The following is a 71,351-nucleotide window of genomic DNA, read 5'->3' as shown; positions in this document are numbered from 1 at the left end:
GCTAGAACGTACTGATTTGGCACTTGCCTTTGCAGACAAACCTTCTGATTAAGGTGATATATTATACATGCAATACTTTGTCATACTTTGTGTGATTGTTATTCTTCTTGTAGGTTATGTACCCCACTCCCCAAGAGCAGGTAGCAACAGGCAGTCACCGGAACATCAGTCAACATCCGATGGATCAGGTATTAATGAGATGTTAGGAGTCGTAGCTGAGAATATTGGGAAAGATTGGAAGCAACTCGGCACTTCTTTGGGCATTAAAGCTGCACAGATTGACACATATCCAATTGACCACCCAAATGACGTCAAAGAGCAGATCTATCAAATGCTGCGTGATTGGGTCAGGAAGCAAACATGCCAAAAAGAGGCTGAAGACGGGTTGATAGAGACGCTTGTCAACCTTGGCCGTGCTGACATTGTCCAAATGTTACCAGGTAAGTAAAATCACACCTTGTTGCTGCTCCTGTTTGTCTCAAGGGAACATAGTGTCGTTGCCCCTTGGCTTAACTCTACTAGTGAAAATTGTCAGCGACATCGTTCCTTCAATTCGAATTAAGTAAGCGAAACTTTATCGACAAAAATGCAGACCAGGTATATTGTTTTATTGATAGGATTGAATTAAAACAAAATTTCTGGTTGTTTTTCTCCGTTAAGGTTATGCAAACACATCCCAAGGAGCAAGTAAGGTAGACGAAGTTCACTGCAAGCAACTAAAGGAACACCAGTCAATAACCGATGCATCAGGTATTGGTGAGAAGAAGTTAAGAGACATAGCTGAGCATATTGGACAAGATTGGAAGCGACTCGGCACTTCTTTGGGTATTACAGCTGCAAAGATTGACACATATCCAGTCGCTTATCCAAATGACCTCAATCAACAAGTCTTCCGGATGCTTCTGGATTGGTGCAGACATGACCCAGAGGCGGCTGAAGATGGATTGAAAGAGGCGCTTAAAGAAATCGGCCGTACTGACATTCTCAAAAAATTAGGTATGCCTTATTCTAAAAACTTTGACTGGTAAGTTTTCCTTTTGGTTTAATACTTAAAAGTTGGCATAAAAAGTCCTATCCCCTTAATGTGATCCCTTTGCTGGCGGTTCATAAGGTTGTATTGTAAAATCCCTGGCTTCGCGGCACAGGCTGTAGGCCTACACTTCAAAAACTCTCGAGTCAGAAATGACCCGGACTTGGGTCCCAGGGGGCCAGACCCATTTCTGGGTCTGTTTGACCCGGAATCCGTGGCAATATGACCCGGAATCCGTGTCATTGTGACCAGAAATTTGGTTAAAAGCGGGGAATTTGACTTGGATTCCGGGTCAAACTGACCCAGAAATGGGTAGGGCCCCCTGGGACCCAAATCCGGGTCAATTTTGACCCGGGAGTTTTTTTTAGTGTATGGCTTCTGACTGGCACCCTGAACTCAGATGTTTACAAAATATTGAGACCACCAGCGTGTAAGATCTAGATTGAGGTCTTGAGAGAGTGCCGGAGGTCGTATACAGGTTCATGTTCCACACCAATATTTTTTAACTCAGAGTTGCTTAATACTTTTCACAGGTGAGATGGAGCTGCCCTCCAAAGCGATGGTTGAAACTTTGGTGAGTCATTACAAGGAGACGCTGAAAGTGAACACACACCCTGCACATAAGGATATGGCTGTTGATATGGATCAACTCTATGTAAGTTTAGAACTTTTGCAAGAAACAAACCAACCTGATAAGCCACTTATATTGCAGTCGGGTTTAGTTAAAGGAAAGCATGAAACAGATCACACATTACACATTGACATTAAAGGCGAACACGAGACCGATAAAATCCAAACAGAGTATAAGAAAATTCCCCTCAAGTCATACGGAGACATGATAAGCTTGGATAAGAACAGAATCTTAATCACTGCTGAAAGTGGGTATGGTAAATCAACGCTTCTAAAAAAGATAGCTCACGACTGGGCTGTGTTACAGGGTGATACTCACTCGACTCACCCAAAACAAGAGTCGCCTATGTCAAAGTATAAGCTTGTATTGTTGTTGGAAATAAACAAAATGGAGGTCAGGTTCAACATTATGGATGAAATATCTTCTCAAATAATGCCACAAAACGAATTTGGAAAGAAGAGTTTTGAAAATTATATGACACAAAACCCACAGAAAGTTCTCATCCTTCTTGATGGAGCAGATGAAATCTCATTCGAGAGACTACAAAATGCAAACGAAGACTTCAGTGTTTGCAACATCCTCTCATTCAAGTCGCTCAAACGCTGTAAGGTAATTGTAACAAGTCGTCAGTCTACGGCGCTTAAGTTACTGAATTGTAATCCAGATTTCACAAGAATAAATATCGTTGGATTCGATGACAATAATAAGGAAAAGTATATCAGTAAATACTTCAGTAACTATGATTCACAACACCATGCTCATGTTCTTTCTGAAATAAACAAATCTGAAACACTGCGCAGTTTAGGAGAGATTCCTCTGTTTCTTTGGCTGATGTGTTCGTCATTAACACAGGCCGAAAGTCGACTACCTGACAGGGTTACAGAACTGCTTCATAACACAATCAAAATATTCTATCAGCAAAAGATGAGCAAAGATTGCTCATCCAATCCCTCCGGGAAAATAACTGAAGAGAAGTTTAATGAGCTGATTGCCAAACTTGGGCAGGTTGCACTTGAATGTTCGACGTCAAAAGGCCAAAAACAAAATTCCTTCGCAGTTTCAGAGTTTGATTCAGAGGAACTTGTCAATAAGGGTTGTGAAGTCGGCTTGCTGACCCGAATGCAGTTCATGCACGGTATAGAAAGGGTTAAACGAGTCAAGTTCTACCACACGGTAATCATGGAGTATTGTTGTTCCGTTTACCTGTCTGACATGGTAGAGTCAAATCCTGATAAATTCAATACGTACATGTCAAGAATGTTAGAAGGTGACGTAAACAGAATTGGATACTTACTCCGTTTCTGCAGCGGGAGAAATCGAAAAGCTGCAGAATATGTTATAGGACTGACCAGAAAGCACCTTTCAGTTTACAACAAAAACACTCATGTTGAATGTGAGAGGTACATCTGTTTACATAGGACAATGATGCTGGCTTTGTTTGAAGCCAAGCTTGGTTCGACTGTAAAAACCCTCGCGATGGATGAGTGGGTGAGATTCCCATATGAGTTGAAAGGAGAAGACCTCTTGGCTGCACATTATTTCATTCAAAACCTACCGGAACGATCTAGTCTTCATCATGTTTCAGATATAACGATAGCGTGTCAAGGAAAAACCGATTTAGATCTCCTAGAACAAATAATGGCTAGAACAAGGTGTGATTTATCATTAGAAGTATTTGGAGTCAACATGAACGACAAGATTCAACAACTCAAAAACATTTCTGCATTTGTAACATCACTCACGTTAAGAGATTGTCAGTTAAGCTGTGTCTCTGTCCCTCAACTTTTTAAGTTATTTCAATCAACTTCCAAGTTGAAGAAAGTGTGCTTGGTGGGAAACAACTTGCACGGTTTGAAATCACACGATATACCTCACATTTCTTCCTTAGAGGTTTTGATTCTAGAAGGATGTGCGCTGACGAAGGATGATATTGGGCCAGTTTTCTCCATCTTGGCTGCTGCTGGTAGTGTAACGACACTTGCTCTAAAGGATAACGATCTCCATGGTATTAAGGGGGACCAGATCACTCCTGTTTCTTCCTTGAAGGAATTGCATCTGTACTCGTGTGGTATACAGAGTGATGATATTGGGTCAGTTTTCTCCATCGTGGGTGTTGTAGGGAGTGTAAGGAGACTTGTTCTAAAGGATAACGATCTCCATGGTATTAAAGGGGACGAGATAGCTCATGTTTCTTCCTTGAAGGTATTGCATCTACACTCGTGTGGTATACAGAGTGATGATATTGGGTCAGTTTTCTCCATCGTGGCTACTGCAGGTAGTGTAACGAGACTTGTTCTAGAGAAAAACGATCTCCATGGTATTGAGGGGGACCAGATTACTGCTGTTTCTTCCTTGAAGGAATTGCGTCTCTACTCGTGTGGTATAAAGAGTGATGATATTGGGCCAGTTTTCTCCATCGTGGCTGCTGCAGGTAGTGTAACGGAACTTGTTTTTAAGGATAACGATCTCCATGGTATTAAGGAGGACCAGATAACTCCTGTTTCTTCTTTGAAGGAATTGCATCTATATGCGTGTGGTATACAGAGTGATGATATTGGGTCAGTTTTCTCCATCGTGGCTGCTGCAGGTAGTGTAACGAGACTTGTTTTTAAGGATAACGATCTCCATGGTATTAAGGGGGACCACATAACTCCAGTTCCTTCCTTGAATGAACTGCATCTGTACGCGTGTGGTTTAAAGAGTGATGATATTGGGTCAGTTTTCTCCATCGTTGGTGTTGTAGGGAGTGTAAGGAGACTTGTTCTAAAGGATAACGATCTCCATGGTATTAAAGGGGACGAGATAGCTCATGTTTCTTTCTTGAAGGAATTGCATCTACACTCGTGTGGTATACAGAGTGATGATATTGGGTCAGTTTTCTCCATCGTGGCTGCTGCAGGTAGTGTAACGAGACTTGTTCTAGAGAAAAACGATCTCCATGGTATTGAGGGGGACCAGATTACTGCTGTTTCTTCCTTGAAGGAATTGCGTCTCTACTCGTGTGGTATAAAGAGTGATGATATTGGGCCAGTTTTCTCCATCGTGGCTGCTGCAGGTAGTGTAACGGAACTTGTTTTTAAGGATAACGATCTCCATGGTATTAAGGAGGACCAGATAACTCCTGTTTCTTCTTTGAAGGAATTGCATCTATATGCGTGTGGTATACAGAGTGATGATATTGGGTCAGTTTTCTCCATCGTGGCTGCTGCAGGTAGTGTAACGAGACTTGTTTTTAAGGATAACGATCTCCATGGTATTAAGGAGGACCAGATAACTCCTGTTTCTTCCTTGAATGAATTGCATTTGAACGCGAGTGGTATACAGAGTGATGATATTGGGCCAGTTTTCTCCATCGTGGCTGCTGCAGGTAGTGTAACGACACTTGTTCTACATGATAACGATCTCCATGGTATTAAGGGGGACCAGATGAGTCCTGTTTCTTCCTTGAAGGAATTGCATCTATATGCGTGTGGTATACAGAGTGATGATATTGGGTCAGTTTTCTCCATCGTGGCTGCTGCAGGTAGTGTAACGAGACTTGTTTTTAAGGATAACGATCTCCATGGTATTGACGGGGACCAGATAACTCCAGTTTCTTCCTTGAAGGAATTGCATCTATACGCGTCCGGTATACGGAGTGATGATATTGGGTCAGTTTTCTCCATCATGGCTGCTGCAGGTAGTGTAACGACACTTGTTCTAAATGATAACGATCTCCATGGTATTAAGGGGGACCAGATAACTCCTGTTTCTTCCTTGAATGAATTGCATTTGAACGCGAGTGGTATACAGAGTGATGATATTGGGCCAGTTTTCTCCATCGTGGCTGCTGCAGGTAGTTTAACGACACTTGTTCTACATGATAACGATCTCCATGGTATTAAGGGGGACCAGATGAGTCCTGTTTCTTCCTTGAAGGAATTGCATCTATATGCGTGTGGTATACAGAGTGATGATATTGGGTCAGTTTTCTCCATCGTGGCTGCTGCAGGTAGTGTAACGACACTTGTTCTAAATGATAACGATCTCCATGGTATTAAGGGGGATCAGATTACTCCAGTTTCTTCCTTGAATAAATTGCATCTATACGCGTGTGGTATACAGAGTGATGATATTGGGTCAGTTTTCTCCATCGTGGCTGCTGCAGGTAGTGTAACGAGACTTGTTTTTAAGGATAACGATCTCCATGGTATTGACGGGGACCAGATAATTCCAGTTTCTTCCTTGAAGGAATTGCGTCTCTACTCGTGTGGTATAAAGAGTGATGATATTGGGCCAGTTTTCTCCATCGTGGCTGCTGCAGGTAGTGTAACGGAACTTGTTTTTAAGGATAACGATCTCCATGGTATTAAGGAGGACCAGATAACTCCTGTTTCTTCCTTGAAGGAATTGCAACTAGTGAAGTGTGATATACAGAGTGATGATATTGGGTCAGTTTTCTCCATCGTGGCTGCTGCAGGTAGTGTAACGGCACTTGTTCTAGAGGATAACGATCTCCATGGTATTAAGGGGGACCAGATTACTCCAGTTTCTTCCTTGAATAAATTGCATCTATACGCGTGTGGTATACAGAGTGATGATATTGGGTCAGTTTTCTCCATCGTGGCTGCTGCAGGTAGTGTAACGAGACTTGTTTTTAAGGATAACGATCTCCATGGTATTGACGGGGACCAGATAACTCCAGTTTCTTCCTTGAAGGAATTGCATCTATACACGTCCGGTATACGGAGTGATGATATTGGGTCAGTTTTCTCCATCATGGCTGCTGCAGGTAGTGTAACGACACTTGTTCTACATGATAACGATCTCCATGGTATTAAGGGGGACCAGATAAGTCCTGTTTCTTCCTTGAAGGAATTGCAACTAGTGAAGTGTGATATACAGAGTGATGATATTGGGTCAGTTTTCTCCATCGTGGCTGCTGCAGGTAGTGTAACGAGACTTGTTTTTAAGGATAACGATCTCCATGGTATTGACGGGGACCAGATAACTCCAGTTTCTTCCTTGAAGGAATTGCATCTATACGCGTCCGGTATACGGAGTGATGATATTGGGTCAGTTTTCTCCATCATGGCTGCTGCAGGTAGTGTAACGACACTTGTTCTAAAGGATAACGATCTCCATGGTCTTAAGGGGGACGAGATAGCTCCTGTTTCTTCCTTGAATGAATTGATACTTTACGCGTGTGGTATACATAGTGATGATTATGGGTCAGTTTTTTCCATCGTGCCTGGTGCGGGTAGTGTAACGAAACTTGTTTTACACAACAATGATCTTCACGGTATTAAGGGGGACCAGATAAATCCAGTTTCATCCTTGACGAACCTGCATCTGTTGAAGTGTTCTCTACAGAGCGATGATTTAAACCCACTTCTGTCCACTGTGGCTGCTGCAGGGAGCATAAAGCGGGTTTTTCTCAATGGAAATAATCTACGTGGTACGAAGGGAAACCAGATAAGTCCTGTTTCTTCCTTGGAGTTCTTAGTTTTGACTGATTGTGGTCTGCAGACTGATGAATTTAGGGCAGTTGCAATGTCCCTGGATATGCTAATTAGGGGTTCCGTTCTTTATACACCACCGCCAACTTTTGAAGAACTGCTTCAATTTTTTTAAAATGTTCCTGTTTAGATAAGCAAGCAAATTTCCTTAAGTGCAAGGCTCTCTCACAGAAGAAGCAAGAAAATTGAGCGCACAGCTTGCACATTGTGTATCGGATGTGACTCATTTAATGCTAACAGTAGGCCCCAGAATGTTATATGACTTTTGCCAAACTTGAGCAGCAGCGCTATTATTACCTGAAATCACACGGTAAGCACAATATGCATTCATTTGAACGAAAGAAGAAAACACATGAAAGCTGCCCCAAGGCATTGAGATGCTGTCCACACAGTTTGCTATTAACAAGCCAACACTATTTTGCTCAAGCAAAACTTATCAGCCAAAAGCACATGTCGTATTCGTGCTTTAATCAAGTATCATCGTTAATCTTATACCCTTTTTGCGGAGTTACAATAAGTTCTTGTTTTTCCTATTTCTCCTCCCTTGAATTGTCAAAGAATCGTTCTTCCAAGTAACCGCCCAGGTACCATCCACAAACACAAGGCAGTGAGTTGAATGCACTGATAGGTAAAACTCGCTGCCCTAATCAACTCCGCCCCATTGAACTCCCAGGGTGAATACCAATTCGGGGACCAATGAAAGCCCCTGTGTTATGTGACATTTTGGCGACGCACACATTCTAATTTATATATTGCCACTTGGGGGCTGACCCGAGATGCATGACGTCACCACGAGAGGGTGAGTGATCGTTGGATTAGCTCTTGTCAGAAGCTTCACCCCCCCATGCATTCAAAATTCCTTCAGACGGAACAATTCTGTCTTTAGAATTTTCATACGGAAACCCTTTGTTTTCCTAATTCTATTTTGTTCTTAGTCTCAATAAGGCATTAAATATAAAATTAGTGTATGAAGACGCGCTTTGCCACAACTTTAACCTACAGTGTGAAAGCTGAAATTAATGTCAAGCGTGGCAGACAGTCTGTGTGTGACAGACAGTTAGCGCGCGTTTGGATTTTAAACATCTCTAGGTTCGGATTCCACGGTAATATTAATTATATTTTCTATGATTCAATGAAACTATTAGAACGTCTCGATTACGATAGATGGGTGAGGACGCAAAATAATAATTCTTTATAGTTTTGGTATAATTTAGAATTAGTAATAAGTATTGTACACTTTGTTAAATTTCCCACTGTTTAAAGGGAAGCTATATTATTTGTCTATTAAGATAAATGGGCAAACTCAAATATTGCATACTATATTATTAAGTAGTAATAAGTATATTAAGTAATAATAAGTATTGGACACTCTGGATTATATTTTTCTCAGATGTAAGCGAAGTTATTGTTAGTTATAAGATAAATGGGCGAAACCCAATCTAGAATGCTAAATACTATATAACTATTATATATTTAATATAAGTGGTATTATTTAGGATAGAAGTAGTATTGAACACTCTGGATTATATTTTCCATGTAGATTCAAGGGAAGCCATATTGATAGTTGAGATAAATAGGCGAACTCAAAAATAGAATGCTATACTATATTGTTTGTATAATATCAATACCATGGCATCATTTAGATGTAGTAATAATAGACACTCGTGATCAAATTTTCTACACAGATTCAAGGGAAGCTATAACAGTTGTTGATTAAGACAAATGGGCGAACTTAAATAAAGAATGCTTAGCATGTATTTTTCATATTATCAAGGTGGTGTTTTTTATAGTAGTAACAGCCTAAGTATTGGATCCTCTTGGTTATGTTTTCTACAGATTCACGGGAAGCTGAATCGTTTGTTGAGCAAGCTAAGTGGGCGAACTCAAATAAAAAAATGCTAAATACTATATTGTTTTTTATATTATCAATATCAGTGGTCTGATACATAAGTAGTAATAAGTATTGGACACTTTTGTTTATATTTTCTACAGATTCAATTTTGTTGATTAAGATTAGTGGGTAAACTGTATTAAAGAATGCTAAATACTATACAGTCGCATATATCAATGGTATCATTTAGAGTAGTGGATACTATTGGTCATATTATCTACAAATCCAAGGGAAGCTTTAATAATTTGTTAATCGAGACAAAAGGGCGAGCCCAAACAAAGAATGTCAAAAATATGTTTAATATCAGTGATATTATTTAGAAGTAGTAAGTATTGAAAACTCAAGATTATATTTGCCACAGACTCAAGGAAAGCTTTTTTTTGTTAGTTGAGATAAATGGACGAATTCAAAATACAGAATGCTAAATATTATATCTTTTATACTATCAAGTAGTTATCATTATTAGATACTCTGGATTAAATTTGCTACATATTCCAGAGGTTCTAAGTATATTAAAGTTAAAGGCAGTGGACACTATTGGTAATTACTCAAAAAAATTGTCGCCGTAAAACCTCACTTGGTAACGAGTAATGGGAAGAGTTTGATAGTATAAAACATTGTGAGAAACGACTCCCTCTGAAGCGAAGTAGTTTTCGAGAAAGAAGTAATTTTCCACGAAATTGAAGGTCTCGAAATCAAGCATCTAAAAGCACACAACTTTGTGTGAAAAGGGTGTTTTTTCTTCCATTATTATCTTGCAACTTCGACGACCAATTGAGTTCAAATTTTTACAGGTTTGTTATGTTGTGCATATGCTGAGATACACCAAGTGAGAAGAATGGTCTTTGACAATTACCAATAGTGTCCACTGTCTTTAATGGAGGCAGGTGTTTGATGCTTTCGAAAGAAAAAACACCAACGTAATACCTCTGAATTAATTGCGATTCATTTCTTGGTTTGAATGAAATGCGTGGAATAATTAGCTTGTAAATTTGGCTAATGTAATGTTGAGGTTTCATAAATAAAGCAGATACATTCCTACGAAGTACCTGTACAAAGAACACAAGGATTTAAAATACTATAATAAGTTTACCCAGCAAAACAAATTTATCAAAGAAATGTGCGAACAATTGGCATCATTAGTGCGTACAGGAAATCTATCCGACCCGGATTTTATCACAGAGTTTAATCTCATTTTTGATTGGGCCTTATCCGCACTCAGGCGGCTGTGGCTGTGTCTGTTCCTAAGGGTGTTGCTAAGGCAAGCCTACTTCCAACGCGTAGTAATAATGGTGATCCGGCCACAGCCACAGCCGTAGGCCACCCGTTCGGAAACGGCATATATTATCTGCAAAATAATTACAAATCTGCAACATTTTTGCCTTGCAAAAATGGGTCACCAGCCAAAAACCGAGAGTAATTGTTCTTGACTGGTATCCCTTGAATTACCTTTTCAATATTTGTTTGTTAATATTTTTACCTGAAAGTAGTTTCATGAAACTGAGCCCAGTGTAGTTTCTGCTGAGTGTAATAAGAAAACCACTAGGGCCTATACGTCAATTAATATTAACTGTGTCCCATTATTTGCCTTTTCAAACTAATTGTTTAACTTAAATTGTATTATGAAAGCGGTTTCATGAAGCTGAGCTGAGTGTAAAAAGTGCTATAAGAAAACCACTAGGGCCTATGACGTCAATTAATATTAACTGTGTCCCATTATTTGCCTTTTCAAACTAATTGTTTAACTTAAATTGTATTATGAAAGCGGTTTCATGAAGCTGAGCTGAGTGTAAAAAGGGCTATAAGAAAACCACTAGGGCCTATGACGTCAATTAATATTAACTGTATCCCATTATTTGCCTTTTCAAACTAATTGTTTAACTTAAATTGTATTATGAAAGCGGTTTCATGAAGCTGAGCTGAGTGTAAAAAGGGCTATAAGAAAACCACTAGGGCCTATGACGTCAATTAATATTAACTGTATCCCATTATTTGCCTTTTCAAACTAATTGTTTAACTTAAATTGTATTATGAAAGCGGTTTCATGAAGCTGAGCTGAGTGTAAAAAGGGCTATAAGAAAACCACTAGGGCCTATGACGTCAATTAATATTAACTGTGTCCCATTATTTGCCTTTTCAAATTAATTGTTTAACTTTAAATTGGATTCTGAAAGCGGTTTCATGAAAATGAGCTCAGTCTGGATACATGCTGTTCAAGTTTATTGTTTGTTAGTTATTTTAAACCAGCTACGGACATAAATCTTTGTTGGCGGGTAAAAAAAGAAAAGAAATGTCATCAAAGCGTTTTCCCCTTCCAGACCCCAGTATGGATTGTGTAAAACGAAGATAGCATGGTGTACAAAAGATTACATGCAATTATTAAACATTGATGCGTTCTCTCTTTATTAAACCTGACATTGATGGAATAAATGAATCATGAAACAAAATGCCAATTGCATTCTATAATAATTATGACATCATTTCTAGAAAAAGTTTAGTGTGTAGAATAATAACGAGCATTTAGATGCGCGAAGTTTGGTGACGCAATAATCCCTTTGCGAGAATGAACTGGGCTTGAAAGGTGCTAATTAATTTTCTGCATGGGCCATGATTGCACTCAAAATGTGGACCAAAAAGGACAAATTCAAGGGTAAAATTTAAAACTGTGTAATTTGAGGCGTGCATTTATCTATAGAAAATCGGGTAAAGAAGTTTGCTACAACTAACTTCCTTTTCAGATTTTAATTAAAGACTCTTCTGAATTTTATGCCATGTCATTTATTTTGTAAATAATTATCTTCTGATAAAATACAATCATGTAAAACATATTTTAGTAAAGTATCTTCAAGCTCAATAATTAAAAAAAATAAATTGTTTTATTTATTGTAAATAATTATTTTCTCTCCTAAACTAATTTCAATGTTTCAATGTTTCAATTGTTTATTTTTTGTTTTCTTCTTCTTTTTAAACTGTCTTTGTACATTTTGCGACCCTTGGTCGCCACACGGGAAACTTCTTTTTTGAAGAATAAACCACTAATGAATTAATGAGTGAATGAACAAGTAACACTGCAAGCTCACTCTATGGCCTATTGTAGTCCTACCCCTTATAGCATTTGATAAAGACTGTATGGCGCCGAAAAGAGACGCATTTGACACCTTTTTTTACAATTGTATACCATATTAAAACCATTGAAACCTTTCGGTACAGAAACAAAAAGGCCACAGATTTACAAATAACTTACAGGGTTTACAGAAGGTATGTGGTGAAAGACTTCTCTTGAAATATTATTTCATGAAACGCTTTACTTTTTGAGAAAACAGTAAAACAATATCAATTCATGTCATGATGACACGGCGAACGTGCGGAAGCAAGGGTTGGTTTTCCCGTTATTTTCTCCCGACTCCGATGACCGATTGAGCCTAAATTTTCACAGATTTTTTATTTTTTAGAAGTTGTGATACAGGAAGTGTGGGCCTTTGGAAAATACTGTTTACCGAAAGTGTCCAATAGCTTTAAAAGTAGCCTTAATAATATAAAACAGCACTTCAGAAACATTCATGAACCGGACACTTTACAGAATCTGGAACACATTTTCTTTTGCGATCAGAAATGCCACACCGTCTTCCTTGAGTCCCAGTGTGGCAGCAGAAAGCATAGACCCAACGCCCATGCGCGTTTTCATCAATAAAACCTCCTTCTTTAAAGCCATTGGACACTTTCGGTAAACCGTATTGTCCAAGGCCTACACTTCGTGTATCACAACTTGTATATGAAATAACAAACCTGTGAATATTTAGGCTCAATCAGTCACCTCAGATTTAGAATTTGAGGTCTCGAAATCAACCATCTAAACGCACACAACTTCGTGTAACAAGGGTGTTTTTTTTCTTTCATTGTTATCTCGTAACTTCGACTACCGATTGAGCTCAAAAATTCACAGGTTTGTTATTTTATGCATAATGTTGAGATACACCAACTGTGAAGGCTAGTCATTGACAATTACCAATAGTGTCCAGTGTCTTTAACTTCTGTCACAACTCAGAGGACAAGCCTTTTTTTCACTTCAAAAAAGAAAGAAAACGACTAATGACTAAAAAAAAGGGCAAATGAATTGTAAAGCAAACTCTTTGATTCCAAGAGACATTCGAAGTTGGGCGGCGACTTTAGTTCTTGTTTGGAAGGTCAGTTTGGCTGTAGCTCGGTGGTGGTAGCTGAACTGTGTTGTCTCCACCTGCAGCGCCCCCAGCGGCGGGCATGACTCCAGGGTAAGGAGTAAACTCTGTAAAAAAATCAAAAAAAAAATCAATACTGGTGTGACAGAAATCAAAAGCAAATAAAAGTTTAAGTTAAATGGAGCAATTAGTTAACATGTTACCACCCTTCCACTGAGTTTTGTGTGTGTAAATAAACATTTGCAACAAAACTTGTTATTTCTGTGGCCTCTGGCGCAAGGGCGCTGTCTCGTCAACTTGTACTTTTTCTTAACAAAGGCATTTTGGTAGCAGAAAAGAGAAACTGCCTCCTCCAACTATTGCCCTAAAGTTTTCATTGTAGCAGATATTATGGTAAGTCTGCTGCCATCAAGCGTCCCAAAAGTCTCCCATAAAGGTCATCGTGGCTGTGTTTACGGCTTGGTGACGGCTACTGCATAACACTTACGATTTTGTGGGGGAGCTTCGAATTGTGGATGTGGGCTGACATTGTAAGCGCCCATTGGCGTAGCTGGTAGCTGTGGGCTGATGTTGTATGCCCCCATCGGCGTAGCTGTCGTTGTAGTAGTATAAACCTGCAGGTTACAAACCGTTACAAAATTAGCTTTTACCGTTAAAGGCACTGGACACAATTAGTAATCACTGTGAGCATAAAAACGATGTACTTGTTACAATCAATGGAGAGCTGTTGATAGTAAGCTATAACTCATTGCGAGAAACGGCTCCCTCTGAAGTAACGTAGATTTCGAGAAAGAAGTAATTTTTCACTAAAATATTTGAATTTGATTTCGAGATCTCGAACAAGCATCTGAAAGCAAAGTTTTTTTCTTCCTTTATTATCTCTCAACTTCGATGACCGATTGAGCTTAAACTTCTCTCACAGATTTGTTATTTTGTGCATAATGTTGAGATACACCAAGTGAGAAGGCCTGTCTTTGGCACCTATTACCAAAGGTATCCAGTGTCTTTAATGAAAGTTGTACTTATTTACTTAAGACTGTATCATACATATTGGTGAAATTTGTAGATCAAAAATGGTACTAGATGAATGTTCTAGGTATATTTGAACAAGAATTAATTTGATTTGGGGTTGAACAAAAAAATTGACTAGTGTGGGATACCATGGAGGAAGAAAATCTCATTTTCTTCCTCCATGGGGACACGAACCAACTACCTCCGGATTAACGTGCCGTTGATCTACCAATATTGAGCTATATCTAGCCCCATGTTGGCAGTCTCCCTATTTTTGTCAATATCTTTGTTCCGAGTCGAGATGCCCGTCAGAAGCCATACAACCATATAACATTTACATAGTCAGTTTCCCTTGTGGTATTAATTTGGTGTGTTAATTTAACATAACGAACTTTATATCATTTAATATTTGGTTATTTGAAAAATACATATGAATACATGAATAAATTAACCAACTAACCACTGTCATTGGTTTGGCCTGCGTTCCGGTGCCGATTACCAAGCAGCAGTAGGCAGATGTGACTATGGACACCACCAACTCAAGCAGGGCGACCAAGGCGGAGAGGCTGGAAACTGTACGGCGTGCAGCCTGGGTACAAAACATGCAAGTAAACGTGGTTTAGAGTGTTGCATAGACTGGTTCCATGTGACAGTGCTTTTCAAAACCAGTGATTTCATTGGATACAACGGTTTCATTGGATAATAGTGAAGTGACGTAAGCTTCTGAATCCGTGTTTTGATTGGTGCGCGGTGACGTTTGCCAGCTGCACTTTCTCCATGTAAAACTAATGTAGTGAAAGGTGATTATGGACGGGGATTGACCTAAAGGCTCGAGGCCACTCTCTGGCAATATTCACGAAGTGTGACGTCAGATGTTCAGGCTACGTCCACAACTCGTGATCTAACGGAGGTTAATCAACAAGAGGGCGCTGTTTCAGGCAATACTGTATGTAGATTTCAAGTAGATCAGACTGTGTAATAGACTTGTTATATCACTAATAACAATAATGAATGGTAAAATACATTTTGAAAATAGGGACCAGACTATTTTATTCTTCCAGCCTCGATTTGGTTACATTGATATCAATGGGAGAAATTCAAGATGGCTGCACCATGATAAAGGTCTGTACATACCGTCATCCCCTTAGTGCAGTAATATTGATCATAACCGTAGTTATGGTCACAAGAATAGAAGTCTCTGTATCCTACAGCTGCTTGGACGCATTCCACAATGAGGACTGCAAAGGCACTAATGGCGGCCAAGATACACATGACCAGGCATCCAACGGCCTACCGAAAGAGGAGAAGACAAAAGGGTGTTACTATTTTGTTTGTGTGTGGGTTTTGTGTTTGTTTGTTTGTTTGTTTGTTTGTTTGTTTGTTTGTTTGTTTGCTTGTTTGTATGTTTGAATGTTTGTTTGTTTGTTTGTTTGTTTGTTTGTTTGTTTGTTTGTTTGTTTGTTTGTTTGTTTGTTTGTTTGTTTGTTTGAATGTTTGTTTGTTTGTTGTTTGTTTGTTTGTTTGTTTGTTTGTTTGTTTGTTTGGGTGTTTGTTTGGGTGTTTGTTTGTGTGTTTGTGTGTTTGTTTGTTTGTTTGTGTGTTTGTTTGTCTGTCTGTCTGTCTGTCTGTCTGTCTGTCTGTCTGTTTGTCTGTCTGTCTGTCTGTCTGTCTGTCTGTCTGTCTGTCTGTCTGTCTGTCTGTCTGTCTGTCTGTCTGTCTGTCTGTCTGTCTGTATGTCTGTCTGTCTGTCTGTCTGTCTGTCTGTCTGTCTGTCTGTCTGTCTGTCTGTCTGTCTGTCTGTCTGTCTGTCTGTCTGTCTGTCTGTCTGTCTGTCTGTCTGTTTGTTTGTTTGTTTGTTTGTTTTGATCAGTATACATGTATAAAGCTATGAGAAACAATCTACCTCGATATCTATATAACATACCAAACATCTTCGTTGAGACTGAATCTTCCCAGACAACAATCCGAGTATTCCAGCTGGCAGGTAAAACTAAAACAGCGTTAAAAAAAAAAATAAATTACACGTTATTTTATGTTAAACCATGGAGGAAGAAAATAAAGGCACTGTGATTGATTGGAAACGTTTAGCACTTATTCAAACATTAACATAACAACTTGATAACGAGCAGAGAAAAGCTGCTGGGAAAAAAAGGGCATCTACCCTCCCCAAACGATTTCTCATTGATATAAAACAGAAACTTACGCAAAGAGGGGCCCATATTAAAACACCGATGTAAGCTATGAGACTCCTCAAAAAGATCTCAGCGATGCCGAAGCTAACATTCAGCACAGTATTCGCAATCTGTATCGAGTTTAGAGTAATCATTTGCCGAGAGTAGTCACGACGCGGTGGTGGTGAAGTCATCAAAGATGGCGGCTGTTGCTGATGGCCTGATGCACTAACGGCGAATCCGGGTTGTTGGTACGCACCATGCTGCTGGGTGGGAGGAAAGGCGGCCGGTGAACCGGCGACTTGGCCTGGGGTTACCTGCATGTTCTCCACCACAACGAAAGTGACCTGTGATCATGAGCAAGAGTCATCAGAATTTACCTTTAACATTGTCCCAGGTCTGAGTGCGGCTGGCGCACTCTTAACTGGAACATAGCCCATTTTAGGAGAGCCACGCTGTTATGGCACTTGACTCATTTGGTTATTATTGTCAAAGACCCGTTTCTCACTTGGTGTATTCCAACATTATGAATATAAACCTAACAAAACTTGGAATCAATTAGTCATCGAAGTTGCAAGAGAATAATGAAAGAAAAACACCCTTGTTACACAAATTAATTTGTATGCCTTCAGATGCTTAATTAATAAAAGGCTTCGGGCCTGAAGCCTTTAATATTTGTATATGAATCACCTCTTTCTAAAAAAAATACTTTTTTTGTTACTCCAGAGGGAGCCGTTTCTCAATGTTTTATACTTTCAACAGCTCCCCACTGCTCGATACTAACAATTGTTACCAAATTGTGTCCATTGCCTTATTATAGTAAAGCGTTTGATTGTATTTCTCATAATATTTTTGTAAACAAACTCAGATATTCCTATGGGATCCACGATTCCTTACTTTGCTGGATTAATTCATTCCTCACAGGGAGAAAACAAAGGGTAGTTTTTCACGGATCTGAATCAAGATTAATTTTTGGAAAAACACTATTTGATTTTGGAAATATCAGCTTTGAGTCGATTCCATTGGGGCATTTTTTTGTAATGTCATGTAAACGTATCTCCCCAATAGAAATTGTATGGCATTGTTTTATATGTTTGCTTATTAATTAGTTTTCCTGATAGTCTAACTGCATGATGGTTTGTGGTGTTTTTTTCTCAAGTCATTATTCAATTGAATTGCAATGTGTTGTGTACTATTAATTCTGTATTTTCCTTTAAAGAAATATCTCTATAAGGACACGGATGGGAGCCAAATTACTACATATTATTTATTTCTAAATACATTGGGTTATTTATGGGATATATTAAGTCACATCAAACTGAAACACTTCAAAATGTTGCTTGATTTTCGCACTCTATAAGTATTTTGAACTACTCTGTGACTTAAATGACTTATTTTTTGGATCCAGCTATCCCTAAACAGGGTCAAGTAATGTTAAATGATTTTTTTCAGTGACAAAGATTTACAAATACAGATATGTTTTCCACAAATAATATATATTTTTAATTGTTTTTGTTTAATTTGACGATAAGACACCTTTAATCTCAAAATTCGGCTTGGTATCCCCGATTTTCGGATTCAGCACCCCAAAATTGGACGGGTTACCAACTTTTACTAAAAAGTGCCGCTCACTCTCTTAACTAGAGCCCTTTTTAAAAATCTGGTTTAGACTACCTCTGGGTGGAGAGAATCAAATGTACTAAAGGGTCATAAAGGGACACATAATGTCACGACCGGGATTCGAACCCAAACTCTGCTGAACAGAAACACCAGAGCTTGAGTTCGGTGCTCTTATCCGCTCGGCCACGACACCCCAATATGAGATGAGATGAGAGCTCTCGAGCAGCAGTCGCTTGTTGAAACCAGTCAGTATAGTTATTGGTATACCAAGAATATCGCAGAGTATTCCAGGCAAAAAAAACAACAACAACAACAACAACAACAACAACAACAATTTTGAGAGTACTCATAAGTAACATCTTGCCCTTCCAAGTACCGCAAAACGGACCGAGAATGATCAATTCTTACCTGGCGATTTCAATCCAAAACCAACGTGAAATATTTTGTTGTCAAACTCTCTGTCTGCTGCTATGGTATAGATTCCAGAGTGTTCGATGTCAGGCTGTGCCAACACAGAGTACTGAGTAATTGCCCCAAATTTGCTTCGTCAATATAGCGTAGTTACACATTAACCCTTTTTATGCGTATTTTGTTATCGTTCTTATTGTCATGAGATCTGGTAATAAACCGTTCCGGCTTTCCACTAAGCTCCGCCCACCGCACACGTGACCCAAGACACGTGTACGAACACTCCAAATGACATTCTGCACGATTCTGCCGCGCGTGCCAAATTTACGCGCACGCATAACCGAGTTTGTCCGACCTCAATCATTGCTGTGATTGGTCAAATGGGTGAACGTGCACAGTTTGATTGACAGGCCGGATCGGTCCATGGCAGAGTTTGGGTCTAAAGGTGAGATGACGTTTATTCCCAAAAATAACATATGTATAACGTGCGACTATGACCAATAACACTATTTTCATTTTGATAGATATCAGGGCCCAATTTCATAGAGTTGCTATAAAGCACATCAAAAATTGCTTAGCAGGAAATTTCTTCCTTGACAAAAACAGGATTACAAACCAAATATCCATTTGCTGCATATTGCTTGTTACAGGCTTTTCAGCTGTTGTTTGCTTATCCTGAAAATCACGCGGAAATTTGGTTCTTGGTAATTCTGTTTTTATCAAGGCAAAAGTTTCATGCTAAGCAAATTGTTGTGCTTAGCGGCTCAATGAAATTGGGCCCAGGTCGGACGCGCCCAGACTGGTCCCCTGTCTATCTGCAAGGATGAACACACAGGTTAAGGTATTGGTTCTTCAGTGATTTCATGTGACGTAACCTTTCTATATCTGTGTTGTGATTGGTCCGAGGTGAGCATGCTGGGCAACACTGCACTTTCGGTCGTTTGTTTGTGCATGCAGCAGCGTGCAAGTTTGATATTATTTTGTTGTCTATGTATATTAATCAATCAATCAATCAGAGGGGATTTATTTAGCGCCAAAGTCAACCAAAGTTGTTCAAACGCGTAAGGTTTGACTGCGAATCTCTATGTGAAATGACTGCAAGGTCAAAGGTGACTATGGACGGGGATTGACGAAGGCTAAAAGCTGATCTCTTGCTTAATTCACCAGCCCCGAGAGGGCGCTGTTCCGCACCACGTAAACTTTTGCATTCGCGGGAAGTACGAACCGGCTTCTACATATGCAATGTTTTTGCCGGGGTCCGGATTTTCTATTTTTTGTTTGTTTGTTTGTTTGTTTGTTTGTTTGTTTGTTTGTTTGTTTGTTTGTTTGTTTGTTTGTTTGTTTGTTTGTTTGTTTGTTTGTTTGTTTGTTTGTTTGTTTGTTTGTTTGTTTGTTTGTTTGTTTGTTTGTTTGTTTGTTTGTTTGTTTGTTTGTTTGTTTGTTTGTTTGTTTGCTTGTTTGTGTTTTAAAGATTAGATGGCTCGATCCCTGTAACAAAAGGTTTTGTGAAGTACTTGGCTCGGTAAAATAGGCCACGCAACTTCAATTAAAGGCACTGGACACTATTGGTATAATTACTCAAAAATGTTAGCAAGCAATGGAGAGCAGTTGATAGTATAAAACATCGTGAGAAAAGGCTCCCTCTGAAACGTAGTTTTCGAGAAAGAAATTTTCCACTTATATTTGAATTGATTTCAAGACCTCGGCTGAGGTCTCGAAATCAAGCACCTGAAAGCACACAGCTTCGTGTGACAAGGGTGTTTTTTTCTTCCATTATTCTCCCGCAACTTCAACTACCAATTGAGTTCAAATTTTCACAGGTTTGTTATTTATGCATAAGTTGAGATACACCAAGTGAGAAGACTGGTCTCTGACACTTACTAAAGGTGTCCATGCCTTTAAAAACAACTTCTTAAAAGGTAGGCCCGCGTTATCCGTATACCAGCTTTGTTTTTGTCCGTTATGAGTTTTTATAAAGCATCTCACAATAAATTCCCTTCATTTATCTTTGAACAGACGTTGCCAGAAACTATGTTAATCCCTTCGCTATGCGAATATTGAGACGACCCACGCGTTTATTGTAACAGAATACAATGTCGAGTTTCGACACACACACACACACACTGTAGTTTTGCACGTGGGTAAGAGCGGACTGGACACACGGCTCTGCATTTTTGTCCTGTCAAACTCCCAATGTCCTACATCAAAACTAGTGATTTGGGCATGAGTTTTAGCAGATAATGGCTCCCGGTTTGGGAATTTCTGAATTCAAACCACCGCGGAGTTTAGTGCTGAAAGACCGTGCAGTTGCAGACATTGATTTTGGTTTGCGTTGGAGCTATCCCTGGTAGACTAGGACGGCAGTGCATGCAACAGAGGAGTCAAACCTTGGCTAAGAGATAACTTGACGAGGCCTCATCAGTTCGTGCTTTCTATTGAAGAATACCTCAACACTGGGCGTATTATTTCTCTATGAGGCTGGCTTCAATCTGACTCGTATGCCTTATAGCAGAGTGTGGACTGTTCTTGTTCTGATAATAATAGGCGAATACCATACTGGACAACTTGTCTCTAAAAGACGAGCCATGCCCGCGGGACCGGGGAGGCACGACACACAGCCCCTTGGGTGGGACCGGAGCTTGGCACCTCGCCCAGCCCGGCGAAAGGAGAGCTGCAACACCTCCCCACGGCTTAGTGAGGACGTGGGTACGGCTGCTATGTGTGATCAACCATGCGACAACAGAAGGTGTGTCACTGAATCACGTTCACGAACATGAAAGGTAAATTCATAATAAGAACCGGTGTATTTTTGTCAATTTTGTTAAATCAGCTTATAATTTCTATGAAATATTTACGGGGATCTTTGGGAACATCAAAAGGTACGAGATCTAACAACACAATTCCCTCCTCAGTGAATTTCAATAGGGATGTTTTTTTGACTGCTTGGGCATGTCTACGCGTTCAAACCGAGGACTTTAACAAAAGGGGATCCGGAAAAAGTCACACCGAGGACGTCCTCAATTCGATTTCGTGTACAAAGCCAAATGGGGACATCTGAAAAACAAACTATGTCCAAACAATGGGAGAACAAAGAGAAGTCCTCGGTTTACACCATAAACACAGCTGTGTGTTGATGTTGTCAACTTGTGTGGTTTTGGTTGATGTCTACAGCTTTTATGGGCGTTTTCTTGTATGACATATTGGTCGTGGCCAGTGATGCCTGTTTTGTTAGGTTTGAATGTAATTTTCACGTGTGGACATTTTTCCCCTGTCTTTAAGAAAAGTTCTTCATTGCCATGTTAAATTTTGTTAAGTATGACAACAAAAATTCGTGTATCACAAACTTCTATATAAAATAACAAACCTGTGAAAATTTAGGCTCAATCGGTCATCGGAGTCGGGACAAAATAACGGGAAAACCCTCCCTTGTTTCCGCACGTTTCGCCGTGTCATGCCATGTGTTTAAAAATAAATCCGTTATGTTCGATATCGAGAATTGATAATTGTTTTAACGTTTTCTCAAAAAGTAAAGCATTTCATAGAATAATATTTCAAGGGAAGTCTTTCACCATTACCTTCTTTAAACCCTGTAAGTTATTTGTAAATCTGTGAACTTTTATTTTTTGTTCTATTCAGAAAGAGTGTCCAATGGCTTAAAGTGATTACCATTAATAACAACGATAGTCGCTTCTAATAGAGTTTTATCATGCTGCCTCGGTCTTAGTCATGTACCTCGTATCCAATAACAATATCGAATGCTAGTAATCATTTTGCAAATAGGAACCATACTATTTTTGTTCCAGCCTCGGTTTGGTAACATTGACAGCAATGGGAGAAATTCAAGATGGCTGCACCATTACAAAAGTCTATATCCCTCGTATTTGTCACTGAAGGCGCTTCAACATACAGTCTTTTCCTTTTGCATAGCACCATGTAACGGTTTACAAGGTGTTGTGGCGCAATATGATGCCAATCCAGCCAGGAGCACCAGGCAATCCCCATTCTTTTTTTTTAGAGCACTGGGGTCTCTTACGTGCATTGTACAACACACGGGACCAACGACTTTACGTCCCGTCCGAAGGACGACGTATTGTAGTAGTTGGTACATGTCAGACGAACTCGGCTCTCAAAGTTTTTAAATAGGGATTTTGATCCAGAAAACAATCGAACCAACTCACTCAAAACTCGTTTAAGCGTTTATTCAAATTTTTAGGAACATGGGCACGAAACTAAAAATGCAAAGTTTATGATTCCTTTATTTTATTATTATTTTTTTTTTTACAACATAGCAAAAGCGATTTAATTCCAGACGACTTTGATAAAGCAACAACACAATTTTACCGAAAACCTGAGTAAATACTTTCTACCATTATTTAAAAATGTGATCCGACTAATAGTTTTTTCCCCGTTTCGCCTTGATTAATGTGAATTTGGGAATAATGGAAATTTCACATAATTATTGTCGATGTTCGATTTGCCGGTTGGTGCAGGTGTGAGTGCACTCATAAAAACAAAAGGTATTCCCCAAACACCAGTGTTGTGCGTACGGCTTTTCCAAATAGCTAAAATATAACAGTTTCAAACAACCCATTCTGGGGTAAAATACTAGCCTTAGTAAAAGGATTTAGGTATAGGCCTAGACCTTCAATATGACACAATTCACACAATGTCCAGAGATGTATAATATAATGACGGTATAATGATAACGAATAATTAACGATGGTAGAAAGCTAAGATATTACCTGCTGAGGTTCTGTTTTTTAGTACTTTTTTCTTTTTTCTTTGGTTTCTTTTGAGTCATAAACAAAAATGAGTGAAAAAATATCTTGAAAATAATGTTTGTCTCAGTGTGAGACGAAAGTTATTTGAGTATGTACAATATAGTAATCAGTTCTGGTGTTTTAAATACCAGTACTGGTAAGTACGCAGTTTTGAGTAGCACAAAATTCACAATGCAAGGTTGGACAAAAAAAATATACATTAACCTTTCCTATGAAGAAAACTAAACACTTCCAGGCACTATGATTTGAGTGGCCACTCATTCTAAAAAAAAAACTAAAAAAAATGGTGAGAAAATTGCGGTTTGATTCAGCGTCTGTTATCTCAGGGTTCGTTTTTTTTGTTATATAAAGTGAATGGTTTATTATAGACCTTTTTCGCAACTACCCATTGCGCAAGCGCTAATTTTTGAATGAGATGCATGCTGGTCTAACTAGCGATCAAACTAGAACAGCATGCTAGACCAGCAGGCACTTCATCATTCCACGCTCTATACAGCGCGCATACCGAGTGCGAAGAGGCCTTTAAAAGAATATTATCACAAATACTTGGTACCACGACGTTATGCGTGGAATAAGTTGCATGTTGGTCTACCTAGTGATCATGTTTGATCCCTTGCTAGACCAGCATGCACTTCATTCCAAAGTTAGAGCTTGCGCGATGGGTATTTAGGGCGCCCTCTTCCAATGGGTGCGCTATACTTACTGTTATACCCTGAGTGAGTTCAGTTAAAAAGAAGGCAGATTTAGGTAGTTCAAGTTGACACTATTTTTAGAAAAGAAAATAGTATAAATTTTAATTATTTTAAAACAACAAGAATGTGTACATAATAAGTGTTGTAAAATAGTTAAAATATCGTGAAATCACTCTCCTAGTTATTAGTAAAAACACTAAAATGATCTATAGATAAACATTTGACAAAATAAGCAGTTAACGTATTTAAAATCTAATACACAGTAAGGTTAAACGAAACTATTTCAGATCTCTTGTTTTTGTTAACTGAAGCCATCTAAGTGCATGAAGTTCTTTTTTTCACGTGTTAAATCAATGAACAGAGATTGGACCAAAGTGGTGCCCAAAATTTCCGTGTACGCGCAGTCTTGTAAGGTCTGTGTATACAACCTTTGTTTACAAAAGAGTAACCTTGCACATTCATGGGCCTTTCTGGCAGGCAAGATACTGATCTGGTCATTTTGGATTTTTGTTTATTTCGTGTCACAAATGCCAAATAAAATCAATTATAAAAGTAACAGATGAGGGCGTTTTGGGGGTGAGCCTCCTTTCACAAATCATAGGCTATGGTGCATCAGTCTTAAAGTAATAAGATATGTAACTGTTTGACGTTTGGTGGCAGCAGACTCACCAGGTAAAATGCATTGTTCTCGGTAATGTGCGCACGCTCAAAACTTCATTGACAATATACCTTTTTGCAAGTATCCATTGCGCAAGCGCTAACTGTAGAATGAGGTGCATGGTCTAGCTAGGGATCAAATTTTATCCCTAGTTAGACCAGTAACGCGCGTCAGAATATTTGCGAGAAGATTACCTGGTAAGTCTGCTGCATGCCACCTCGCGTTCCAAAGTCTCCCCATGACTTATGTACAAATCGTGCCGGCAGGAAGTCCAGGCTTGGTGGCTCTTTTGTAAACTTTTGAATGCAAGTCACTCTGTACAAACAGCTGGAGAGAAGGCCCAAAGTTTTATGGCTCTGCTTATACCGCCTAATTCGGCGCTTACGGCGCCCTGTAAAGTGCATGATTCTGCAGGATGCACATGCAAGTACACTGTAGGTGGATTTCACAAAGAGTTAATACTAGTCTTACCTCAAGGTTTTAATAATAAGTCCTAAAGAGTCCACAGGCCAATATTTCATAGAGTATCTTCAGCAGAAAACACTGCTTATAAAATCCCTGCTTAGCAATAATTAGCTGAATACAGTCACAAATTGTACATGTGACATGGTATTTTGGCTGGTATTCTGGCTAGCAAAATGTTGTTGTGCTTAGCTTATTTTGGTGCTTAGCTTATTTTTGTGCTTAAGCAGCTTTATAAAATTGGGTCCTAGACTAAGCCTAAATTAGCACAATCTTTGTGAAATCGACACCTGGGGTGGATTTCACGAGTTACTCGGCCTAATTTAGAACTAGCCTTAAGTTTGAATATCTCCTAAGGTAAGGACTAGTCCTACGTTAGGACAAGTCTTAGGTTAGGACTAGTCCTAAGTTAGGACAAGTCCTAGGTTAGGGCTAGTCCAAAGTTAGGACTAGTCCTAGGTGTGGACTAGTCCTAGGTAGGACTAGTCCTAGGTTGGGACTAGTCCTAACCTAGGACTAGTCCTAGGTTAGGACGTGTCCTAAGTAAGGACACTAGTCCTAAGTTCTTTGTGAAATCGACCCATAGAGCCGTATAATATCTCTACCCATATAAATTAGTGTAATTATTAACGGCAGAAGCTGCAACACTGATAACAAAAACGTAGTAAAAGATGAAGGCGACAATGCCGATAACTTCTAGAGTGATACCGGTGACAAGGGCCACGGTACACCACGTCTTGGCCTGGCGCGATGCCGCTTGTGCTCCGGCTAGATCACCGGCAGCCAGTCTAGACCGGACCTGTATGATTGAATAAATATTAACAATAGTACATAATTAGTAGGATTTGAAACATTTCACAAAGAGTTATGACTAGTCTTACCTCGAGTTTGTAGGACGAGTTACTCGTCCAAATTTAATATGACTAGTCTTAAAAATTCCTTAAGAGTCATAGGCCCAATTTCATTCAGCAGAAAACACTGCTTATAAACTCCCTACTTGGCAATAATGAGCTGAATACCAGTCAAAAAATTGTACATGTTTCATGGTATTTTGGTAGGTGACCATTTTATTTTGTTGTGCTTAGCTTATTTGTGTGCTTAAGCAGCTCTAGAAAATTGGGTCCAAGACTAAGACTTAATTAGCACTATCTTTGTGAAATCGACACCTGGGGTGGATTTCACGAGTTACTCGGCCTAATTTAGAACTAGCCTTAAGTTTTAATATCTCCTAGGACCAGTCCAAAGTTAGGACTAGTCCTAGGTTAGGACTAGTCCTAGGTTAGGACTAGTCCCAGGTTAGCACTAGTCCTAAGTTAGGACTAGTCCTAAGTTAGGACTACATCCTAAGTTCTTTGTGAAATCGACCCATAGAGCCGTATAATATCTCTACCCATAATGATTATTGTAATTATTAAAGGCAGAAGCTGCAACACTGATAACAAAAACGTAGTAAAAGATGAAGGCGACAATGCCGATAACTTCTAGAGCAATACCGGTGACAAGGGCCACGGTACACCACGTCTTGGCCTGGCGCGATACCTCCTGCGCTCCGGCTAGATCACCGGAAGCAATTCTAGTCCGGACCTGTATAATTGAGTAAAACATATCAATAGGCCCAGTACATATTAAGTAGGATTTGAAACTGTGTATGGTGGAGATACAATCTAGTAAGGTTTGCTGTAACACAATTGTGCATGAGAGGGTTTTGAAACTTTGCATGCTGGAAATAGGATAATAAGTAAAACTATTCAATGGTAATTCTTAAAAATTTGAAAGGTTCTGAAAATAACCGTAGGACCCAACTCTAGAAAATTCTGTGAAAATTTGAGCCCAATTGGTCGGCGAACTTGCGAGATAATGACGAAAAAAAAAAACACCCTTGTCACACGAAGTTGTGTGCTTTCAGATGCTTGATTTCGAGACCTCAAAATCTAGTTCTGAAGTCTCGAAATCAAATTCGTGGAAAATTACTTCTTTCTCGAAAACTACGTTTAATTCAGAGGGAGCCGTTTATCACGATGGTTTTTTTTAAATTAATATCAACAGCTCCCTATTAATCGTTACCAAGTTAGGTTTTATGTTGATATTAATTTGAGTAATTACTAATAGAATAGTGTAGGGGGAGAGTGTTCAGTATAATGCAAAGGGCCTGAATGTTTTAGGAAGCAATGGTGAGAATATTTGTATGAACGACGGAATGTTCCACTGAAACACTCGGTTGAATCTTCCTCCATGGTTGAATGAAACTATACTGCACGATTGCAAAACATGCATTATTCGTTTTATGACGTCAGTACAAGGGTCAAAGGTCACAAAGAGGGCGTCCCACTTACGTCCATAGATTTCAGAATTGCGATGATTCCGAAAGGACAGCAGCAGAATAGGGTGACGAGCACAGAGGCAATGAGATGATCATTGGGAGTAGCCCCCTGCTGCCGAACTATCACTGTTGGGCCAGGGGCCACCTAGAGAAGGGGAAAACAATGGTAGGAATTGAAACGAGGAAATCATCAACAACCTCTTTTCTTCACCCCGCAAAAAGATTTGAGTACAACTCAACCCACTGCGAATTTGCTTTTGCGAATTTGTGATTGTTAACAATTTACATGGTGATATATGTTATCTTGTAAGGAATAGCTCTCATTATTCAAAATGTAGTCCCACATACCTTGCAGGAAAATACACTCTTAACACAGTTAAGTGTTTAGATTTTCAACACGTTTCTATAAGCATAAGTTTTGAACCAATTTTTTTTTTCACACGTTTAACCTAAAACATGCTTATTGTTTGTGTGTGTGTTTGATTCCTACGAATTATGTTAGCAGGTGTCAAAATGATAAACATGTTTATTATTTAAACATGTTTAAAAAGTGGTTACAACAACATTAATTAAACTCTAAGAACTGTTGTACAGTGTACTGTGTGTTAAAGCCCCTTGAGCGCCACTGAGTGGCGGATGATGTGCGTTTTAATAAGAAGCCACTTTTATTATAATTAGTAAAAAAAAACATGGCGTCTATAATTACCGCAACTTGTCCGCCCTGTTGAGGGTTGTACATAGCTTGAGGTGGATACCCAGTCTATAAAACAAGAAATAGGTAGAAAATAAACAAACCTGTGAAAATTTTGACTCAATTGGTAGTTGCAAGAAAGGAATAAAAGAAAAAGCACCCTTGTTGCACAATAGTTTCTGTGATAGGCTACACTCATAAAAACACTGGGGTCAGAATTGACTCGGATTTGCATAAAATAACAAACCTGTTAAAATTTGAGCTCAATTAGTCGTCGAAGTTGCGAGATAATAATGAAATAAAAAAACACCTTGTCATACGAAGTTGTGTGCTTTCAGATGCTTGATTTCGAGACCTCAAATTCTAAATCTGAGGTCCCGAAGTAAAATTCGTTGAAAATTACTTCTTTCTCGAAAACTACGTCACTTCAGCGGGAGCCGTTTCATACCATGTTGTATACTACCAACCTCTCCCCATTACTCGTTGCCGAGTAAGGTTTGATGCTAACAGTTATTTTGAGTAATTACCAATAGTGTCCACTGTCTTTAATTACTGGTAGCCGTTAAACGAGAGGCACAAATTGTTCCCCAAGGGAATTTATACTTAATAACCAAATACTACCGAAATGGACACAAACTGTACATAAATAATAAGCCTTTGCTATCTTTTAAAATTTGAATCAAGATTCTTATTCGGTAATGGGAGGCTTTGGAACGCTAGGTGGCAGCAGACTTACCAGGTAAATTGTCATTGCTTACGTAGTTCCAAGCATGCGCGCATTACCGAGAACAATGGATTTGACCTGGTAAGTCTGCTGCCACCAAGCGTCCCGAAAGTCCCCCATTTACTGCAAGAATCTTCAACTTTATTTATCTGCTCAGCAAACTCGGACGGTGCAGGGACTATAACGGGTTGATTACCAACTATCAATGGCCAAATTTCATAGAGCTGCTAAGCACAAAAATTCTGCTAAGCGTTAATTTTCTTCCTTGATAAAAACAAGTTTACCAACCAAATTTCCATTTGTTGCATAATTGCTTGTTACTGGTATTCAGCTGTTGTTTGCTTATCCTGAAAATCACGAAGAAATTTCATGCTAAGCAAATTGTTGTGCTTAGCAGCTCTATGAAATTGGGCCCTGATAAACTTATTTAATGTCGGTCCATTCTTACCTGTTGTGGCTGCTGGTCATAGCCTGATTTATCGTATCCTGTAACACACAAAAACAAAAAACAACATTGGAATTAACAAAACTTCAGCTCGGACCTCTCAACCCAAAGTCAAATTTGAAATTGATCCGAAGTCACTTTGTCTTGTCCTTACACCACACGAAGTTGAGACCTCAAAATCAATTCAAATATTTAACAGAGAAATGACTTCTTTCCCAAAAAACTACGTTTTTCAGAGGGAGACGTTTCTCACAACGTTTGATTCCATCAACAGCTCTCCTTTGCTCGTTACCAAGTTAGTTTTTATGATAACAATTAATTTTAAGTAATTACCATTAGTGTCCAGTGCCTTAGAATGGGAAGCTGTCTACCATCACTATCTTCAAACCGTGTACGTAATTCTGTGGACATTGCGTTTTGTGTCATACAAAAAGTGTCTATGACCCTTTAATGCAGTTATTGATTAGTACTTTTCAGATTAATTATTATTGTCTACAGATTGTCCATTATGATGGCAACACCCCTCAAACGGCTAATGTATCTATATATTGACAAGGGTGCTTAAATTGTTGGTAATAATGATGGTGTTCTAAACATGATGCATAGCTCACATACAAACTAATGACAATGATATGCCTGACGAATATATTGTTGTCATTCCCGCGTTTATAGGCTTTGGCTTCTTGTGTAATGCCGTCACTTAGTAGTTTTCTTGTATCAATTGTTTTGTCTTTCTAAAGTGCTTATCCATGTGGAAATAATGTCGATGAACTGAATTGAATTGAATTGAATTGAATTGAATTGAGTAGCATTGAAGTGAATTGGACCAACAAAAAACTTGTGACGTTGCAATTAAACTAACACATCCTTTCAAAACTTATATTCAAAACAGTAACACATTTGGTGCACAAAGAAGTCTTTTAATATTTTAGTGAGAAATTACCTCTTTCTCAAAAACTTATGTCACTTCAGAGGAAGCCGTTTCTCACAATGTTTTATACTATCAACAGCTCCCCTATCCTCTTTACCAAGTTAGTTTTTATGCTAACAATAATTTTGAGTAATTGCCAAAAGTGTATATACCTTTAAGCAGCTCTATAAAATTGAGCCCTCTATAGTCGTTTTTAAGTTAATTATGGCTATAGCCTTATCGAGGTCAAAGACAGATCCATCATTGGTCTCTTTTATATAAGCGTTGTGCGAACTTGACCTAAAAAATGGTGGCTGTACTGATGAAAAGGGGCTGCAACCTTTACAAAACACAAACAAACCTGGACGGCCAGAATCAACAGTGTGAGCGTATAATATTCAGAAAGTGACAAAAAAAGCGGAGGAATAAATAATACTACAGAATAATGAAAACCTTGACGTGCTATTATATTATGACTAGTTATGACAAAATAGTTGGATATTCACAAAAAAAATATAAATACATTATGGAATGTAGATTGTGAATTAAAAAAATGAGGGGAAAAAATGATATAATATAATTTAAAAAAATGAATAAACAAAAAAAAAATCAAAAGAAGAAGAAGAAGGAAAAGAAGAAAAATAATCAAACAAATTTACCAAACAACAAACAAATAAAATAATGGTAACAAATCTGAACCTCGATATAGCTCAGTAAATTTAAAAGACCTGTGGAATATGAAATGTTGAATTAACGGTAACAAAAATAACCAACCAACCAAACAAACAAACAAACAAACAAACAAACAAATAAGCACTCCAACACCCCCAACAAACAAACAAACCACGAACAAATGGAAAAGTGGTAACAAACTTGAACCTTGATTTTGCACAGTAAATTTAAAATACATGTGGGATCTGGAATGTTGAATCATGGAGGTAGGTTGAATTAACGGGGGGGGGGGGGGGGGGAAACAAAGAGGGAGAAAAGGAGAGAAACCAGCAACATCACTAGGGCCAGAATTGGTCTCCGTACAAGTCGCCCAAATGTCAAGTGGGCAAATGCAGGAGCAATAAAGTAAAAGATTAGAGCAAAAAACACTAAACGGTGGTAGGATAGTAATTTGTAATGCGTCTAGATTATTGTCTGTTAATAATTGTGTAATACAATTTTCCATGCGTGTCTTTAAAATGGAGAGGTTGTTAAAAGCCAACGCCTATCACAAGTAAACATGGATGCGTCGCCATAGCAGCGAGGTTGTTGACTAAGGACGCCATCCTTGGCACACAAGCGTTACCATGGTGATAGAAATAAACACAACCACACTTATTTGCTCCCTAGTGGAGTTGAAAGCATCACTGTAAATATAAGAAGAAAAATAAATATGTAGTTTCTTGTGTCAATGGTAAGCCTGCAATGATACCTTTATTTATTGACCTATAAAGGCACAACCGCATAATGTGAAGGGCATACACAAATCAACAGTAAATTATTTGACATTACTGTTTGTTTGATTGTTTGTTTTGGGTTTGTCTGTTTGTTTGTTTGTTTTGTTTTCCTGACAATACAACCATTATTATAACAAGCCAGTCATCAAAAAAGATGTGCCCTCCCATCCAGACATTGCTGCTGATACAAATTTATCCTATTCCTTATGACAGAATTTTCGCATGAAAGTGTCCATGTGAAGTTAATTTGTTGGTTTACGATTGTTTATCTGCTGTCAGTAATTTAATAATAACAAATGGTTCCTGTATAGCGCATTTTACAATACCCACATCAATTCGTATTACATTAGTTCCCTGGTCATTAGGCCATCAACATTCCTATAATCTTTCTCAGCTCCCTGGGGAGTATACAGCCCCGAGCTGCGGTGGCGCTCCACAGGCATTTTCATATACATAATATCAACCTCTACCCTCGCAGGTACCCATTTATACCCCTGGGTGAAGAGAAGCAATTATAGTAATGAATCTTGCTCATGGATACAACAAGGGACAAGACCGGGATTCGAACCCAAACAGTTCATATGTACCTATCTGTAAACAGCTTGTGGAATCGAACCCACAGTTACTGTCCATAAATGCAAAACATTCATTCATTCATTCATTCATTTGTTGTATTCCTTCTGCACATGGAAAGGGGATGTCATATGTTACATTTTATTATAATGATTAAAGAAATCATACAATATGATTGTTTTTGTGAGGATGGAGGTCTCCAAGAAGTATCAGCTTGTCGAGTAGAGACCCCACGTCATACAACAACAAAACAAAGAACAATAATACAATATGAAAACACTATTACAACGAAATTACAACTAGATATTGGCATAGCTGGTATAGTATTAATATCCTTTATACTGTAATTTGATTTAATTTTTATAATTTTTGTATCTTCTCCATTTTTGGAGGTTTTGAGGAAATAATTAAATAAATAAATAAATAGTAAACACGAGGTTGGAATAAAGAAAGTCTGCTTATAAATATTTGCTGATTAATTAAGTTTTCAGTTTCCGCTTGAATTCATAAAATCTGTATTTTTTTCAAAGAGGTATCCAATAAATTTCACAGCTTATAGGCCATTCATGTTTGGCACATAAATTAATAAATAATAATAACCCGCAAACAAAGAAGAAGAAAAACACAAACAAATACAAACCAACAGACGGTGTTGGTAAATTCCGTTGTGTTATCACCGGCATATGTTCAATTAATAATAATAAATAGAACAAGTATTTACAATTATGTTCATTAAAATTAGTGGACGGGCGTGAGGATTATAAACGGTGACCTTGGGGTCGGGGGCGACGTAAACATGACACAAAGCAAATGCAAAAATGTAGTAACGATGTTGGCCAACTGCCGCTTTGGGATTCATTACAATAATTCATAATGTAATTCGCTTCGCTTCACTTGCTAGTATTTATTTATTTATTTATTTATGTTTACGTTTACTGTTTTGCTTTACTCCGTAAATACATATAACTGCCGTTATTACTTTATGAGAGTATGGAAATAAATGTATTCTTGAATTAAATTGAATTGAAAGCAGTCAGCCAAACAGTTTAGTGCTCCAGAACGGCTGGCATGGTAGTCCCTCCTCGCGAGGCAAACTGTGTCTCTATTGTGGCTTCAAAGACCGAATACTATAGGTAATTGCCAAAGACCAGTCTTCTCACTTAGTGTATCTCAACATATAAATAAAATAACAGACCTGTCAAAATTTGAGCTCGATTGGTCGTCGAAGTTGCGAGATACTAATGAAAGAAAAAACACCCTTGTCACACGAAGTTGTGTGCTTTCAGATGCTTGATTTCGAGACCTCAAATTCTAAATCTGATGCGGTCTCGAAATCAAATTCGCGGAAAACTACTTCTTTCTCGAAAGCTACGTCACTTCAGAGGGAGCCGTTTCTCACAATGTTTTATACTATCAACCTCTCCCCATTACTCGTCACCAAGAAAGGTTTTATGCTAATAAGTATCTTTAGCAATTACCAATAGTGTTCACTGCCTTCAATTCAATTCTTAATTAATTCCATTCTGAGAAGCGTGCACATGCGCAATAAGAACATCATTCGTGTTTAGGCGTATAAGCCCTTGTTGGCAAGGTTACCGCATAGGTGACTCATTTCACCCAGGGAGGAATGAGTTACCCCAGTAACAATAACACCCTATTTCGTTAGCCCAGTTAAAGGCACCGGACACTATTGGTAATTACTCAAAATAATTGTTAGCATAAAACCTTTCTTGATTTCGAATAATGGGAAGAGGTTGGTAGTATAAAACAAGGTGAGAAACGGCTCCCTCTGAAATAACGTAGTTTTCGAGAGAAAAAAGTAGCTGTCCATGAGTTAAGCCCTCTATAGCCGTTTTAAGGTTAAATACCTATAGCCTTATCGAGGTCAAAGACAGATCCATAATTTTTTTTTTTTTTTTTTTTGGGGGGGGTGATATAAAGTGATCTAATTTTTCCATAACCCCAGCTATATTATACTTCGATGTGCATTATGGGAGTCATAATGTATTACATCCAGAGCGGTTTGTACTTCTCATTACAAAGTAAACTTGTATTGCAATATATAGTCATTTGTATCCGTGATCAAGGCAAATTTCTTTCTTTACTAAAGGCAGTGGACACTTTTGGTAATTGTCAAAGACTAGTCTTCACAGTTGGTGTATCTGAACATATGCATAAAATAACAAACCTGTGAAAATTTGAGCTCAATCGGTCATCGAAGTTGCGAGATAATAATGAAAGAAAAAACACCCTTGTCACACGAAGTTGTGTACGTTTAGATGGTTTATTTCGAGACCTCAAGTTCTAAAACTGTGGTCTCAAAATTAAATTCGTGAAAAATTATTTCTTTCTCAAAAACTACGGCACTTCAGAGGGAGCCGTTTCTCACAATGGTTTGTGAGAAACGGCTCCCTCTGAAATAACGTAGTTTTCGAGAGAAATAAAGGTAATTTTCCATGAATTTGATTTCGAAACCTCAGAGTTAGATTTTGAGGTCTCGAAATCAAGCATCTGAAAGCATCCCTATACAACTTCGAGTGACAAGGGTGTTTTTCGTTCATGATTATCTCGCATTTCGACGACCAATTGAGCTCAAATTTTTTCATGTTTGTTATTGTATGCATCATATTGAGATACACCAAGTGAGAAGACTGGTCTTTGACAATAATTACCAATAGTGTCTAGTGTCTTTAAAGATTTAAAGGCACTGGACACATTATTCACACACATAATGCATACAATAACCTAAATATTACCCTAGCCCTAATAGTTATAAGAAAATAATGAAAGTAAGAAAAAACACCTGCGTCAATATGCATGTGGAAATAGGTCTGTTATTATTTTGGTGAGATATTACCTCATCAAAAACTATGTTACTTCACAATGTTTTATACTATGAACAGCTCTCCATTGCTCGTTAATACCAAATACGTTTTTATACTAAGCATTATTTTGTGTAGCTAATTACCAAAAGTGTACAGTGCCTTTAAGATTCTTATTATTCTACCAAGTATGACATTCAGGGACATATATTGATGTAAGAATCGTGCACGTTGTTGCTTTAACCCAATATGCACACAATCATTTACAAAATGGGGTAATTTTGTTTTCACTGTTCCGCTTTTACCCCGACCTTGTTTAAACAATGCATGTTTATTTTTCAAATTTTGTTCTTCTTCAAGAAATGAAAACATTATTTGAAAAGGAAATATCTCTAGGTTTACAAAAAAAAATACGATAAAACTTGTTTGCGATTCACTCGAGATAATAGTTTCGGAAGCGAAAGGAAGATAAATTAGGTTCTTCATAAATACTATTTTCCCTGACTCATTTTGGGCGAAATTTCAGACAAAAAAATTAAAGGGGAAGTTGATCCGTTTCGCATGTTTGTAATTGCCTTTTGTAATATCCAAAAGCAACGAATACCTGTGGGTTTTGGGGATGGAAATACAATGAAACTAGCATAATATGAACATTTCATTTCAAAAGGTGGTCGCACTTTTGAGATTTTGCTGATTTTTCCGATAGGAATACACATCCTGAGAAGCGTTACCGCGGGTAACGCTTACCGCGATAAACGCTTCTCAGATTCGATTTATTTTACTTCTAACCAGCAGTTTCCTATACTCCCATTACTTTTAAGAGTGTTTTTAAACGTACATTGCCTTCAAGGCACTAGACACTATTGATAATTACTTTAAACAAAAATTAGCACAAAAACTTATTTGGTAATGAGCAATGGAAAGCTGCTATAACCTCTGAAGTAACGTAGTTTTTGAGAAAGAGGTAATTTCTCTCAAGCAAACTTCTTTTTACAACAGCTCCCATTGGTTCTGTCCATGTTTTCCAACTGTGGACCTTTCCTGAACCGTGGACCCTATTGTCCTCTTCCTCGGTATGAATTTGTGTACCTACCATGTTACTACTCACAACAAAATACACATGTGTGACATAATGTACGCCTGCCCTCTGGTTCTGAGAAAAATGAATTTTGTCTTGGTGCGTACAATGGGCGTGACCACCAAGACAAGATTCGATTATCGAACCCAACAATTGGGTCGAAGAAATGTTTCCGCCCAAAATGACTAATACACTACTATAGTGATCAGAATTTAAACAAAATCCAGCAATGGGTCAAAACCAAAATTAAGATATTCTTTTTCTCCCCGATGTGAATTTAACATATAATAAAATGAACAACTATAAACGAACAATATTTAGCTTGTTCTCGCAAATTAAAATATTATTTTCAATGCCAAGTTCACCTAAAACGAAAGTGGTCCTGCAGCTTACATTTCAAGTTGGTTTTCCTCAAAAAATAAGTTGTCTGCACTGCAAAAGATCAGGGGTTGACAAATCAGTACTACTGACAAACACAAAATGAGTCTCAAATCAGGATCCAGGTTTTACGGTTCGTTGGAATGATGGCATTTCCACCTTTTTGTAACCCCTGTACTGTGGGTAAAAGATTCGAGGGGTTTGGGTTGGGGGACAATATCATCAATCAGTGCTAGATAATTTCTTTCCATTCCTTTTTTTCTCTTCTAAAAGCAGGAGGAGAGAGTACTTGTGTTAAATTCATGTTCAACTGAGTTTCTGAGTTTCATTTGCTTGTTTAAAAAAAAAAAAAAAAAAAAAAAAATCCCGGTCAACATCTTTCTGACTCCACCTGTATATCCTACATTGCATTCTTACCTGGTGGTGCTGAAGTCATCCTGAAATTTCACTCGACGATCCGCCGTGAGATGGTGGTGGTGCGATGAAACTGTACGGCAAAGTCTTGTCAATGTCAGTGTGATGCTCCCTCATTCATTTGAACTTGCTATACATAACGATGGATCGATGTGGTTGGTAAAAATTGAAACACAAAACGACGTTTTTGCTTTATGTAGAACACCGTCAATACAAATCTATGTAGGGAGGATGCGCGTGCGTGGTGTGGGGATCGGACGTCGATTGTGTGTGTGCTGCCTTGTTCCGCCAGTTGTACCGTAAATAAGTAGAACACCGTCAATGCAATCTATAATTTTATCCATTAGGCCAAATAATAAAAAAAAATCAGTTGATCGTCCCTCCCTTGTCCTTTTTTTGATGCCGCATCCTTGTTTGTATTATTATTTATCTTACATTTTATTTTTCAAAAAGATTCGGTGTATTTCTCGTTAAACTTACTAATATTTTAAGAACATACTGTTTGAATTAAAAGGCTTATAGCGGCCACATTTTAAAGAAATACAAAATTACATGCCCTCATCCTCCTCTTTTTGGAAAAAAACCCGGACGATTAACTGTTTTATTTATTTATTTGGCCTTATATGGGGGAAATGAGGCCAAGGCGGTCGTAGTCTTAGCCTTTGGTCAAGGCGCACACGGCACACCGGATAGCACGCACAGCCCCAAAAATGTATCGCACGTTTTGCATTGTCTAAGTGGGATACGCTCAGTTATAAAAATCGCTAAAGCGCGCCCTCTTACGGTATTATTTAACCAACTAGTTTGTATTTGTCTGTGGTAACTCGCTCTAGACTATAGTCTGGGCGCCTGTCTTTATCCGCAAGACGGTTGCTGTTCAGATCCAGTGATTCCATTGGATACACTACAGTGATGCCATTGGATAAACGTGCAGTGACATGTGCTTCCCCTGCTGGCTGCACGACTCAAAAATATCAACTCCCGTTGCAAAATGAATAAATAACAACATAAATAAAACAATACCTTTTTAAAAGAAAGTCTCTCAACATCAAACAGCACTTTCTGACAAGTACATTCACATTTATTTCAATACGACTTATAAAAGGGTAATAACAAAGTGATTAAAATTCAAAATTTAGTTTATCACAAATAAGTTATTGTATTGACATTATTATGTTTCTATTTTTTTTAGAGACAACACTTAACATTGACTCCTTGGACTGGCATTTCACAAAGCTTATTTTCTACCCATGGTTTGTTATTTTGTGAGCCAACTCGTATAATTATATTAGACCACATAACCTGAAATTGGAATAATATTGGTGATAGTCCGTTTTTATATAGCGCTTTATAAAACGGGGTGTCGTGGCCGAGTGGATAAGAGCACCGAACTCAAGCTCTGATGCTTCTGTTCAACAGAGTGTGGGTTCGAATCCAGGTCGTGACACTTGTGTCCCTGAGCAAGACACTTAACTATAATTGCTTCTCTCCACCCAGGGATAAATGGGTACCTGTGAGGGCAGAGATGGTTCTTGTGATTGGTTTAGCCATGTAGCGCATATAATTGTCGCACAGGCTGTATACTCCCCAGGGAGCTGAGATGGTTTAAGGAATGATTCAAGGCCCAGTGACCAGGGGTAATAACGTCAAAAGCGCTATATAAAAACCGTGTGTTATTATTATTATTATTTATACACCCGAAGGGCGTCTCAAGCCACATATATTACCCCTTGTCACTGGGCGTTAAAAATTCCTTAAACCATCTCAGCTCCCTGGGGAGTATGCAGCCTGTGCTGCCAAATATGTAGCGCACTAAGCTAATCAGTTACAAGAACCATCTCTGCCCTCACAGGTACCCATTTACCCCTGGGTGGAGAGAAGCTTATGGTTAAGTGTCTTGCTCAAGAAAAAGTGTAACGACCGGGATTCGAACCCACACTGGTCATCAATGAAAAGTTTGCACATTTTTGTGTCACGGTTTTTTAGTTAATACCAGAGTCTTGAAAAATGACAGCATTACAAGTTGTGAGATGTGCACCCCTTTTTTTGTTTCAAACTTTTATAAAAATCAGATGATGCAATCGCCATAAAATATAGAATGTTAAGTTCTCTTCCATTGAGTTGTGCCTAGTACTAAATAACGATGTGGCTACGTGTGATCTTCCTACAAATGCGTAATAAAAAGAACACTGAAGAATAATTAGCTCCCGAAATGGCATCACCAAGATTTAATCTTTGATGACATCTTGTTTGGGTCAAACACTAAAGAAATATTGCATCCAAAACCTCAAGGCAAAAAAAAACCAAAAAACATTGTTATGACTCATAATTTATTACTTATAATTACTCATTATTAATGCAAGTGTCACATACAACGTGTGAAATGAATGAATGACCCTTTATGAAACTACTGATAACCATAGAATGCAATTATACAAATAAATCTAATACAAGTTTAAATAACAATGAAAAGAGGGATGGGAGACTGAAAACATTTGTAAACATTTGTAAATTTAACCCCACAATCCTATTAAACCGACCCTAAGCCCAAAATGTTGGTAACAATCCCCAATCTCTGCTTACAAGGTTGATATCTCGGCTAGCTTTAGTAAGCATGGTTTCTCTGCAATGTGAAGTACATGCTCCCAATCGACAAAAGATCTTAAATCTTATCGCTAAACGGTGAAATCAATACGCATAAACAAATACTTGTGAATGCCGATTGCAAACAAAATTAGGCAGCCATGAAACTGGGGTCTGCCTTAGCCTGGAATATCCTCTACATATCACCCCTATCACCTCCACGCTTGCTTAAGGGCTTTGTTTGCGGCTAGCTTACGGGTTAGCCAGGCTGCAAAGACGAGCCCGACCAGAACTGCACCGATTAGTGTGTAGTCAAAATCTTCTTTCAAGACGTCGAACAGTTTGGAGGGCGTCACACGGGTGAAGTAATAATCTGAAACAGTCGAGAGAGATAACAATTATTGTCAAAGACTATATTTTGATGTTCACACTTTTCTAACTATAGGAGACATCGACGACGCTCCTTCCTCTCCTGTTCGTACAGTTAATTACGATCCTATAAGCTAAGTAGTAGTCCAGTCTATTTTCTATACCATCCGCCCTGGTAATAGTTAAAAAGTAGGACAGTTCTTTTCAGAACTGAGAAGTCTCCCGAACCTCCGATTATCTACTCCGCAGCAGTAGAATAAAGCAAGACAGTTCTCTAAGAACAAACTCTACCTGGCAATACATGGTGTTACCGCAAACCAAATATACATTGATACCTCACCATGCAATGCCTCAAATCCTATATGAATAGAAGTGTTTTCTAAAATATTTTCTTAAAATAACTCCTTGAAGAAAGTCTACTAGTTAGTTTAGAACTGTACTAACCTAGACCGTAGGCAAGCAGGAGACATGTAGACTCCAATCCAGCCGCTGTCGTGTGTAGACCCTCAATGCCAAGTACCTAGACAGTAAACAACAATCAAATGGATAGAAATACAGGCTTGAAATGAAGGCAAGATAGAGCAAAGCAAACCAATCAGTTCTCTAAAAAAAAATTTATCACTATTGATCACTGTGAAAAATCAGAGTGGACCCTTAAAAAAAGAGCTGAAAATGATGTAAGAATGATCGTGAGCGCCATCACAAATTTATGCTGGTTGAATTGGGACACCCCAATAATCCAGTGACTAGGCTTATCTCACACTATTGCACATGTAGTTACATTATTTTTGCCAAGCCTATCCGAGGCATGCCAATGAAAATTTAAAAATTATAAAATAAAAACATGTTTTTTTTATTATGAATAAAACAAATAAAGTGAAAATGGAAAGGAACAAAAATTAACAATTCAAAAATCGTCCTGATCAATAAAAAAGTGGATTCCCGCTTTAGAGGCCCGTTTTAATTATTAAAACAGTGAGGTAGGCCGCTGGGATTGGCAAAGAAAAAAGACAAAAAAATGCTTTTGAAAAGTTCAATCTTACCGTTTGATTATAGTTGATTATGGATTGATGGGGGATGGGTAGCTCTGGCAGGTATGGGATGAGACCTTCTTCCTTCTCTTCACTTGTCGGTGCTAGAGGGCGCCGTGGATCCAGAAAACGCTTCGGCAGAGCGAGGATGCCTCCGGACTGCAGAGCAACTGCAAAAAATAGAAAATAAAAAACTTAAAATCAGACCGATTTACGATCGTGTGGGAGTGCGAGATGAATTTCAAAGAGTGAAGATACTGCATATGCAACTTATAAGCAATGCCTTCATAGGGGGACGTGACCAAAACCTTGGTCGACTACAGAGAGAGAGAGAGAGAGTGTAGCCAACGTTGAGTTTGTGCGCACGTAAAATAAACCACTGCACTTATCAAAAGAAAAGGGATTTGCCCCGGTGTTCTTGGTTTGATTGGCAGCATTTTACGCCTCAGCACCTTGTAAACCATTACACGGTGCTATGTAAAAAGTGTAGGTTTCATAATTGAAACGTAGTCCCACAAACCATACAGGAAAACGCTGTAAAAGCGCCTGAAGCGCCACTAACGGCCCGGTCACACAGGCCTCGATAACGAGAACGAAAAACATGAACGTAAAAAATGCACGCCCTCAATTGATTGAATAAGCGTGGGCGTATTCTGCGTGGAGCAATTCAACCAATAGAATGCGCTCTCTTTGCGTCGTTATCATTATCGTTGTGGTTTCCGCTGCAGTGTGTCTCGGCCTTAAGTGTCAGACATGCACGCCATATAAGAAGCCACTATTAATGGTGAAAGATGGAAAAGATCTGTTGACTTACGGAGTAGATTGCTGCTTGTGATGCCCTTCTCTGTGCGAGTTACAGCAATGGATTGTAGTGCTGATGGCAAGATGTAGGACTGCCTCAGGACCAGAGGGGCATAGGGTGGGTCCACGGAGGAGAACATAGTACTGGAAACACAAAAAGAAGTAATGTCAATAAGGCCTCAGCGGCTAGGGAAACTTGTTACGCGACTAACCCCGCCTCAAATAGTCGTAACTTCAACATTAATCATGACTTATTTTTAATTCTCAAAAGTCATTGGGGAAATGTTTGACGCAGGCGTAGTTTAGTAAACTTCAAGCTGAAAAAGGATTGAAGGATTTTGTCACTGATGTATGTTTGTAAATTATGTTTTCGTAAATAGTCGTGAGGTAATTTATGTTGTGGTAAGTAGTCGTGAGTGACACAACTGGTTCACCAAACAGGCAGTCACGACTATTTTTGTAGCAGTCACAACTATTTTTGTAGCAGTCACAACTATTTTTGTAGCACGATTTGTAGAAAATGGTTGCCACAACCAAACAAAGCAATCAATAGTTGCAACTATGACACTAGGTTTCAACTCGAGGTTTTGATCAGTATGCGTCTTCTTGAGAAAGCTGGGTATTCATTGCCAAATAAGTACCTGTTTTTCTGGACTTTTCCCTCGTACAATTCCAAGACAGTCATCTCATGTCGTCTGTATCTTAAGTTCCAATAATGATACTGCATACGTAAGAAAAAGACAGAAATTAATAAACAAAGAGTCATTCCAACAGCTTTATTCCACATACTGCATCTGTTTCCAACTCCTTGCCTGGTGGATGTTCCCCCCATCCTACAATCTGGAATGTCAATTCCCGACTCTAGCTCTCCTGAGTTATTTTCATGTTTAACCATTCTCTTCTTAACCCCTTTACCTAGAGTGGCGTTTAGCCTTGTTTTGGGCGAACTTGCAGAAAGAAAATGCCCTTGCCTTTTCAACTTTAAAATTTTTGTATTGGACCTTTCAGCTAGATTCAGAAGAAAAAAACTCACCACAATCCAGTTTTCTGCGTGAACGAGATGTACGGGTCCCGAGGTCTTTTTGTGGTCAGCGCTGAAGACTAAATGACCAGTCACTACGTCTATGAGATACACACTAAGGTGACCTATTGCAGTTAAAGAAATTTAAAAGGTTGCAAAGAAAAACAGAAATATATGAGAAATTACTTTGCACTATTTGGAAAGTGTAATCTCGCATATTTTTAAAATAAAGTTCCCATTTCTTTCAAAAAAATAATGAAGCCACCAAAGTTTCCTTACCTTTAGACGTTGCGTCTTGGCCTTCAGTAACCACGGCAACCATGTTCGGATTAAGATATTTATACAGGACGGAACGATCACCGAGAACACGTCCCTGGGAGTGAACATGCTCTGCAAAAAAAAAAAAATTTTTTAAATAAATTCTTGACATCTTTGTCATGTCTCCCATGTGTTACAGCTATCACAAATGCTGATTACCAGTATATCAAAAGGGGGCCAGACTACTGCCTCAGTTAAAAGTTTATTTACATTGACTTGAAATAAACTACGCAAGTCTCAAGTGACAGGGATTTTTCATTCACAGCACCCAGGCTCTGGAATTCACTTCCTAAAAACCTATGCAGGCAGGTGGATCAGCATGATAGGAATTTGATAAATCTCCGGCATGCCACGCACACGGTATTTATACGCATAGCTGTGCCTTAACAGAAATGACTGCTTTGAGCATTACAAATTAAACGCTTTTAGTTCTTTTACGTCTGATATACAATGAGAATCATCCATAGAAAAACTCAACCTGCAAAGATGTTAATGAAAAAAAATATATATAGTTCTTATATAGGTTTGTTTTTGATTGTTTGTTTGTTTTTTGTTTTTGTTTTGGGTTTTTCTTTTTTTTTTTGGGGGGGGGGGTGCGATTTGACAAACCAACCTGTATCTTTCTTATCTTCTAGTACAATGATTCCTTTATCGGCAGCTGGTAACCGTACATTCCAAACAACCTCAGCCGTTATGGGTCCCTGGCCGTTGGACACCAGTCGGTACCCTTGGAATAAACTAGACGACTTGTTTGCAGTGAAGAGGTAAACGGAGGACAAGTACTCCGATAAGCTGCTTACTTCCTCTTGCGGGTAAATATGGGCCTGTAGAATATAGAAAGCTGCTTACCACATAAATCTGCGCTTACAGAATCCTGTACAAGTGTGTGATTCTGTAAGCTGATTAGCGAAATCCGCGATAAGCGGCAACACGAAATTGGGCTTTGCTTTAACTCTAGTTCCAACTTGACTCTAAAATGTTTAATTTGATTTCTAGTTTTAACATTTATTACAAAAAGAATACATTTTTTTTACAGATGCAACAATTGCATGAGGAATGTTATTTCTGGTGTTACCCTTTACACCACTATGTGTTGTGCACTGCATACAAGTAGTGCAGAAAAACACCCATCTCATAGGCTACTTCGTTTGGATTTGAACCCACAACCTTTGTATTCCACAGGCTACTGTCTGGATTTAAAACTCACAACCCTGTATTTCACAGGCTACTCAGTATGGATTCGAACTCTGAACCCCTGCATTTCACAGGCTACTCAGTATGGATTCGAACTCTGAACCCCTGCATTTCACAGGCTACTCAGTATGGATTCGAACTCTGAACCCCTGTATTTCACAGGCTACTCAGTATGGATTTGAACTTTGAACCCCTGCATTTCACAGGCTACTCAGTATGGATTCGAACTCTGAACCCCTGCATTTCACAGGCTACTCAGTATGGATTTTAACTCTGAACCTCTGCATTTCACAGGCTACTCAGTATGGATTCGAACTCTGAACCCCTGCATTTCACAGGCTACTCAGTATGGATGTGAACTCTAAACCCCTGCATTTCACAGGCTACTCGGTATGGATTTGAACTCTGAACCCCTGCATTTCACAGGCTACTCAGTATGGATTTGAACTCTGAACCCCTGCATTTCACAGGCTACTCAGTATGGATTTGAACTCTGAACCCCTGCATTTCACAGGCTACTCAGTCTGGGTACAAACTCAAACGACCTGCATTCTGTAGCTGATGTCTTAACCACCATACCACAGAGCGATGAGAGGAAAGTGAAAAATAATCTGGATTTCTTTTGTTGGTGGTTATAAATAGATGATGTGTATTCGTCAGGAAAAATATTCACCTTATTTTCGGAGTCAAGAAGTACCAGAACTTTGAGTTCTTGGCTGTCGGTTAGCATCAGCATACTTGCTTGTTGGACACGGTAGGGCAAGACATGGCCAGATTGCCCATCGCTCTCAGCGTCAAACGGGCTACCGGTTATCGGATTGAAGGAGTACATTAAAGTGTTGCCGGAAACCTGGAAAAAAATTGAAGAAAACCAGATTAGAACTACCGTTGCATGTTGTCACTGACCTTGATTTCTTTTCAATAAGCGGTGTTCCTTTCAGTAGGATTTGTTTGTCCCTTCAACGTAGATTTTTTTTTTATGCAGCGTGATTTTTTTTACGCAGAGTTTTTTTTGTAACAGCTCGTTTCGATTTTATAAAAATGCTGATCCGCAGATGACTTGCATGTCTACTAATGGGATGGGTAGTTTTTAACTGTGGGGTAGGTATGAGGGGATATTCTTTGTGGCAGTGCGGCTTTGTAGAGGTGCCGCTGGTCACTTGTTCCTCATCGCCACTCACTGGCTTGGTATTTTTTTGCTATTTTGCTTCTTTGTATCTTTATGTATCGATTTGTATATTTATATTTTTATGCCAGAGTAAAGTCTAATAAAACTAATTACCTTATCCAGAGCAATGACGGTACACTGTGGTGGATGCGGGAAGTGGGCCGTCGTCCGCCTCACAAACAGCAGAACCTTACCCAGACCCTCTTCCTCGAAGCACCTGAGATTGGGTAGATACGACGACCATACTACAGAACCGTCATCCGAGTCAAGCCCAAAGATCTATAAAAATAATAATAATAATAAACATAATAATAATAATAGTATTAATAATAATAATAATAGTGGATTAAGCTCCTGGCACTGTTACATAATAAAATAAATAATAATAAAAACCATTCTGTAAAAGGAAATCAACAATTATTGTACAAAGTAAACAGATATGTTCGACTTTGGCAACCAATTGAGCTCAAATTTTCACAGGTTTGTTATTTTGTGCATATGTTGAGATACACCAAGTGAGAAGACTGGTCTCTGGCAAAAACCAATAGTGTCCAGTGTCTTTAAGTGGTATAGAGTTCCAGATGCATAAAACGCAAAAAGAAACACCGGTCCACGTACCTTGCCAGACCTACTGACCACTAAGATCATCTTGCGCTGACTGAACTCGTCCCTCGTAAGTGGCTCCCTGTCACTGGTTCCCGAAGACTCCATGTGCATTGTTGCTCTGCCTTTCAGTGTTTCCTGAATGCTGATTGGATCCTGGAGGAAGGTGTGGCTGAACTGCCTCTTCAGATTGGTCAGATAGGCCTGGATATGCAAACAACATATTTTAGCTAACCAAAATTTTCCAATTGTCTAGCCTACTTCACAAACAAAAGTAAAACACATGAAATTCAATTCCAAAAAAACTGCAGCAGTTGTCTACAAATATTAGGGAAAACCAAAGTACTAAAAATTATAAATTCACTTCTTTGAGATGTTTTATTTTCTCAAGAATTGAAGATAGAACGGTTCAAGGTTATCTTACCTGAAGCTGTGCAAACTGTGTGCTGAGCCTCCGCAAAAACATCGCAACAATACTCTCTAGCATTATTAAGAGAAAAAAAACAAAAATAAATCCCAGTCAAAATTCAGGTTGAGGCACTCTAATGACAAGGATATAATATGATGTCAAAGGCACTGAACATGTTTAGTAATTATCAAAGACCAGTAATGGCCCACACTACAAATTAACTGACCATGTACAGTGTCAACCCATATGGGTGTTTGTACATGTCTACGATACAGATGGTGTATCCCAACATAATATCGAAGTCTTATATAGCGCACGTATCTACCAAACAAGGTACTCAAGGCGCCGAGTATATACAAACTTTCAGAAAGATAAGTAATTGCAGTGATGAATTCTGAGACCCAATTATTTAGCACCTTATAAGGGTTTACAAGGTGCTACGGCGCATTAAGCAGCCACAACCAGGAACACAGGGGCGAACCCCTTCTCTTTTCGATAAGTGCACTGGGTTCTTTTACATGCGTTACACAACACATGGGACCAACGGCTTTACGTCCCATCCGAAGGACGAAGCAATGGTTAAGTGTCTTGCTCAAGGACACAGTGTCACGGCTGGGGATTCGAACCCACACTCTGCTGATCAGAAACACCAGAGTTTGAATTCGGTGCTCTAAACCGCTCGGCCACGACACTTCCAACATATGCATAAAAAAATAACATATCTGAGAAAATGTTGATTTACCTTGCTCTTTCCCGCCGAATTCCTCTTCGAACTTCGCCTCGGTATCCGACACTGGCAGATCCACCATCTCAATGGCGGCGACCGAGGAAAGACCTTCCTCTCTCTGCCAAGCGACACGACCTGCGACAGGGACGCAATTGTGCAAGAATTAATTTAAAATTGCCAAGAGATAAGGCCCCCCCCCCCCCCCCGAGTATAAAAGATGTATCGTTTCAGAGGTTATGGGGAATTTTTCTGCTGAGCAAATAGACCCCTTGCATATGACGTCACACTCTCCAAAGCGCTCTCACCGGGGCCAAAGAAGGTAAATCATTGGACGATAGCTGTTATTTGAGCGTAAAAACGTGCATGTGACCTCAGCGTCCCTGTAGCTTTTTGCTTTATGCAAGGGGTCTGACCACTGTCATTGACCACCATCTTAGATGTAAAACAATTTAAACGTGCACGCGTGTACGCCCTGCGCAAGCCCAAGATAACCTTTCACACGTGCACGATTCCTTAAAGATGGTGAGCCAATACGAGCGAAAATAAATGTGCTTCGTGAAATTCGGCCCTGGATGTACTAACCTGGTTGATGAACGAGCGATATTGCATGATCAGCCGTCTCCATCAAGACTTTGATAGCGGGATTGGTGTCTTTCTTGTCAACCAACATCACCGTCAACTGGCGAGAAAAATAATACAAATTGCGAAAAAAATGAATGAATCAGCCGTAATGGAAAATGTCCCTCATCACGAGAGTGCCACTCGTGCAAAATTCCAGATCGGCATGTCACGACAAATGCACACGCATATTCTTTACAATTTGTCGCTACTTACTGGCATACGTTTTTGGAGTAACATAACCCCAAAACTCATTTCATTGTTCAAAAAGAAATTCCCTAAGACAGTTTAAAAAAAAAAAGCTTCTGCCATTTGTTGAAGCCAGTTTCGGCAACGTTGGGGCGCGGAATTACACCACGTTTACCAATGAGCATAAATTCACAAATGATGACCACAAAACTAAAACAGCCCCCTTATATTAATCACCATTATCAATCTAGACGGAACCCCAACACAAGAGCTGTTTTTTTTAGCGCAAGAGTTAAATTGAACGTGATAAAATAATAAAGCTCTGACAAGTAACCTCTTCCTTACACAAATGTTGTGTTTACCTTAGATGGGTTTCCATGGCTACTGGGCATAGCAACTGTCTGCATCATAGACGACACTTCTGCTCCATCTTTAAAACAGCGAAGCACCATTTCCTTTAGGGGGGAAAAAAAATGAAGTAGTAACAGTAATAGAAGACCTGGGTGCAAATCATTGAAATCAAAATCACAGAGATCAGTGATTACACTTACGGAGGATGATGGGAGCCAGCTAATAGTGGTAACTATTGCAGTGCTATCAAGAATGGAACCAGTTAACTGCCCCACCTGCAAAAAGAAAGTTCATGGAAAAGAAAATTACTTGGCTGAAGGAGAACGAGAATGAGCAGTCATAGAGCTTGGTGTTGGATTGATAGTCAAATTAAAAAGAGATAAAATGTAAACATTTCAAAGAGTTAAAATTACAAGAAAACCATCAATAAAAAAAACACCAATATAGAAAAAACAAGATTTACATAAATGATTAAAAAACTAGTCCAGTAATCCAAGAAATTTCAGACCGAAATCGCCTCCAAATTGGGACCAAAATCTACATAGATGACAGCAATAACTGGTGAGCAGAAAGTGGCTAGCAAAACTTACAGATGGCAAATCTTTGATGAGGGCAACCTGAGTGGCAGACATCTTCAACAGGACGTGATGAGTCTCCGTTAGTTTCAGTGCAAACTCAACTCTGCCCGATGATGGGGGAAAGACCTGAAGCAACTCCGGTTTGGAACCCGGGTCGTTTAACCCGATAGTCTGGAAAGATAAAGTTTGGTTCGAAAACTTAAATCAACTTGCTCTAGAATTGCAAGGGTCGTGGGTTCGAATCCCAACCTACATGTAGTAATATGCCCGTGATATTTTTTCACAGGACTCGGGGGACAGTACTGAGTGTACAGTGCTAACACACATCGGTAAAAACCAAAATTAATTTAAAAATCAACTTGAGAAAAGTAGGCAGTTACACTTTCTTTTATGTCAACATGTTCAACACTTTATTTGTTGTTGGAGTGCCTTGGGGTGTGAACACCAACCTTAAGAGGGGTGGTTGCAAACACGTTGACGTTCTCCAACGAAGCAAGCTGTAGGGAGTTGGTGAGCGTATCCATACACACAAGCTGGCGGTTGGCTACCAGTATGCAGCTGGTATCCTGCCGACCCGCCCATGCAGCCTGGATCGTAGCCTTTATGTAGAATTAGAACAAAAAGAACACAAAATTGTAGGTTATTATATATTTTTTTTACAGGATGTGCTTGCAGCTCTTTATTGTGTGTTTGCGTGTCCTTCTAATTATTGTCTTGCTCTGTATTGTATGATTATCAAATGTGAAAGTCGAATAAATAATAATAATAATTTAGTCAGGTGCTAACCTTGTTTTGCAGGGCCCCATTTGCGGCCGAGTACTTGAACAAGTTGAAGTGGGAGTTGGGTACTAGACCGAGAACGTACACAGAGGTACCATCCGAGTACAGCCACTTGTAGGTTGTGCTAACAGGATTTAATGGAGAGTGACAAAAAACATCAAAGCTTACGGGAAAAAAAAGGTTTTACTCTTAAAGACAGTGGACACTATTGGTAATTGTGAAAGACCAGTCTTCTCACTTGGTGAATCGCATAATATACATAAAATAACAAACCTGTAAAAATTTGAGCTCAATCGGTCATCGAAGTTGTGAAGTTGGTAACATATTTTTGCTAAGCAAGAGTCTTTTTGTGCTTGGCAAGTTTTTGTGCTTACATGCTTTATGAAATTGGGCCCAGGTCAGCATAGTAAGGATTTGGGACCTACTCGACATTTGTATCCATAAGCAAGACACTGAACTGAATCTTCTATTATCTTACACTATATGATAACTCAACATCAAATTGTTTGGGCTTGGCTAAGAATGGTATGACTGGCCCAGTGATAAGCATGTGTCATTTTGTCAATCCCAAATCCTCCAAAATCTGACAACCGATGAAGATTTGCAATGAAGATTTGAGAAGTTTTTTGCAGGATTAGGGTTAAAGAATTCAAACTTCATTGTATGATTTGGACCCTTTCAAAGAATCTTCATGTTGGAGTAATACGTTTTCTTATAAAAACAAATGTTTTTAAAAATGAAACAAAACTTACGTCCAAACTGGGACAACTTCCTCACGAGGATTTTGGAAGATTTTTGCAAGAGTTAGGGTTCAAGAATGTAAACTTCATTTTAAGTTTTGTACCATTTTGAATGATCTTCTTGATGGAGTAGTAAGTTATTTTATACAAACAAATGTTTTGAAAAATGAGACAAAACTTACGTGCTTGGAAGCTCCTGGTCCCAGACTTGTTGTCCATCCTTGATTGAGTGGACGTAGATATTGTTACCGGCTAAAATGGCCATCAATGGAGTTTCTTCATTGTCGACAAAAATGGCGGAAGCATGGCTACAAGGACAATCACATTTTTTTTTAAAGACACTGGACACTATTGGTTATTGTCAGACCAGTCTTCTAAATTGGTGTATCTCAACATACGCATAAAATAACAAACCTGAGAAAATTTGAGCTCAATTGGTCGCTGAAGTTGCGAAAAATAATGAAAGGAGAAACACCATTGTCACACAAAGTTGTGTGCTTTCAGATGCTTGATTTTGAGACCTCAAAATCTAATTCAGAGGTCACAAAATTAAACTCGTTGAAAATTACTTATTTCTCGAAAACTGCGCTACTTCAGAGGGAGCCGTTTCTCACAATGTTTGATACTATCAACAGCTCCCCACTACTTGTTACCAAGTAAGGTTGTATGCTAATAATTATTTTGAGTAATTACCAATAGTTTCCAGAAACTTTAAACGGTTCTTCAGAGTTCTCAGTAGGTATTTTGAAACTTAAACAATTATCCCAACCAACCCTAGACTGGTCCCCTGTCTTTATCTGCAAGTACTATGTGGATGCGACATAGGGTTATTTTTAGAACTAGAGGGCGCACAGCCTAGTTACGCAGCCCAGCGTGCGATCATTTTGTAAGTTGTGTTTCTTCTATTTCGAGTGGTGTCTTCGGTCAATGATGTTACGCTGAGATGTTTCCATATCTCCCTGTCCCTCATGCTTGTAGATATTTATCCAGCAGACGATTTCACAAAGAGTTAAGACTAGTCTTATCTCGAGTTACCTATCTTAGGACTAGCCATACGTTTTTAATATCTCCTAGGACTGTTAAATCGACCCCTGCTGTCACAAATTAAGCAGATCAACATAGGTCGGTGTTTATCATACACCCTGTGTAGTTTCATATTCAACGTACATGTACAACGTTCATCTTACAAAATAGCATGCGTGTTTTCTTGCGGTCCCGTCGCGTTTGAGCACGCCGCATCACCAATGCGCCCTCTAGTTCTTATAACTCTAATCCATGGGATGCATGCACGCCATGGCACCATTCTAAACTAATTGATCACTCAAAATTACAGTAAATAATATTGAACAATCAGACAGTAAGGGGGGGGGAGTCAAACTTGTGTTACCTCGGAGTGTCTTTTGCGCTTATTGTCTCTGAAGTTGTGACTGATTCCCATCGCAAGAATCCTGAAGAAGGCTCCCACGAGCGGATCACATGACCCCCACCTGACACACTGATGAGATCTGTGGGAAAATTCAGGGTCAGAGTTCAAATCAGGTCAAGAAGTGATTTCCTTGATATACGATTTCTGCATGGAGTGGCCAGCCTCTAGAGAGTCAGGCTTGTATGCTTCGTTTTTGAAAGGGCAAGGGCACCAAGGCATTTACTCCTTGGTAAAGGGCACCCAATGAGGAAACTGTAAATTTCTACTAGAGCATTTCAAGGACCAGGGCCCAATTTCATAGAGCTGCTAAGCACACAAATTTGCTTAGCATGAAATGTTTGCCTTGATAAAAACAGGATCACCAACCAAATTTCCATGTGATTTTCAGGGTATAGGCAAACACTAGCTGAATACCAGTAACAAGCAATTTGGAACAAATGGAAATTTTGTTGGTAATCCTGTTTTTTTATTAAGGAAGAAATTTCATGCTAAGCAAATTTCCGTGCTTAGCAGCTCTATGAAATTGGGCCCAGGGGGCATGGAGGTAATCGCCTCTGTTGCCTTTGTGAAGTATCAGGCCTGGAAGGTGCTGTTTGTTTTACCTTCATTGTTGTAGAGTAGGGCGTCAATATGACCAGAGGGACCTCTCTGGAAGATCTGTCGCCAGGTTAGGTGACCGTTACGGGTGCTAAGCGCTGCTACAACATTAGCTTCAGTGGCTACAAATACATTTCGTTTGCTCCCGCCTTGCTCGAAGTGTAAAAACTTTGCCCTTCCCGTAAACTGCTGGCGCCTGGTGGACAGACGGAGACAATTAATGACATTACTTTCATTTTATTTTCATTTTCTCACAACCCAATTATACGTACACGCCTTCACTCTTCTCCGACAATTACACTGGTTACGAGTTAGACAACGCATCACCTTCAAAACATCAGTGACTCCGACGTTCTTCCACAGTACACCACTACTGAGTCTCTATACCTCAACAAACCTGGCCAGAGTGGCCTCCGCTCCAGCCAGAATCTAACAATCCCACGCACTCACAAAAAGGCAGGGGACCGATCCCTCTCAGTTGCTTGTCCCTGATGCTGGAACTCTCACACCAAACCACATTCACAACATCAACTCATTCCAGACTTTAAAGTGTAAATTAAAAATGCATCTGTTCTCTTCTCACCCATAAACTGACTCTTTCGCAGCTGCATTCTTTAGCAGCGCATTGTATGTATCTCTGGAAAATGCGCTTTACAAGTCTGATGTACTTATTATCATTTTTATTAACACAGTTGATGCACGACTTACACTTCTTAAGGAAAGTGAAGTTTGTTTACAGAACTGTGATGTGTTTCCATGGTGACATACAATAGTAATGTGGCGATCAGTCAAAGTTGTGCCAAATTTTTAATAAGTTTTTTATGTTTCAAGAATAACAGTTGTGACTTTAAAAAACAAAGAACAAAAATTAATAACATATAATTATTATTAATAGATAATAATGTTGGGCACGTTAGGTCAATCTGCGCAATCGGTCAATTACGATTGATTTGCAGTTACGATCAATCTTAGATCCTCTGGAAATCGGTCCCTGCACAATCAGCCGTGCCTAACAGTAACGCAAAACCATTCCTGCACAATTGGCCAATCGCGCAAAACCATTCCTGCTTGATCGCGCCGAACCATTAAAGCACGATCGGTTGATCGCGCATGTTTGTTGCCGAATGTTGCGCGATCGACCAATAGTTGTGCGATCGACCGATTGCTGCGCGACTCAAAATCAAAGGCAACAATAATATTTTTAAATTAAATTTAATTTTCTCCAAAAGAATGTGAACAGCTAGCTGAGCTGAGCAAGCAAATGGTTTGAAAAAAATGCTGTATCTGTCCAACGCATTCACTGTTGAGTTGTCTTTTGTTGGTGTTGTTTTAAATACCCCTCGCAATCAAAGAATTGTTTCCTCATGGAGGTAAAATATTTCTACCTCCATGGTTTCCTAAAATGCTAATAAATGTTTAATTAAAATATTGACCTATTTTGACTAGTCATTATATTGTCAATTGAGGGCGCCGCCACCACCCACATAAAAAAAATGCACCTGATTCTGCAAATCACGCACTCAAATAAGGACTAACCTACAACTTAAACTCGCAATTACTTACCAATCAAACTTCCCTACTTGATCCTCAAAAAGTGAACTCCCATAGCTAAAAAGCCCCATAAAAAAGACTGAATAAATAACTAAATTCATGGCGTAAACCGTCTGCAGTGTTCGATAATGGATAAATACAGGGTAGAATCGCCGGTTCATGAACAGTCTAGTACCTTTCTCATTAGTCCGCTGTGTATCAAGCGGACTTTTTGCACATTGTGAGTACCAGACTAATTTGCACTGTTGACAACCTTTGTCGCAGTGATGTGTATTGCACCACACACATAAGTAGTGCTGAAAATCGAGTGAGAAAAAGGTTGTACACACATGTTATTTTTATTTCGTCCAGCGCTCTGTGGAAGGTGATTATAGGAGAGGATCAGTCAGCAAAGAAAGAGAAGGCAGAAAGTAATGGCAAATACAAACCACTTTACTAAATACTATCTGAATTGCTTGTTTAATTTTAATTAAATCAATTTAAATGTCACTTTTTTTGGAAGCCATACATAATTCAATACATATTGCCTTGGGGGTTGGGTTGGGTCTTGGGAGGCATATTATTAATAATCTTCAAGTTCTTCAACTCAAGTTAAGTTGAAGTTCAACTACTTTCTACCTCCATGGTACTTGGTACTCTAAACTTGACTTGAGCCTAATTTATATTTTTAGATAGAAGTAATCTTCAACAAGGCAAGTCACACAGGAAAAGTAGGCTTGAATCCTCAATTCTGATTGGTCGATCAATAGTAACATAACTAGCAAGTAGAGTGCGCTATTTAAAAAAAAAAAAATTATTTCAGCCACATCTTGCAATCACACACACGCGTGCTCGTAGAATACGAAAAAAAATTAGTGCGTTTGAGTCCCATCCTGCAACATGTTCAGCCTCGTTGGATAAGGGATGCAGAAAAAAACCAGCAGAAGTGCGTCATTTATACGAAAAAATATAGATTGCGTCTGCGTCCCATATCCAACTCGACCTTTGGCCTTGTTGGATATGGGACGCAGAAGCGATATAATTATATATTTCCGAGTTCCACTCGCGCTGGTGTGATAGTTAGTTGACCCATGGAGCCTCCATGGTTGACCCAGTTATTGGGGTGCTGTACTGTACTCCCTTTTTCAAAATTTGTCATAATCGGTCGTACAATTTGGCAGGAATACATTGTATTTGCCAATCTTTCATACATTACCACCCCCCCCCCCATCCCCAATTGCCCATGTGACTCAATACAGTATATAGTCGTATCTTGCCGTAGCCCCACGTGTGGCCAACGCTCTGACAAATCCTTGTGAGTTGGCCACACAAGGTGGGGGCCAATCTACTCCTGGAAATAAAACGTTCGTTCCTCTACCGATGGTGGAAAGAACCTCACCGTAGTTCTAGGAGAAGGCTAATCTTGTCGGTGTGGCAGTAGATTCTATAACAGGCCAGAGATCACTGGAGCAAACCCCTGCTCTTCTGCAAACAGTTTCTTTAGAATTGGGGCGCTGACTCCTTTTTTCTGAACTTTGTCATTATCTCGCACTAGTAGCACGACCCATATTGACAAGCTTCGAAGTAAAGGAGTACAGGGTCCCAGTAACTGGGTCCAAGTTTGCCTAAACAACACAGTGACACTGCAGTACTGAACTATGTCTAAACTCCATGGCCTCGCTTTGAAAACACCAGAACTTGAGTACGACCAAAAAATGTAATCTTTGAAATTGGTGACAACATGTACATGTATTAATCTATTGTAACATAATGTCGTATTTAGCATAGTTCCATCATTCACTATCCTATTCTTTTTTCTTCCAGGAAAAATAATCAACAATTTCCGAGCAACATCAGAATCTTACAAAATGGCTGAAGTGGCAGAGTTAGAGAAGTGTAATCCGGTTAGTAGTCCTATCTCTAGTGGTGAGGATGATGACGAAGCCCCTGAGTCTGTTTCCTTCAATCAGGGTCGAGAAGAAGCCCTTCAATCAAAAGCAAGGGCCCTCCATGAGCTTCAGAGGTTCGTTGGAACATGTTACATTACTTCTAGAAACAATAACCCCCCATTTCAGACAGATGCTCCAGAGTCGCGCAGAACCAAATTTTCAATCAAGTTCATGAAAAGTTTGATTTCGAAAAAAATTAGGAGTGACTGGCACACTAATAGTCCAAAGATCGACTGTTGCATTCATTCGGAACGACTAGAGTGGCTCCTAATCTAGTTGGTTCGTCGCGACTATAGCCCGCCTCTCTGAACCGGGTGTTAGGCTCCCCTGTACAGAGCCCGGTTCATACTTCCTGCAAATGCGATACGAATGTTGACGTCCCAATTTCCCAATGGATAACTCACAGCACCCTCTTGTGCTCAACTCTCTTGCGAATATCTCTAAGAAAACAGAGGTATAACGTCAAATTCACGTCATATTTGCATTGCATTCGCAGGAAGTAGGAACCGGGCTTAAGCCTTTTAAGACTCGTCCATTTAGAAACAATAGCACCTGTTTCAGAAAGGCTACTGTTGGATACTGTTAATGATGTATGAGGGTGATATATCGAAATAAATGTTTTATTGAATTGAATTTCTTGTGTTTCAGGGCAAACTTAAGAGCAAAAGAAAGACGACGTGAGCGGGATCGACTTCTGAAAAATCAGAAGCAGAGGAAGCGAGTCCCTCTGTTAAATGCTCACCTTCCGGAAGAGTTACTCACAAAACTCACCGAGCAACAAGAAATGACACCAACACCAAGGTACATCGTCATATCCAACTTGGTTTTTGTTCTATGAAAAGTAGTTGATTAAAAACTGAAGGTTATTGGACAAAGTATAAAGGAATAAACAAACAATCCTGTCAAGTTTCCAATTTATAAAGAAGTGTGTTTATGTTTCATCAGCCAATCATTTCATTCAAAGACCAGAGTTTTCTTTAAAGGCACTGTACTAAACAAGTTAAAGTTCTGAACATCATTATATGACTATGTGGAAAGTTGCTAAAAATCTGATTAGTAGGATTTGAAATTTTGCATGGTGGAAATATGTTATGGAAAGGTTTGCGGTAATACCATGTCACCTTAATGAGTTTGGGTGGTTCTGAAAAGAACCGTTGGTTTCAACTCAATGTTTCGATCAGTATCCTCTGATCATCTTCTGGAGAAATCTGATTACTAAACTTCATGCAAACTCTCTCCTCAGGGAGGAGGAGGAGGAGGCCACGGAAGACGCCCATGAAGACAAAGACGACCTCAGTGATGACGAAGATGGAGATATGGACGATTCCGAGGAAGAAGAAGAAGAAGAAGTAAACATTGAGGTGATCCAGAGATCAAAAATTGTCCAGCACGAACCCCATAAAGCAGCTCTGCAGTTCCTTCAGTCCCAGCTGTCAAGAATACCACGAGAATCTAGTGAGTGTTCTTTAAAGGGACTGCAGTCGATTTCACTAAACTTGGATGATGGATGAATCATAGGAATTAAGACGAGTTAAATTCCGTATCCAAAGACGTTAGGACGCATTGAACCTATCCTAAGTTAGGACGGGTAACTCATCCTAACTCGAGCTAGGATTAATCCTAGCGTTTTGTGAAATCGGCTGCAGGACGCCTCTGGTAATTGTCAAAGACCAGTATTCTCACTTGATGTAACCCAACATATGCATAAAATAACAAACATACATTGGAAGTGTCGTGGCAGAGCACTGAATTCAACCTCTGGTGTTTCTGATCAGCAGAGTGTGGGTTCGAATCCCGAGCCGTGACACTTGTGTCTTAAAGCGAGACACCTAAACATTGCTTCGTCCTTCGGATGGGACGTAAAGCCGTTGGTCCCATGTGTTGTGTAACGCATGTAAAAGAACCCAGTGCACTTACCGAAAAGAGAAGGGGTTCGCCCCGGTGTTCCTGGCTGTGGCTGCTGTATGCGCTGTAGCACCTTGTAAACACTTATACGGTGCTGAATAATTGGGTCTCAGAATTCGTCACTGCAATAACCTATCTTTGTGAAAGTATGTGTATACTCAGCGCCTTGAGTACCTTGTTCGGTAGATACATGTGCTATATAAGACTTTGATATTATTATTATTACTATTATTATTATGGTAAATCTTTCAGTTTAAAATATTTACCCTTTTTTCCTTTCTCCAGCGGCATCACACATGTCTAGGAAGATGAAGAGATTAGGAAAGCCTGCCATGATTTTCTGCAAAACGCAGTCTCAAGGTAAATAACAGTTACAGTATAAGATGTCACAACACAAATTCTATTCACCTAAAGCCATCCTTACATCGGGCGAGTTGGTCTATGAAAAGTGTTTGGAATCGTTTGTTATAAAATGCGTATGGTTAGAAAGATGTTTTAAAAGTTGAATATAATGATCCACATAAATAGGCCTCGAAATTGCACGGGTTTTCTTTTACTTTGCGAACTAACACGGTCGGCCATATTGTGGAGTCAAACAAAACGGCGTGCCGTGTGAGTTCACAATGTATAAGGAAAAAAATCTAGAAATTTTGAGGCATATTTATGTGGATCAGTTTATTGAAAAGTAAGTAAGTAAGTAAGCAGTATATTCTACTTTTAAACATCTTTCTTACCATTTGCATTTTATAACAAAGGGTTTCAAACACTTTTCATAGACAAACTTGCCCGATTTAAGGCAACGTATGTGTCTCTTTAATAGATTAAAAACCAGACACTCAAAATGGCACTTCCAAACTTGCTTTGTTGCAGGGAAAGATTTCTGAATATTGACCAACATTGCAACCTCGCTACCATGGGCAGCGCGCCGTATCACGCTAGCTCTGCAAACGTCTCTAACCCCTGGGAGGGAAACTCCGATCCGTGTCTTTGATTGGCTATCATATACGCGCAAAATATGAAACGCTGTGTGTCTTCAAAAAGCTCTATACGCCGAAACGCGTGCGTATAAAGATGTACGTATTCATCACGCAACACTGAACGCCAAGGCAAGTTTATTACTATTATTTCACACGGCGCATTCAGCCCGTGCGCGACTAACGCCCAACACAGAACAGATCAACCACAGGACTAACTGTAATATCCCATATATTTGGATATTTTGAAGTCACACTTCAAGGGGTTATGATCGAGCAAGGCATGCTGGGAAAAAAATGGCGCGGCGAGATCAATCACCCCTGGGAACGAGGTTGCCAACAATGTTACACGTTTGAATGGCTTGTGACTGGCACCCCAGAACAAAGATATTTATTAACAAAATAGCAAGAGCACCAAAACACTAATCCAGTCATTGCCAGATCAAGTCACGCTAAAGTAAAGTTGTCTTTGTTCACCCTAAAACTATTTGTTCAAAATTCCAGTAGCAAAAAGGAGTTTCATTGCCTTCTCAGCTTGTCAATGAGTTTAGTAAAATCTTTTGATGGTTTATCCTTTTCATTTAAGGTGTGAAAAAACAGAGACACAAAAAAAAGAGAGTTGCATCTGACGCCACTTTGTGAATTAATCAACTGGGTGAAGAGCTCTAATCGACACGAAGGAAACAAAGAACTGAAAGGAACTTTTCCCCGCTTATTATGAATGTCTCAGAGGAATTGCAGTGTTTTCCTTTATTTGGGTTCGGACACCAATTGGAAAACTAACAGGCATTCTCTATATAGACTTGATTTCAAGTCTTAGATCATGGTTACTTTTGTCTGCATCAACTGCGCATTAAATCTGATTTGTTTTTTTAGCTATCACACCCAAACTCATGGGTTTGGGTTAGAAATTTCACAAGCCACAAGAGGGCGCTATTACAGACTTGGAACCAAGCCTAGCCATCCTCATGATTCTGTGCAATACATGTTGTGACTTAAGCCTTTTTGAGGTATGGTGGACACAATGCTGAACACTGTAAAAGTTGTGGTAAATTTGTGCGTATTGTTGACCATAGAAATAGAGCGTATGTTATTCAGTGAAGTGCGCATTTGAGGCGACGCTGCATTTACACGTAAACCTAATGACCACCAACATGGTGAGCGTGGCATCAGTCGCGGCGTGTGACGCGTGCGTTTCACGTCCGCCATACCTCAAAAGGGCTTATTGGATGGACCCATTTTGTGGAGAATTTATTGTTTCTATGAATCTTAATATTATGTCTATCATCAAAAACTGGGGAAAAATCATAATGTTTGTACCCCTGTGATAAAAGATCTTATGTCAAAAGTTATTTGTCATAGTATTTTTTACAAATCTTTATAATCTTGAATTTCAGTTGTGGGAAAGTCAAGTAATAAACTTAAACCCCAACTAATATCAATACTGGTAAGACAATAAAAGTAATTTTTTGATACTTTCCGCAGAGGATAAGAAAGTAGTTAACACTATGGACTGTTTGAAAGTTTCATTCAATCAAGAAAAAAATTATAAATGTGTCATGTCCATGCTGTATGTTTTCAAGAAGGTCGTTAGCAAGTGTTAAATTTTGACAGAAAGTATTAAAAAAATTATTTTTTAAAGTAAAATAACATGTATTAAAGCTGTGTCTATATTAAATTGTCATTTTGGGGGAATGCTTATACAAAATTGTTAATAAACTGCTGCCATTATTATCAGAATTCTTTAAAAAGTGTTTTTACATGTCTTATTTTTCCCTTAAATGTATCACTTGAACCCTTTTTTGAGATAAAAAAATAAAGGAACTTATTTTATGACTAAAATATTTACAATTTCATACCAGTTGGTGGCGCTCTTTAAGTTTACCGTTAAATTTCGCGCGCCCTTGATTTACGTCACACGATCCGACTGCTACAGGTCGCTTGTTATGACTTCAAATGACCCAAGTTCCGGTACAAAAAAGACGTAGATTTTAGGGTCAACGTTTACCAAAATTTACTTTCCCGTGACAACGTGCAGTAACGATGGTTAATACACGTGTCTTCGTACTGTAAGAAGACATATGAAGCGCGACAATTCAACGATGTTACGTCGGTCGGGAGTATTCACAAAATGAAGGTGACATTGACAATGTCAGCAGTGAGTGTTCTTGCAAAATAACTTGGTGTTCGTGTTTGCTTGGTTGTTGTCTGCCGAGTTTCTCGCCTTAACTTCCCCTCTACACCGTCTACTCACATGACTCAACATTGTCTGTAATTGTAATGACATTTTTTAGTCCACCAGTGCTTATATAATTCCCGATGTATTATCCAGTCATACATTTAAACCCGTTTTGCGGAAAGCATGACGACGAATGAACAGTTTATTGTTGACGTCTACGACGTCGTGGGCCAGAAAGCGAAGCAGCAGGAAAAGGACCCAGAGCTAGCGGGGGATAGTGACGTCCAACCCCGGGTAGAAGAGCAATGCTGCAACATGGGACACCATGGAAGTTTACAAGATGCCTTCATTCAATTCAAGAGAAAAAGACAGGTTAGTGTGGCGGTGTTCCTTGAAATTTTTCAATTGAATTTAGCCCGTGTGTACATTTTGTTTCTGACTAAATATTTCATTTCAACTGGCATCTTGTTTGAATGTTGTACACTCATTCATGAAAAGAGGGCCCATGGTTTTTGTTGCCTGATGGCGGTTGGGTTAAAAAAGAACTGTATCAGTATCACCACACAAATTTAAGTTAAAGTAGAGCAGTTTTCTGTCTTTCTGACATTTGTTTTTTATCTGTGTGGTGTTACTGTTAGTTAGGTGTGCTATTTCTGCTGTGACTGTTGTTAATTAATAAAAGATTTTGCCTGAGGATGTATTTGTATCTGACGGTGACAGTGACAGTGACAGCACACCAACTTAGACTCGGTGACTTGGGCGCTTAGATTCATTTTTTTTCTCGAAATTTTGACATTATCGGTCATCTACATGTGTAGCTAGTTATACTTGCTCGATGATGTATTGACATCAATCAATTTAAACTTTTTTCCCTATTCCTACGATGGGGTTTGTTCCGCTATCGACTCCACGAATAGCGTGGAGACAAACTGGAACGAACCTCATCCATAGTTATAGATCTATTTTTCCATATAATGAAGATAATAAGCAAAGCGGTTGGTGGCTAGATTTTACAGACAGTGGACACTATTGGTATTTGTCAAAGACTAGTCTTCACAGTTGGTGCATCTCGACATATACATAAAATAACAAACCTGTGAAAATTTGAGCTCAATCGGTCGTCGAATTTGCGAGATAGTAATGAAAGAAGAAAAACACCCGTTTCACACGAAGTTGCGTGTTTTCTGATGCTTGATTTCTAGACCTCAAATTCTAAACTTGAGGTCTCGAAATCAAATTCGTGGAAAATTACTCCTTTCTCAAAAACTACGTCACTTCAGAGGGAGCTGTTTCTCACAGTGTTTTATATCATCCATCTCTCCCCATTACTCGTAATCAAGAAACGTTTTATGATGATAAATATTTTATAAATAACGTGGAATGGTCTGTTGAAACAAGCTCTTAGCTATCCCTATGGGATATTATGCTTGTCTTTTCAGGGGGCACTCCTTAAAAAAAAAAAAAAAAAAAAAACGTTTTTATGACTTTCCTCCGCCTACAATTGGTTGGTAGTGATGCTTAAATTCACTTCCAGTTCCAGAGAGCCTCGTAAATTGTCACATTTTCTGTTGTGCCAGCCCGGCCCAAGCTTGTTTGTCGTGCAAATTTGAGAATTTATGACAGGGGCTGTATAAGGGTATTTATCAGAGGGCCTTATTTCATCTACATTTAGAGCTCAAAAAGTATGTCTTGAAGCACAAGTACCTAAAATGTTACTAATGCCATAGAGCAAGGAACAGAAGGAGTTACAACTAGTCGCACTTCAAAGGTACCACGTGTGTTACCGCGGTCGTAAAACAGATCTAATACTAGCCAAGCTACCAAGCAGAAAATTGATAAGCAATACTTTAGGTTGTGTATAGAGAAGAGGAATTCCCCTGGAGACACTATCCACTAAAAAATAAACATCGCCCTCTATTGACCAGTAAATTTAGTTTTGTCCAGAATTGTCATGTTCAAACAGTGTACAAAAAGGGGCTTTAACCATGGAGCTTTAACCAACCATTGAGCACAATGGCTGCAAAAAATGATTTAATAATCGAGAACACTGTTCTTGGAACAACACAATGCATAGAGTGTCTAGGTAGAGGCATACATAATGTGTACAATAACAAAGGCAAGTCAGAGTTAATGCATGAACGAATTCAAGTTGTGGAGTAACACTATACTTTAGAAAGTCTGCAGTCTAGCCAACGCCTTGACAAACAATGGTTGGCAAACTGACATAACGCCTGCCGTCAAACATGACACTTTCATTGACTGAATGCTATCAAACATTCTTTGTAACACTAGCTGTATGTACATGTAATACAACCTGTTTTAAGCCCATATCTGCGGACATTGTTTGCTGCACTAAACGACAGTGGCACCAGCCAAATTATTCCAATGAATTTAGTTTATTTCTAATTATTATACAATAGTTTGCAATACAGATTGTACATGTAGTTAATCTCATCATAGAGCATACTTTTCTAGGCACTGGACACGTTTGGTAATTGTCGTAGACCAGTCTTCTCATTTGGTGTATCCCAACATAAAACAACAAACCTGTGAATATTTTGTGCTCATTGGTCATCGATCTTGCAAGACAAAAAACACCTTTGTTGCAGTACATTTGTGTGTTCAGATGCCTAATAAAAGGCTTTAGGTTCAAAGTCCTTTATACATTTGAGTAAGAAGTTACCTCTTTCTCTTAAACTACGTTAACTCAACAGCTCTCAATTGCTCATAATTACGAAGTAAGTTTTCAGCTGACAATTAATTTGCAGGCCTTCATGCTTCATTTTTGAAAGGGCGGGGGCACCTAGGCATTTTCTCCTTGGTAAAGGGCACCCTGTGAGGAAATTGTTAAATTTCTACTGTCTGAGCATTTCAAGGGCACCAAGGCAATGACCAGGGGGCATGGAGGTAATCGCCTCTGTTGCCTCCCTGTAGTATCAGGCCTTACTGTTGTTGTAGGGCATTTGGTGACCATGATAAGAGTTTGCATTATTGAAGTGAAGGTTTCCTCTCCTAAAAGACTGGGCCAGAAAACCAGAGACTGGTGCCACCTGTTACTTGATTTTTATGAATGAAAATGAAAGTATGCATGCAATGGACTGTAAAAAGAAAAGTACGCATTGTTTGAAAGTCCCCATTGTTGCTATGGAACAATCCAGAACTCAGGCATCAGTGCATATAGTGCATTGACTTCTTCTGGGTTGGACTCTTCCAATTTTGGTGTCTGAGGGGGTGCTGAGGAAATAACTGGGGCAAGTTGGGGAGCTGATTGTACCGTTTTTTGAATACCCCCTCAGTGAGGGAATAGTGCATCATGATTAATTTGACACGTTCTGCTTTGAATGGGACGGAAATGGAAAGCATTAGGGCCAAGTAAAAATAATACCAGTTGATGGTCCAGGTTTTGCCCTAAAAAAGGGGAGGGTGAGGTCCTTTCTATTTTATATTTTTTAAATTTCTTACAAAGGTTGCTGCTAAGCATTTTAAATAAAGTTGTCCAGCAGTTCTTCATTTTAAAATCACCGCTTTATGTAGTTTTCAAGTTCTTAAAGGATTAGTAAGTATAAATGAGAAATACACAGACAATTTGTCTTTTTGAAAGAAAGAAAAAGGAAAATAAGATAAAAAAGGGAGGTGGCCTCAAAGAAGGATGAGAGAGGGGACAATAAACAGGTATTTTTTTTACTTGGCCTAACTGAGCGTCATACCAGTTTATGAAGATCCAAATCACAAACAAAATGCATTGTGAGTAAAGTCCCTGTTCTAACAGCCAGTACCACTGACGTCATGACATTCCCTGCATAGCTCCATGACCAGCAGTCTGCTTTGTGCCAGACTGGGGTTCCCATGCCCTGTACGCCCCCTCAGAATGCCTGGTATGCTTGATAGCCAATTGTGTTACACTTACACTGGTAGCCCTTTCACCCAGTTGGGTAGCACACTGTGCGTGTTGGGGAACCCATCAAAGAAGTGGGGACCAGTTCTGAGCCATCACGTTGGTCTTATTGTACGCGTCTACGCAGGTAGAGTTTAAAAGTTCAATTGGGTGTAGTTTCCGAGAGAAAAAAATGTGCCTAATTTTTTTTCATCAAGTTCAAGGAAATCTTTCGCATTCTTTGAATTACAAGTGGGAAGACGTATTATGTGTAAGCATGCACTGATCTTAAAGGAAGAATTGTGTGACATAATTTTGTTGAAAGTTTTTAGATTTAAAAAACAATTGGTAGGTCTGAGACATTTCTGTGTTGTGTGGAGCACATTGGATAGTATAACATGTAGCCTTAACAGTACTAGTGACGTTGTGAATGGAATCTCGGTTTCGACCGCTAAATGATGATGATGACGAGGCTTATTTTGTAGGATACTCTTGTTGAGACTTGAGAAGATACTACATACACTGTACCAGTCTGGTGTGCAGCAGGTTCTTTGGTGGTGCCATTCACTTTTAATAAGTGTGATGAGGCTGCAATCCAGACAAGGTAGAGATGTGGACATGTAAATAAAAAAAATGTGTTTCATGGGCCCCCAGATTTATGTTTTTTTCCCCCATTGGCTGAAATTGACTTTTCAACGGAAATGCTACTTGTCTGGATGTAATTGAGATTTGTTCAATCAGTAATGCTTGATATTGTTTTTTTTTTTATATTATAAAGTACATATTTTCAGAATCAATTGTTTGATGGTCAAAATCTATTGAATGTTACTAAGGAATATGAAACATGATTGGTGATTGCGTCTTATTGGGTGGGGGGGGGGGTAACAACTTTCTAACAACTTCGTTTCTGTATTTAGCTGAATATCACATAATCGTTTTGCTCGCACTTACATTTTATTTCAAAACATTTTTCGAGTAAATCAGAAACAGTCGTCGAAAGATGATATCATTATCGGGGGGGGGGGGGGGGGGGGGGCAATTTCATAGAGATACTAAAAGCAGAAGATTTCGCTTACAATTTTGAGAACTTCAGAGGAAGATTACCTGGGACACCAGTCAGAAATAGTCCATGGCACATGGTATTTTGGCTGGTAACCTTATTCCGGTAAAAAAAGCATGATTTTTGTTCTGCTCAATGGAGTAAAGAAGGCCTGTGAAATTTGGCCCTGATGTCCAGAAATAATTGTATAGTATTTTTGAACATTTTAGCCCTCAGTCCTGTTTCTGAATTCTTCCTACATCAAGTTTGCATTGTTGTGTCTGGTGCCCCACTCAATTTTTTTCTAAGCAAAGAAATTTGTCAAGCGTTTATTTTCTGCTGAACAGCTTTGAGAAGTTGGGCCTTGGAAGTTTCCATGTGGCAGACACTTGAACCCGTTCCAAAAAGTAAAACCGCTAATAAAAACTTAATTAACCCATCACAGGCATGATATTTCACGGAGGCAACAAAGGGGACCGCTCTACACACCCCCGTAAACCATCGCCTTGGTGCCCTACAGTAGAAATTTTCAATTTCCCCACAAGGTGCCATTTTTACTAAGGAGAAAATGCCTTGGTGCCCTCGCCCTTTCAAATAAAAAAAAGCATAAAGGCCTGCCATCACCTCATCAAACTGTCGATGTCAATTGTCAATTTTTATCTTCGCTGTCCAAACACACTTAGAGAACTGGGTGAATGAGTGGGCGTGATACTTCAGACGGCCTGTTAATGATTAAATATTGCTGGGAAAAGCAACTAATTATTCCGCTTTGGAAAGACATTTTCCAAACGCATCATTTTTGCAGCCATGGAGACATGGGGCTCTTCCCCCCCCCCCCCCCCGACCTGGGTTTGGGCTCTGGCTTTTAGAGCTCCCTGTTTTCAATTTTGTACAGTTTGCCCTGTGCTTCAAGAATCATTCATAAATACCTCAGACAGTTTTGCTATTCCTTTTGGTGGTGAGCGCGTCACGTGGGTGTGTATAAACCTTTGTTTATGACCAGTACATTGAAAAGTGTCGAAACATGGGCGTGACACGCGAGCTTGCACCTGTTCTTTTAAGACAGTTTCTTCATTCCTATTGGTCGAGACCAAAGGCTGAAACAGTTGTGCCACATCACGCGATACGCGCAACGCGCACAGCATAATTTACCTCAACTTCGTATCGTTAAAATTTATCAAGAACCAGGCCTCGTTGGGATTAAACCACTAGTTGAAAACCTCTTCACCACACATTGATTCCTGTAATTAAAGCGTGGAGCAGGCTTTGAAATTACCCGCGACACCCATCCACTAGCAATTGCCATGGTGCCCTGTGCCCTTGCTGTGGACTGGTGCCCTTTGCTAAGTTCCAATACAAAGAAGTACCCCTTGTCTGAGGAAAATTGATGTGCCCCTTCAAGAAAGAAATTCAAGATTGGAGCAAGAGCCTAAGACCACAGTAAACTCCCAGTAAACCAACTGTCAAGTTTGTGGGGAAAACCAGCGGAAAAACCACATGGCATACATTGTACATCAGTGATACTTTAAATTCTGGTTGGTTTTGTCCAAAACAGTACTTCAAAGAATGTAATTTGATTTAAAATTCAATATTTTTTTTAAACACTCAATAAAATAAAATTAAAATCTGTGTTGATTTGGGGGGTGTTCCAACCAATTTAATTGTGCATGCATGATGTCCCCTAACAGTTATGAAAACAAACAGAACAGTAGCATGAGTTTACTGTGATGTGTAACTAATTTGTAATACATTTTTATGTATTACAAGGTCATGTGTGTTTCTTTGTATCAATTTCCCATGAAAAGAGCACCTGTTGTACATTCTGTAACTAATTTCCAATTTTTGCTCTATATTTATGTGCATATTTTTTGTCTTAAAAAATGGTCAGGGTGCCATTTACAAACTCATATTCAAAGGCCCGGCACGGATGGTTAGTAATGAATGGATGGGAATGTACTTTATAAATTTTGTTCATTTAATAATGTAAATAGGCCAAAGCCCTTGTCTGTAGTTTCATGGTGTGTTTTTTTTTTTTTTCCGGGGGGGGGGGGGGGGGGGGCAGGTTTGGAAAGCTGGAGTGCCCAGACAGCTTTCTCTCATAGATTAGTTAAAACACTCCAGCCATCGATTTCGCAAAGAGTTAGGACGAGTAACTCTTCCTAACTTAGGATTAATCTTAAGGTCTGCATGCTACAGTGCAGGGTTGGGACTCGTCCTAAGTGCTAAGATTAGTCTTAAGTTTGGAAGAGTTTTGTGAAATCGACGGCTAGACCAGTAAAACTTTTACTCTACAAGTGGTTCGGCCGGCTAGTTTGGTGTTGAAAAAGCGTCCGCTTGTGGTCCTGCTGGCCAGTTTCTAAAAAAAAAGGTTGGAAGGGTACGGTTTTGACAATAATGTTTGAGAAAATATCCTTGTTGTCATATAAAAAGGAAAACATTGCTAGAAGTCAGTGGCTGGTAAATAATAAGTCGGCAAGCTGAAGCCGTGGCTTTTTTTTTGTTTTTGCTCCAGTGGCCTAGTTTTGCAGAACTTCCTTTACCTCTGTAACTCGTCAGCAAACCTGAAGCTTGTAAACTTCTAAAACATAATTTAGGATAGCCCCAAGTTTTCCCCCCTGCTTGGGTAAATAGACGGCAAACACTTTCATTCATGGGCGTCCAACATCGAACTGAACTCTTACACTGTATTTTAGGCATTTTAACCCTTCAATTCCTGTAAAAGTTGTCACAAGATCTGGTTTGCACATTGTGTGTCAGGTTTTTAGAAAACTTGTTGAAGGGGGGGGGGGTAATGTTAAACTTAGTCAATCAGTCAGAAAAGTTCTTTTGTCAATTCATGGGAGACTTATGTGTTTCTTGCCCTAAATAAATAATGACTGAGGTCAAACATGATCTGCGCTTTCACGTGGGCGTACTTGCAATAGAGGTAGAGTAAACGCGAGCCCAATAATGAAAGCAATGCTCTACCACCAACAGACCAACCCGGAACAGTCCATTGTGTATTTCACACCCCCCTGGTGCCAAATGGAACCAGCCAGTCTAGTCACATGTATGAATAGAATTCACCCTCCACTAATATTATTATCCTCCACCTAGTTACCTTGACACTCAGCGGCCAGCTGACGTTGAGTCACTCTACGGTGATGTTTTTTTTTCTTCTTTTTCTGGGCGTGTTTTTATTGACAAAAAGCAAAGGACGGGGACAAACTGACATGGGGGGAAAATACTGTAAGTATGACGTCAATCAGCTTTGCTCAATTCGGTGGATGGTGATTGAGTAAGGGGCGTGGTGTCAGTTTCATGGGTCCATTCAGAATGCTTAGGTCATGTGTGTGCAGTAGTACTAGTAGTAAGTAGTAGTAGCAAACGTTGGTACGTAAATGAAGCACGTGTGTTATTGGGCGATCAGTTGGAGCAAAGCCATGGCAGTGACAGCACTGTGTTCGAAAAACCTACTGCTAGCCCATTGATGATTCAGCGCTGACTGGGCTGAGTGCACCACGAGAAATCAACGTTGGATGAAGGCCACATCATCAAACTCTTCTTAGGAGGATGTGGTTTTTTTTCGTTGATGCGACGACGGATCGCCTCCGGGTTGGGGGGCTCGCGGCTCTGCTGTGTCATGTGATCTTTTTAATTAAGTATTCATTAAATGCGTGGAGAACTAGGACAGGGACAATATGGTGGATGCATTGGACTGATGTAATGCACCCTGCTTTGGCTTCCTGTTTTGTTTGTTGATGTTTTTTTTGTTTTTTTCAATTTTTTTGATAATTTCATGTTTTCAGACGGTCTTCAGAAACTGACTCATGTTTTTGGGGAAGAATGCGTTTCCAGAATTAGTGTTTGTCTTTTGGGTGGGGTGTGTTTTGCGGATGGTATAAAACTACCAGTGCCTTCCAAATTTTACTCATTTAATTTTTTGTGCCGCAGAAAAATATTCTTCACTTTTGGTTGAACTGGTGTCATTTGCTTTAGAAGTTTGTATTCTGTGGTGATGTGAATTTCAGATTGTATGAAAATTAAATTTAGATGTGAGTTTTTCTGGTCGATGGATTTAAACGAAGAAAAAATGGAGTGGTTAAAAAAGAAAAAAAAATTAACTTTTGCTGAAGGCGTTTTCATCATCACACGAGCCTGTGTAAAATATCGTTTGATTTTGAAAATCCGGTATATCGATACGCATCCATGTAAAGACCTGGTTAAGCATATCCTGGTAAAATGTGGTGCATTGAAATGTAATCTTGTATTTCACTTCAGAGTCCGACTGGAAATTGGTTGTTTTTCACAAATTTCGTTTGGAAATATCGCTTTAAATCCTACATGGATGGTTGCTAAATCTAATAATGTTTGTCTTGTGTTCATTTATTCTAAGCTATGTTGGGTGCAGATTATATTTTTGGGACCTGCCCCTTGTGGATATAATGTGTGGAAGTACAGGTCAAGGAGTGGATCCACTAAGCTGAGCGACATCAACAGGTGTGGCTGAGCTGCTGGCCAGAGAGGGAGGATGACCACCGCTGCCGCTGTCGTCGTGGGATGGACAAGGGATGGATCCAGCTGATGGACGTGACTCGTGGTCTGTGAGTGGACGGGCGAACAGCATCGATGTGATGTACAGTCCAGGTAGAAAACAAAAAACTCACCATCAAACTTGAAATGTATTTACTTGGAACAAATTTTCGTTTTTCTTCTAACCTGTTTTTTTTTCCCGTTTTTTTCTACCACCAAAAAATTTAGCCAAATAACTGGCTGTTTTTTTTGTTTAATGACATCAACCTTGCAAAAATAGACTGTCTTAAATTGTTAACACTAAAGCAGTATGAATGACTTAACAAAAATTCACTGAAAAAAAAAACAATTGTTCAAAAAACAAAAATATTTTGGTTTTTTTAATTATAAATGTTTAAAAAACAATTTCTGATCAAATTGAAGTTATTTTGTGACTTGTGTGTATTTGTGTCATTCTTGGCCTCCAAAATATAATGGAGAATTTTCATTTTCTTTTTTTTCTTTTTTCAAAATGACAAGTAACATTTCATGTTTGGTGGTGAGATGAATGTCAAACGTTTGTACACTGTATGTATGACACACATGATAAATAGAGTACTCATTGAATATCTAGGGTAATTTAACCAAGGTCACATTTTTATGTTAAAATGGTAAAGCCCCCCACCCTCAAACACGATGCATATTATCATTTTTATCAGCTTAAAATCACAAAAAATTTGTTTTCCTCTCCCTGATCGTTGTTGAAGGCGATTGGAGTTACATTTCCCATGTTTTTTGCTACTCTCCTGATTCCTTCCAGTTTCTGTAGTAATTTTGAGATGTTTTCAATGTAGTTTCAGTAGTTGGTGAATTTTTGTCATCAGTGGCGTAAAATATACAATATTTAACATGGATTTGTGTGAATATTGACGGAATTCTAGTTTCTGGATTTACAGAAACTGGGTAGTAGACTTTTTGAGAGAGAAAAAAAAGTTCTGTGAGAACTTTTTTTTTTTTTATAGCTTTTGCAGCTTTTGTTGTTGTATTTTTATTTGTTGTCTGTTGGTCTTTGATTG

General features: G+C 39.1%; 4 protein-coding genes across 6 annotated transcripts; 1 reads left to right on the top strand and 3 right to left on the bottom strand.

The window, feature by feature from the left end:
• Positions 1-13,017: 13,017 nt before the first annotated feature.
• On the bottom strand, positions 13,018-16,730 carry LOC117302609. Its single transcript, XM_033786586.1, has 6 exons — positions 16,440-16,730; positions 16,161-16,226; positions 15,371-15,526; positions 14,697-14,825; positions 13,713-13,839; positions 13,018-13,332 (listed from the first exon to the last, which is right to left on the bottom strand). Exons 1-6 carry the CDS (start codon positions 16,728-16,730, stop codon positions 13,217-13,219), a joined length of 885 nt encoding a protein of 294 aa, XP_033642477.1. The 3' UTR covers positions 13,018-13,216.
• An 8,808-nt stretch (positions 16,731-25,538) lies between these two features.
• On the bottom strand, positions 25,539-37,113 carry LOC117302437 (proline rich transmembrane protein 1B-like). Of its 3 annotated transcripts, XM_033786387.1 has the most exons (6): positions 36,835-37,113; positions 29,212-29,249; positions 28,055-28,108; positions 27,362-27,493; positions 26,522-26,612; positions 25,738-25,827 (listed from the first exon to the last, which is right to left on the bottom strand). In XM_033786387.1, exons 1-6 carry the CDS (start codon positions 36,851-36,853, stop codon positions 25,817-25,819), a joined length of 345 nt encoding a protein of 114 aa, XP_033642278.1. In that variant the 5' UTR covers positions 36,854-37,113; the 3' UTR covers positions 25,738-25,816. The 3 variants fall into 3 exon arrangements, with proteins under 3 accessions (XP_033642276.1, XP_033642278.1, XP_033642277.1); XM_033786385.1 differs by lacking the exon at positions 26,522-26,612 and having other exon boundaries at positions 25,539-25,827; XM_033786386.1 differs by lacking the exon at positions 25,738-25,827 and having other exon boundaries at positions 26,355-26,612.
• Positions 37,114-38,726: 1,613 nt separating this feature from the next.
• Positions 38,727-54,034, bottom strand: LOC117302449 (ER membrane protein complex subunit 1-like). Its single transcript, XM_033786403.1, has 23 exons — positions 53,898-54,034; positions 52,340-52,530; positions 51,699-51,816; positions 50,494-50,619; positions 49,578-49,695; positions 49,241-49,390; positions 48,804-48,962; positions 48,414-48,488; positions 48,225-48,317; positions 47,638-47,734; positions 47,071-47,190; positions 46,344-46,399; positions 45,935-46,123; positions 45,431-45,595; positions 44,822-44,998; positions 43,568-43,778; positions 42,916-43,026; positions 42,649-42,761; positions 42,257-42,336; positions 41,629-41,759; positions 40,827-40,984; positions 40,228-40,303; positions 38,727-39,787 (listed from the first exon to the last, which is right to left on the bottom strand). The coding sequence occupies exons 1-23, from the start codon at positions 53,984-53,986 to the stop codon at positions 39,627-39,629; spliced, it is 2,964 nt and encodes a 987-aa protein (XP_033642294.1). The 5' UTR covers positions 53,987-54,034; the 3' UTR covers positions 38,727-39,626.
• A 136-nt stretch (positions 54,035-54,170) lies between these two features.
• On the top strand, positions 54,171-59,762 carry LOC117302477 (nucleolar protein 7-like). Its single transcript, XM_033786434.1, has 6 exons — positions 54,171-54,295; positions 55,689-55,887; positions 56,462-56,614; positions 57,057-57,268; positions 58,004-58,078; positions 59,279-59,762. Exons 2-6 carry the CDS (start codon positions 55,733-55,735, stop codon positions 59,332-59,334), a joined length of 651 nt encoding a protein of 216 aa, XP_033642325.1. The 5' UTR covers positions 54,171-54,295; positions 55,689-55,732; the 3' UTR covers positions 59,335-59,762.
• Positions 59,763-71,351: the final 11,589 nt, after the last annotated feature.

This window comes from Asterias rubens, chromosome 18 (assembly GCF_902459465.1).
Source record: "Asterias rubens chromosome 18, eAstRub1.3, whole genome shotgun sequence".
NCBI lineage: Eukaryota > Metazoa > Echinodermata > Asteroidea > Forcipulatida > Asteriidae > Asterias > Asterias rubens.
This window is presented reverse-complemented; position numbering and strand designations above follow the sequence as displayed.

Excerpts from the sequence above, each read along its gene's own strand:
- LOC117302609 (XM_033786586.1), bottom strand. The coding sequence starts at position 16,730 with ATGCAGGTAACCCCAGGCCAAGTCGCCGGTTCACCGGCCGCCTTTCCT. Across the intron at positions 16,227-16,439 it reads TAATATGGGCCCCTCTTTGC|TTTTACCTGCCAGCTGGAAT; the intron begins GTAAGTTTCTGT and ends ACGCTGTTTTAG. Across the intron at positions 14,826-15,370 it reads ACTGCACTAAGGGGATGACG|GCTGCACGCCGTACAGTTTC; the intron begins GTATGTACAGAC and ends TTTTGTACCCAG.
- LOC117302437 (XM_033786385.1), bottom strand. Across the intron at positions 28,109-29,211 it reads ATGACCAGCAGCCACAACAG|ACTGGGTATCCACCTCAAGC; the intron begins GTAAGAATGGAC and ends CTTGTTTTATAG. Across the intron at positions 27,494-28,054 it reads AACAGGGCGGACAAGTTGCG|GTGGCCCCTGGCCCAACAGT; the intron begins GTAATTATAGAC and ends CCCCTTCTCTAG.
- LOC117302449 (XM_033786403.1), bottom strand. The coding sequence starts at position 53,986 with ATGAATTTAGTTATTTATTCAGTCTTTTTTATGGGGCTTTTTAGCTAT. Across the intron at positions 48,318-48,413 it reads GCTGGCTCCCATCATCCTCC|GAAATGGTGCTTCGCTGTTT; the intron begins GTAAGTGTAATC and ends TCCCCCCTAAAG. Across the intron at positions 42,762-42,915 it reads CCAAGACGCAACGTCTAAAG|GTCACCTTAGTGTGTATCTC; the intron begins GTAAGGAAACTT and ends TAACTGCAATAG.
- LOC117302477 (XM_033786434.1), top strand. The coding sequence starts at position 55,733 with ATGGCTGAAGTGGCAGAGTTAGAGAAGTGTAATCCGGTTAGTAGTCCT. Across the intron at positions 55,888-56,461 it reads GCCCTCCATGAGCTTCAGAG|GGCAAACTTAAGAGCAAAAG; the intron begins GTTCGTTGGAAC and ends CTTGTGTTTCAG. Across the intron at positions 58,079-59,278 it reads CTGCAAAACGCAGTCTCAAG|GTGTGAAAAAACAGAGACAC; the intron begins GTAAATAACAGT and ends TTTTCATTTAAG.